The following is a 72089-nucleotide window of genomic DNA, read 5'->3' on the forward strand; positions in this document are numbered from 1 at the left end:
TGGTTAATTTGGGTATAACAGTTAAAGTCTTCAGCATATCACCCACAGACAGAAGGAGCTTTAGAAAGGTACCATCAGACCCTCTAAACGATGATCAGGGCATACTGTCATGAATATCCCCATGATTGAGATGAAGGGCTAGAATTCCTTTTGTTTGCCATGAGGGATTCACCTAATGAATCTACTGGTTTTAGTCCTTTTGAATTAGTTTATGGACGTGAGATAAAAGTTCCTCTAAAACTAATTAAAGAAACTTTTTTTTTAAGAACAGAGGGATGAATCTATGCGAGATTATGTATTCACGTTCTTGGAATGGCTCATGAAAGTCTACAAAGTGGCTAAGGAACACATTAAAGCTTCCCAAACAACTATGAAGAAATGGGCAGACAAGCATGCCAAGACCCAAACATTTCAACCAGGAGGTGAGGTATTAGTATTACTGCCTTTACAGGGTGAACCGCTGAAAGCATGGTTCAGTGGTCCATATAAAGTGGTCACAAGAATTGGTGAAGTAAATTATTTGATTGACACCCAGATTGCCAGAAAAAGAATCGACTGTGTCACATCAATATGTTAAAACAATTATCACTGGGAGGAGGATAAGCAAGTACAGGTATGTCAGGTAGTGGAGACAGTGAAGGATGAAAGGGATAGTGAAGATGAGGCAGAAGGAGGTCTAGATAATTTTGCTAATATTGAATTGTTAGGGAGATTGGACACTATGCTTTCATATTTAGATGCAGAACAATAAGAAGACTTTACAAGGTTACTCATGGCATTTTAAGAGGTCTGTAGGTGATAAGCCAGGATGTACAATCTTAGCTACACATGTAGGGGAATCCTTTCCTATAAAACAGCATCCTCATCACTCAAGTTCGGAGAAGCAGGCCCAGGTAAAAGCAGAAATCCAATACATGCTGGAAAACTGCCTAATAGAACTCAAAGCAGCTGGAATTCTCCAGTAGTATTAATGCCTAAACCAGACTAGACTCTGTATAGACTACAGAAAAATTAATGCAGTATCAAAGACAGACTCTTACCCAGTTCCTCTCTTGGAAGACAATGTTGACAGAGCAGGCAGTGCCACATTTCTTATAAAGATAGATTTGTTAAAGGGATACTGGCAGGTTCTTTTAACACCCTGAGCTAAAGAAATATCGGCCTTTGACACAATATGCTGTCTTTTCCAATGTTGGGTAATGGCATTCAGGCTAAAAAGAAATGCCCCAACCTTTCAAACATTAATGAACCGAGTGGTAGCCAGTGTTCCTAACTGTGTAGTTTACCTTAATGATGTGCTGGTATACAGTGACACTTGGAAGGACCACTTGGAACAACTAGAAGCTCTGATTAGGAAATTACAATCATCTGATTTAGTAATAAACCTTGCCAAAAGTGAATTTGTGGAAGTGAGGGTAACCTACTTTGGGCATATAATGTCGACAAATGTAGGTCCTTACAGTCAAAAACAGGGGAATTTATTATGGGGAATAAAGGAATGGCTGACCAACTAAATGCATACTTTGGTTCTATCCTCACAAAGGAGGACACAAATATCATACCAGAAATGTTGGGCAACACAGGGCTTAGTGAGAGACGAACTGAAAGAAATCAGTATTAGTAGAGAAATGGTGTTGGGGAAATTGATGGGATTGAAGGCCGATAAATCCCTAGGGCCTGATGGTATCCCAGAGTACTTAAGGAAGTGGCCCTAGAAATAGTGGATGCATTGGTGGTCATCTTCCAAGATGCTATTGACTTTGGAATAGTTCCTACAGATTGGAGGGTAGCTAATGTAACCCCACTATTTAAAAAGGGAGGTAGAGAGAAAGCAGGGAATTATAGACCAGTCAGCCTGATGTCAGTAGTGGGGAAAATTCTAGAGTCCATTATCAAAGATTTTATAGCAGAGCACTTAGAGAGCAGTGGTAGAATCGGGTAGATTCAGCATGGATTTACGAAAGGGAAATCATGCTTGACAAATCTACTAGAATTCTTTGAGGATGTAACGAGTAGATTTGATGAGGGGGAGCCAGTGGATATGGTTTATTTGGACTTTCAGAAGGCTTTCGACAAAGTCCCACATAAGAGATTAGTATGTAAAATTAAAATGCATGAGATTGGGGGTAGTTTATTGCGATGGATAGAAAATTGGTTGGCGGACCGGAAACAAAGAGTACAGATAAATGGGTCTTTTTCCGATTGGCAGGCTGTGCCTAGTGAGGTACCGCAGGGATCGGTGCTAGGAACCCAGCTATTCACAATATACATTAATGATTTAGATGAGGGAACTAAATGTATTATCTCCAGATTTGCAGATGACACAAAACTGGGTGGGAGGGTAAGTTGTGAGGAGGATGCAGAGAGGCTTCAGGGTGATTTGGACAAGTTGAATGAGTGGGCTAATGCATGGCAGATACAGTATAATGTGGATAAATGTGAGGTTATCCACTTTGGTAGCAAAAACAGGAAGGCAGATTATTATCTGAATGGCTATAAACTGAGAGAGGGGAATATGCAGCGAGACTTGGGTGTTCTCGTACACCAGTCGCTGAAGGTAAGCATGCAGGTGCAACAGATGGTATAGAACATAGAACAGTACAGCACAGTACAGGCCCTTCGGCCCACGATGTTGTGCCGAACCTTTAACCTACTCTAAGGTCAAACTAACTACCTACCCTTCATTCTACTATCATCCATGTACCTATCCAAGAGTCGCTTAAATACCCCTAATGTATCTGCTTCTACTACCACCGCTGGCAGCGCATTCCATGCACCCACCACTCTCTGTGTAAAGAACCTACCTCTGACATCTCCTCGAAACCTTCCTCCAATCACCTTAAAATTATGCCCCCTGGTGATAGCCCTTTCCACCCTGGGAAAAAGTCTCTGGCTATCCACTCTATCTATGCCTCTCATCATCTTGTACCCCTCTATCAAGTCACTTCTCATCCTTCTTCGCTCCAATGAGAACTAGCTCCCTCAATCTTTCTTCATAAGACATGCCCTCCAGTCTAGGCAGCATCCTGGTAAATCTCCTCTGCACCCTCTCTAAAGCTTCCACATCCTTCCTATAATGAGGAGACCAGAACTGAACACAATATTCCAAGTGTGGTCTAACCAGGGCCTTATAGAGCTGCAGCATAACCTCGCGGCTCTTAAACTCAATCCCCCTGTTAATGAAAGCCAACACACCATACGCCGCCTTAACAACCCTATCAACTTGGGTGGCAACTTTGAGCGATCTATGGACATGGACCCCAAGATCCCTCTGTTCCTCCACACTGCCAAGAATCCTGTCTTTAAGCCTGTATTCTGCATTCAAATTCGACCGTCCAAAATGAATCACTTCACACTTTTCCAGGTTGAACTCCATCTGCCACTTCTCAGCCCAGCTCTGCATCCTGTCAATGTCCCGTTGCAACCTACAACAGCCTTCCACACTATCCACAACTCCAGCAACCTTCGTGTCATCGGCAAACTTGCTAACCCAGCCTTCCACTTCCTCATCCAAGTCATTTATAAAAATCACAAAGAGCAGATGTCCCAGAACCGATTCTTGTGGAACACCACTGGTCACCGAGCTCCATGCTGAATACTTTCCATCTACCCTCTGACTTCTTTGGGCCAGCCAATTTTGTATCCAGACAGCCAACTTTCCCTGAATCCCATGCCTCCTTACTTTCTGAATGAGCCTACCATGGGGAACCTTATCAAACGCCTTGCTAAAATCCATATACACCACATCTACTACTCTTCCTTCATCAATGTGTTTTGTCACATCTTCAAAGAATTCAATAAGGCTTGTGAGGCATGACCTGCCCCTTACAAAGCCATGCTGACTGTCTCTAATCAAACCATGCTTTTCCAAATAATCATAAATCCAGTCTCTCAGAATCCTCTCCAATAATTTGCCCACTACCGACGTAAGACTGACTGGTCTATAATTCCCAGGGTTATCCCTATTCCCTTTCTTGAACAAGGGAACAACATTTGCCACTCTCCAATCATCCGGTACTACTCCAGTGGACAGTGATGACGCAAAGATCATCGCCAAAAGCGCAGCAATCTCTTCCCTCGCTTCCCGTAATATCCTTGGGTATATCCCGTCTGGCCCCGGGGACTTATCTGTCCTCATATCATTCAAAATTTCCAGCACATCCTCCCTCTTAACCTCAACCTGTTCGAGCAGATCAGCCTGTTCCACGCTGTCCTCACAAACGACCAGGTCCCTCTCACTAGTGAATACTGAAGCAAAGTATTCATTTAGGACCTCCCCTACCTCCTCCGACTCCAGGCACAAGTTCCCTCCACTATCCCTGATCGGCCCTACCTTCACTCTGGCCATCCTCTTGTTCCTCACATAAGTGTAGAACGCCTTGGGAATTTCCTTAATCCTACCTGCCAAGACTTTTTCATGTCCCCTTCTAGCTCTCCTAAGTCCATTCTTCAGTTCCTTCCTGGCTACCTTGTAACCCTCTAGAGCCCTGTCTGATCCTTGCTTCCTCAACCTTAAGTAAGCTTCCTTCTTCCTCTTGACTAGCTGTTCCACATCTCTTGTCATCCAAAGTTCCTTCACCCTACCATCCCTTCCCTGCCTCATCGGGACAGCATTCGCAGCAAGTGCTCCCTAAACAACCTCCACATTTCTGTCGTGCATTTCCCTGAGAACATCAGTTCCCAATTTATGCTCCCCAGTTCCTGCCTAATAGCATTGTAATTCCCCCTCCCCCAATTAAATATTTTCCCATCCCGTCTGCTCCTGTCCCTCTCCATGACTATAGTAAAGGTCAGGGAGTTGTGATCACTATCACCGACATGCTCTCCCACTGAGAAATCTGCCACCTGGCCTAAAAAAGGCAAATGGTATGTTGGCCTTCATAGCGAGAGGATTCGAGTACGAGAGAAGGGATGTCTTGCCGCTATTAGACAGGGCCTTGGTGAGGCCACACCTGGAATATTGTGTGCAGTTTTGGTCTCCTTATCTGAGGAAGGATGTTCTTGCTATAGAGGGAGTGCAGCGAAGGTTTACCAGACTGATTCCTAGGGACAGATTGAGTTGGGAGAGATATTCGCTGGAGTTCAGAAGAGTGAGGGTGGATCTCATAGAAAGCTATAAAATTCTAACAGGATTTGACAGGGTAGATGCAGGAAGGATGTTCCCGCTGATGGGGGAGTTCAGAATCAGGGGTACAGAATCAAGGATGCGGGGTAAACCTTTCAGGACTGAGATGAAGAGAAATTACTTCACCCAGAGAGTGGTGAGCCTGTGGAATTCGCTACCACAGAAAACAGTTGAGGCCAAAACATTGTATGTTTTCAAGAAGGAGTTAGATATAGCTCTTGGGTCTAAAGGGTTCAAAGGGTATGGGGCGAAAGCGGGAATAGGCTACTGAGTTGGATGATCAGCCATGATCATAATGAATGGTGGAGCAGGCTCGAAGGGACGAATGGCCTACTCCTACTCCTATTTTCTATGTTTCTATATAATAGGGTAAGGCCAAGTGTTGCCAAGAACAGCAAAAGTACAAGCATTGGTGGAGTTCCCAGCCCTAAGATTAAGTGAAAAATCATGAGGTTTTTGGGAATGCCTGGTTTCTGAGTTTGTACCAAATTTTAGTACTATAGCTGCTCCACTAACAGATTTGCTACAAATAAAGAAAACCAAGGTAGTGTGGTCAGGGGAGTGCCAAGCATCTTTTGAGAGGCTGAAAGACGTTTTGATTAACGAACAGGTGTTTGATGCCCAAAATTTCACTAAGCCCTTCATGGTAACAATTGATGTTATTGACTTGGGGGTTGGTGCAGTCCTTTTACAAGATGATGAATCAGGCATAGAAAGGCCAGTGGGATACTTTTCCAAAAAATCTTTAAAAAAACTCAACAGCATAAAAGATGTTCAACAGTGGAAAAGAAACCCTGGGTCGGTTATTGGCTCTTAAGCATTTTGAAGTCTATGTATACCAAAACTACAGAGACACTTTGTGGAAAAATTTAAAAATCAAAAAGCCAGCAATGGAGTTCATTATTACAACCTTATCACTTAAAGATTATCCACCTTGTGGGTAAAAATAATATTATTGCAGATGCTTTATCGAGAATCTAACTTTATTTTGAGTTACCTGAATGATGTGTGTAGAGTGGAATTATATTAACTACAGGTAAAAAGAGTGAAAGGGGATGAGTGTGAAAATGTTTTTTTTCTTACACTTTGCAATGAAACTCATTTAAAAATGGCGTTTCATTTCTCCAAGGATGGAGGTGTTATGAAAGTGCCTCTGTTTTGTTAGATATATTTAAGGAATAATTTTTGAAAGATTGAAATGAAGTTAAACGTTGGAGTTTTAAAAGGAGTCATGTAGAGAGGAGAGAGACAGATACACACACACAGACGCACACAGATGGAGAGCACAAACACAGACACCGAGAGAGAGAGACACACACATACACACAAACAGACAGAGAGATAGACACACACACACACAGACACTCACACACACGCGCGCACACACAGAGACAGAGTGAGAGACACACACACACACAGACAGTGAGACAGAGAGAGAGACAGTAAGAGAGAGAGACACAGACACAGACACACACACAGAGTCATAGAGAGAGATGCACACACACACGCACAGAGAGGCAGAGGGAGAGAGACACACACACAAACACAGCCAGAGACACACACATAGCCAGAGACACACACTCACAGACACAGAGAGAGAGAGATGCGCACGCACACACATATATAAAGGGACACACACACATAGAGACTCACCCACCACACACATACACACACACAGAGACACACATATGAAAACACAGAGAGAGTGTGTGTGTGTGTGTGTCTCTCTCTCTGTATGTCTCGCTCTGTCTGTGTGTGTTTTTCTCTCTTTCTCTTTCTCTCTGTCTCTCTGCCTGTGTGTGTGTCTGTGTGTGTCTGTGTGTGTGTCTGTCTCTATCTCTTTCACTCTTTGTGAGTGTGTGTATATGTGTGCCTGTGTATGTTTTTCTCTCTCTCTCTTGTGTCTGTGTGTGTGTTTCTCTCTGTCTGTGTGTGTGTGTGTGTGTCTCTCTCTCTGTATGTGTGTGTGTGGGTGTCTCTCTCTCTGTATGTGTGTGTGTGGGTGTCTCTCTCTCTCTCTTTCTCTGTGTGTGTGTCGCTTTCTCTCGCGCTCTCTCTCTCTCTTTGTGTCTCAGACAAAGTTATAGGGTCCCACAGAAGCAGCTTAAGTCTCAAGACAGAGGACCTCTTCAACCATCTGGTACCAGAGAAGCAAGTTTGAAAGTGTGCATTGGGCCCAGTGAGAACTACAAGACTGCAATTCCAACCAAAGACTTTACAGCAAAACTAAAGACAGTAACTGAATTCCATCTACTCCAAACCCTTCCCCTTTAATTCTATTGCCTCCTCTGGATCTATTTGTGTTTGTGTTTATCTCGTTTGCATGCTAGTGTGGTTGTGTCATGTACTTTTAGTCATTTTCAATGAGTTAGAATGATAAGGTTAATAAACTTACATCTTTCTTGATTAAACCTAAGAAAGCCTGTCTGATTGGTTCATTTACTATTAGAGAGCAGTGAGTCAGGACTCAGAGGTGAAGCTAAAAACACTGTTTTTAAAGAGTAAGCCCTGTTACAGCCAAACTAGGAAAGGGCCACGAGGGGAGCCAGGAGACCCCTTCCTCACCCGGTTATAACACTCTGCTCACTTGCATGTGGGACTGGGAGTAATCCTGAGATTACTACTTTTGAGGTCCTGCTTTTTAATCTCCTTCTTAGCTCCATAAAATCTGCTTTCAGGACTTCATCCCCCTTCTTACCTATGACATGCAACGCCTCCTGAGGCTTTTAGTTTGAAGAGGTAGATGACTGGTTCGGTGAGTCTCTTGGAGATAACAATGCGAATGATTTCTTCCAACGGGGTTTCTGACTGTAGCCGGAGTATGCAAAGGTGGTCAGTCAACAAGTAGGATTTGAAAACTTTCAAGCTGGAATGGGGAGAGAGAGAGTGACCCCCACTTAGGGTCTGCTCATGTCAGAGTCCAGTTGCTTCTCCTCTGCTGCAAAGAGAAACACCCCTAGCTTAAAACCACAAATGGGGAGGGGCTTGTCACATGACAATCAGTCAGTCAAAACATAGCCATTAGCAGTATTTCTCTGGTAGTTCCTTTAAACTTCCTGGGTCTTGGTTCTTGCTGGGAAATGCACAGATATTTTGTCTTCCTCCTCACAGTCCTTTGAATGTAGGATACAGTGTTGAAAACTAGGTGATCATCTTAAACTGCCAGCAGTCATCTTGTTTTAAATGTTCTTTTAAAATTTCTTCAAAAAAGTATAAATTCAAATCTCCAGTCAGTGGACCAAAGAAAATTATCATTCAAAAAACACATTGGCATAATGCTACACTTCAAAAAGTACTTCATTAGTTGTAAAGCACTTTGAGATGTCCTGTGGCCGTGAAAGACATTATATAAATGCAAGTCTTTCTTTTCATTTACATGGATTTCAATGCCGTGTGCATCAGCGAAGTATTGATAGCCTCTGGAGGAACTGGCTAACCCAGACTGCCACTTCCATATTTCAATGTTTAATCGCACATGTGCATACTCATGGTTTTCCTGTCCGATTGACTCAATAATAATGGTTAGTCTCACCGTTGTTCTCAATGCAATATCCGGACAATGGTATTCTTGTGAATTTTCATAGTCATCTATGTCACAAGTAAATTTGCTAAAATATAATGCTAAATATATGTATTATGCTTCTAAGATACCAAAACTTTCCACTTGAGTGCTCTATGGTTTACTCAGCTTCGTTTTACATGTGACTTCTTTTCCTTCAGTTATCTTTGAACAAAATTGTGGTGTTGCAATACACAAAGAGGAGAATCAAACACAAGGAAATTCATTTCATAAACATGGTACAGAGGAACAACAGTATTGAAGATTATACCTTCATACCTTTTCCCCAATTAAAGGCTGCATTAACTTCTACAAGACGATAACTAACGAAAGAGTCGGGCCCATAAAAGACCAAAAAAGTAACCTATGTGTATGGGTAGAAGATGTTGGTATGGTTCTGAATAAATACTTTGCATCTGTCTTCACAAAAGAGGGGGACGATGCAGATATTGTAGTTAAGGAGGAGGAATGTGAAGTATTGGATGTGATAAACATAGGGAGAGAAAACGTATTAATGGGATTAGCATCCTTGAAAGTTGATAAGTCACCAGGGCCAGATGAAATGTATCCCAGGCTGTTAAAAGAAGCAAGAGAGGAAATAGCAGAAGGTCTGACATTATTTTCCAGGCCTCACTGGATACAGGTGTAGTGCCAGAGGATTGGAGAACTGCAAATGTTGTACCTCTGTTTAAAAAGGGAGCGAGGGATAGACCGAATAATTACAGGCCAGTCAGTCTAACCTCAGTAGTGGGCAATTTATTGGAATCTATTCTGAGAGACAGGATAGACTGTCACTTAGAAAGGCACAGGTTAATCGAGGATAGTCAGCATGGATTTGTTAAGGGAAGATCTTGTCTGACCAACTTGATTTAATTTTTTGAAGAAGTAACAAGGAGGATAGATGAGGGTAGTGCAGTTGATGTGGTCTACTTGGATTTTAGCAAGGCTTTTGACAAGATCCCACATGGAAGACTGGTCAAAAAAATAAAATCCCACGGATCTGGGGAAATGCAGCAAGGTGGATACAAAATTGCCTCAGTGGGAGAAAACAAAGGGTAATTGTTGACAGGTGTTTTTGCCATTGGAGGGCTGTTTCCAGTGGCGTTCCGCAGGGCTCAGTACTAGGTCCCCTGCTTTTTGTGGTGTTTATAAATGATTCAGATGTAAATGTGGGGGGCATGATCAAGAAGTTTGCAGACAACACAAAGGTTGGCCGTGTGGTAGATAGCAAGGAGGATAACTGTAGGCTGAAGGAAGATATTGATGGTCTGGTCAAATGGGCAGAAAAGTGGCAAATGGAATTCAGCCTGGAGAAATGTGAGGTGATGCAGTTGGGGAGGTCAAACAAGGCAAAGGAATACATGAATAATGGGAAAATACTGAGAGGTGTAGAGGAAGTGAGGGATCTTGGAGTAAATGTCCACAGTTCCCTGAAGGTAGCAGGACAGGTCGATAAGATAGTTAAGAGGCACAGGTCGATAAGGTGGTTAGGAAGGCAAATGCATCACCTCACAGGCCCCATTTGTCGTGTGGATGGAAAAGATCCCACGATACACTTTCGAAGAAGACTAGGGGAGTTCTCCCCGGTGTCCTGGCTGATATTTATCCCTCAATCAATGTGACAAAACCAGATTATCTGATCATTATCACATTGCTGTTTGTGGGAGTTTGCTGTGTGCGTACTGATTGCTGTATTTCCTGCACTACAACAGTGACTACACTTTAAAAAAATTACTTCATGGGCTGTAAAGCACTTTGAGATATCTGGTGGTCACAAAAAGTGCTATATAAATGCAAGTCTTTCTTCTTTTCTTTTTAAGAACACAAACATGCTGTGACTTATAAACTGAGTTAAACCTGAGAATTCTTTAACAAAGTAAGTTGTAGATATATATTTTAAGTATGCTGTTTATATCCTATGTATGAAAAAGGGCCAAATTTAAACTTGGATAAAATCAACATCTTAGCCAACATTTTCAAAAAGATGCCCTTAATATCTTCCAAGGTTTATCTCTTGCAGTGTATTTTTTCTGCAAGGGCTCCTCTGAAAGATCATATCCAAATGATATTCTCAGGCTCCCATGAGCCCAGTTTTATCTATTCCTGAGATTGGGAGCTTGTTCACTTATTTGCTTGGAAATGGAAATGGTGCTCCAGAAGCACCCCATTGCTGCACAGATGCTCTCAGCGCATTCCTGCAACTTTTTATCCAGGTCCCACTAGCTTTCTCCCCAGTTTGGTTCAATAATAGGAACTCGACAAGTAGACCACTCACTGGAACCAGTTCCCAATAGTACTGGAGAAATTAGTGGAACTAAAAACTAGCAAATCCCCTGGACCTGCGACCTACAGCCTAGAATTTTAAAAGAGGTGCCAACAGAGATAGTGGGTGCATTGGATTTGATCTTCCAGAATTACTGAGTTTCTAGAAAACTCCCCATGGATTGGAAGGTAGCAAAAAATGAAGGAGACAAAAGAGGGACCTATAGGCCAGTTAGTTTCATATCAACAGTTGGGAAAATGCTAGGGTTAATTTTTAGGGATGTGGTAACATGGTACTTAGAAATCATAATATGAAAGGGCAGAGTTAACATGGATTTATGAGAGGGAAATTATTCAGATCGTAACTAAAGTAGTAAGATAGGTATGGGGGAACCAGTGGATGTAGTGTATTTGGAGTTTCAAAAAGCATTTGATAAGGTGCCACACAAGATGTTATTACACAAAATTGGGGCTCAAGGAATTTGGGGCTATATATTAGTATTAGGATTGAGGACTGGTTAATGGACAGAAAACAGAGTAGGAATCTTCAAAATAGGTTATCTTCAGATTGGCAGGTTGTAGTTGGTGGGGTACCGCAAGGATCATTGCTTGGGCCTTAGCTTTTTACAATCTATATCAATGACTTAGATGAGGGGACCAAGTGTAATGTATCCATGTTTGCAGATAATATAAAGTTAGATGGGAATGTAAGCTATGCAGAGGACGCAAAGAGGTTGCAAAGGGATATAGATAAATGAATGGGTAAGAAAGTTTCAGATGGAATATAGGGCTGGATTTTATGGGCCCCACTGAGTCGGGGTCAGAGGCAGGGGGCCCCATAGAATCGCAACAGGGGGACGGAGGGCACATCGCCATTCTGTCGCCAAGCGATATTGCCTGGGGTGGGATAGGTTGACGGCAGCCTTCCTGTCCAGAGGCCAATTGAGGCCCTTAAGTGGCCTATTAACAGTCACTTAAGAGCCTCTTTCCCCCACCAGCGGCGTGGGGATTTCCTCCACCATGCGGGGAGAGTGCTTTGTGGTTTGTGGGTTGGGTCCCTTCTCCTTGGGCAATCTGTGGCCCACTGAGGACCCCGACGGCAAACCTCCACCTCCATGACCTCCCCTCCCCCTGGATTCATGTCCACCCACCACCACCACAACCCCCCTCCAAACCCCCTTTGCCGAGGCCTTCCGGATTGGCCCCAGCAACCCAGTCTCACTTACCTGAGGTCTAGGGTTGCAGTACTCGGCCTGGGGCTAATCCCTCTGCAATATTGGCAGTTGTCACCACTCCCAGTGGTGCGGCCGATACTGCTGAGTTGCCGGCCATTTGATTGGCCTGCAGCTCTTGAAGGCGGGATCCCCGTCTTTAAAGGGACGGAGAGCCTGGTGCAAGAAACTTTGCTTCAGGGACAACAGATGATCGTGCCATGGGGGCTCAGAAAGGCTGAGGCGGGGTTCCCCCTGTCTTTTCGACCCAGTGCCAGGAGCCCCACCAGATGCCCAAAATCCAGCCAATAATGTGGAGAAATGACAGGTGAATTTTTCAAGCGAGAAAGAGGCCAAATGCAATAAGTTGAGAGAGAAAGTGAAGAGGAAAATAAAACTGGCTGAGAGAATAGGAGAATAGAACAGCAGTTAACATAAAAAGGAAACCAAAATTCCTCTACCAGCATGTAAATAATTGAGTAGTAAAAGGCAGGGGCAGGGCATATTAGGGACAAAGCAGGTGATTTATTTTTAGCGGTGCAGGGCAAGGCTGAAATATTTACTAAGTAAGAGGATGCTGACAAAATATAAATAGAAGTGACAATGGTGGAGGTCACAGATTGGGGGAAAATTGATAGGCAGCATGTCCTCAAAAGGCTGGCTATGGTATGCTTTGAGTAGATAAGTCACCTGATCCCACGGCTACCTTGACTACACTTCCTCACACCCTGCTTCCTGTAAGGACTCCATCGCACTCTCCCATGCATCTGTTCTGATGCAATCTTCCACAACAGCACTTCTGATATGTCTTCCTTTTACCTCAACTGAGGATTCCCCCCACTGTGGTTGACAGGGCCTTCAACTGTGTCTGACCCATTTCCCGCACTGCTGCCCTCACCCCTTCCCCTCCCTCCCAGAACCGCGACCGGGTTCCCCTTGTCTTCACTTTCCACCCCACCAGCCTCCAGATCCACTCTCTCTGCACTTATGCTTTGTCTTTCACCACAAGTATTAACACACTCTTTGCCTTTGTCCCAGGACAGCTTTGTTATTTAATCTCTCCTGCCCTATCATACACCTTCCATTTTGTTCTCTTCCCACCTCCCTTCCCTTCACTTGCTTGAAACCTAATTCTTTTCTAATCTTTGCCAGTTCTGATGAAAGGTCATGGACCTGAAATATTAACTCTGCTTCTCTCTCCACTGATGCTGCCAGACCTGTTGAGTATTTCCAGCACTTTCTGTTTTTATTTCAGATTTCCAGCATCTGTAGTATTTTGCTTTTATTTTATTCATCTGATCCAGATGGCTTGCTCCCAGGCTGCTAAAGGAAGTGGGAATTGAGATGGCGGAAGGGCTTATCATAATCTTCCAATCTTCCCTAGATACAAGGGAGGTGCCTGATGATTAGAGAGTGACAAATGTGACAATCTTATTTTAAAAAAGGGTGGAAGGAAATTTCGAATAATTACAAGCCAGTCAGTTTAACATCAGTATAATAAAAGCAAAATACTGCGGATGCTGGAAATCTGAAACAAAAACAAGAAATGCTGGAATCACTCAGCAGGTCTGGCAGCATCTGTGGAAAGAGAAGCAGAGTTAACGTTTCGGGTCAGCGACCCTTCTTCGGAACTGACAAATATTAGAAAAGTCACAGATTATAAATAAGTGAGGTGGGGGTTGGGCAAGAGATAACAAAGGAGAAGGTGCAGATTGGACCAGGCCACATAGCTGACCAAAAGGTCACGGAGCAAAGGCAAACAATATGTTAAAAGTGATGGGTAAGGTTTTAGAAACAATAATCGGGGGGGAGCGAGGGGGGGCAGAAATCAACAGGCACTTGGAGATGTTTGAGTTAATTAAGGAGAGCCAGCACAGATTTGTAGAAGCTCGTGGTTAAGTAAACTAATTGAACTTTCTGATGGCGTAACAGAGAAGATTGATGAAGGGAATACAATGGATATTATCTATATGGAGTTTAAGAAAGTGTTTGACACAGTACCACAGAAAAAGCCAGCTGACAAAATTGAGGCTCATGGAATAGGTGGGCAGTGTCAGCTTGGATAAAAGAAATTGGCTTAAGAACAGAAAACAGCGAGTTGTGGTCGATGTGTGTTTTTCAGACTGGAGGATAGTAGACAGCGGTGTTCCTCAAGGTTCAGTGCTTGGATATTGGAATAGAGTAAAATTCCAAAATTTGCCAATGATACCAAAATTGGAGATGTGACAGACAGTGAAGATGATACAGATCAACTGCAACAGGACATAGATAGACGAGCAGAATGGGCAGACAAGTGGCAGATGGACTTTAATACAGAGAAATGTGAGGTGATGCATTTTGACTAAAACTACAAACTGTCAGCCATTAACTGGAATCTATCAGCCTTTTATCTGACTGCAAGAGGGAACAACACTATCACTAAGGTACAGAAATATACCTTCTACTTTCAAGCAACCCTACCTCCTATAAGTATTCATACAAACCAAACATGGTGGCAAAAGTTAGACCTATAATCAATTTTGAATTTGTCACCTTAGGTAGCCAAGGCTACTGCTCCATGTAATTTTTGCTGTATCTGTTTTAGGGATATCAAAAAGTAGTATTGAAGTTCTAGATTATAGTCCAATTCTCTGATATTTCCAGAGAAACACTGATTCCTTTGTTTAAATAAATATGCAAAGGAAGTACTGTATCAGAGAGTCAGATAACTTTGTATGAGATGAATAGTATCATGTCCAGCTGGTCTAATTTAAGCCAGTCCTCAGTTAAATCCAGGTACAGTAAATCCTGTAGTGTGGAATCTGAATAACTAACCCAGGTATTTCATCTGCATAAAAAAAAAATGTGACAAGGAGAACTTCAAAGAAATATGTGTTAAAATCTCTGGGATAAAAGCTGGTTGTGAATTCAAAAAACATACAGGCATTATATAACTGACAATCAGGAAGAATTGTAAACTTGACCCAGTTGACCACATTTGCACATCCACAGACCATTTATACAATGTAAATTTAAATTCATCCGTGTTGGGAATGACTGACAGCACTGGATGTAAAGCAATCAATGGAGATCTATCATAGTATTAATCTCAGGCACCTTGAAAATTCAAAATGTTTTGAAATAGATATCAGACACTTAATCACTGTCAGTATGCCATTGCTCCTTGCCTCTGTGGTTTAAGCACCCATAAATGTTTCATCACTGTCACCAGCTACTAATCTACAGCACTATCGAGAATTATGTCTTGATATTTTGAGCACATTTCCTTCACTCCTGAAATGGATTACTTAAGCTGAGTACTCAAGAGCTCACTCCTAGATGGTAGCAAACCTGAGATTTTAAAGGTATACTGTAGGCTTTGCACACACAATAATGTAAAGTAACTGCCAAAAGCTTGTTTAATTAAAAGTTAATCTCCATTTAATAATCAAAGGAAGGTTTGAAAGTTGATAAAGGCAAATGTCTCCATGTTATTACATAATACTGGCAAAACTAATCCTTGTCAAAAGGCTGTTACAACGGAAACCTAAAGGGAGTTTGTGTCCAGCCTATGAGGAGGGAGCACATTAAATTATTACTTTCTCACTTTGTTGATGATATTTATTGTAGCTGAACAGCTAATTATCCCTAAATTATTTGCTTATATAGATTTCAGAAAATAAACAAACACCTCAAGCCTTCTAATAGTTTTTTTTTAAAACCTTGAAATAATGCACTACCTGCTTAGTTCATTTGCACTGACACAATCACCTTTCTTTAAAATTAAAAAAAAACAGGGAAAGAGCCAAGAGACATTGAGCAAGATAATGGAATTCTTGGTCAAAGATGTCATAGAAAAACACCTAGGGCAGGACTTTTAGGTCCCACCGGGGGCAGAAATAGAGGCGGGTGGGCACTGAAAATAGCACGACTGACGTGCTGGTTTCCCATCACCATTCCTGGTGAGTTTCATCAGGGTGCGGGAAAGCCGGCCCCAAGAACCTGCCTAATTTGCAAATAAGGCATATAAAGCTAGTTAAAGAGCTCATAGAAGGCCAGCTTGAGGTTTTGGTTGGGGAGCATTAGCTGCACGGTGGGTCAGGGTAGACCAGGTGGCAACTAAGTGGGGAACCAGCCATGGCCATGCCAAGAAATCAGGCAGGCCCCATGAAAGGGAAAATGGCTGAGAAGGGCACTCAGCCATTGGTACACAGATGCCATTATGTGTGCACAGACTGCAGGGAGAGTGTTCACTATATGCCCAGGCAGTGCAGGGGGTCATCACCGTCTTGGCATCGCGCGGCATAGGAGGAGGCAGCAAGGCTTCCAGATACAGTTGGGAGGTCACCTGAATGCATGGGAGGACACAGCTGGTAGTGGGAGCGTGACTCTCAGATTTCGGGTCCAGTGGCGATGAGCAGCAACATCCACTACAGGAAGGGCAAAGCCCTGAACGTGTGGAAGGCAGCAGAGAGGGACGAGGGACAGGAAGGACACAGAGGCCATGCACTAAGCATAAGATCAACCAGTGTGCCGCAGGAGACTGCGCTTATCCAGGCAGATGGTCGCAGAGATTTGTGCCCTCATCGCAGAAGGCCTCACATTCGCAGCACTGCTTGCCATATCCTACCAGTAGTCATCAAAGATACTGTGACCTTGAACTTCTTGGCCTCTGGGTCCTTCCAAGGATCAGGTGCAGACCTAGGTGGCATGTTGCAAATGGCTGCACACCACTGAATCTTGCAGGCCACTGATGCTCTTTCTGTGAGAGCTGGACAGTACATTTCATTTCCAGATAAATGGGGCCTTGCAGGCACAGAGGGAAGTGAGTTTCGCCTCCACTGCTGGATTTCCGCAGGTGCAGATCTATCAACAGGAAGGGCTTCCACTCCCTCAAAGTCCAGCTGGTCTGTGACCATAAAAAGAGCTTCCTCTATGTATGCAGTCACTTTCCTGACAGCTTTTCCTTTTTCCTTCGCCAGTCCAGGGTGCTGCAGCTCTTCATTCCACCCCATCAATCTATGTGGATGCCTTCTAGGAGACAAGGGTTAACTTTGAAGAGATGGCTACTAACCCCTTTAAGTGACTCCGAGACAGAGTACAGATGTACTATAACGGAAGCCATCACCTCACAAGGACCACCATCAAGCAGGCCACCAAGCTTCTGAAGATGCGATTGTGTGCCTGGACAGGTCAGGTGGCATCCAGAAATACCCTCCTGCAAGGGTCTCACGCATTGTGATGGTCTGCTATGCTCTCCATATCATGGCCCTCTAGAGAGGTGTGGACCTTGAAGAGAGTGAAGCGCTGGATCGACACACTTCATCAGAGAATTAGGAGAAGTAGGACATGGAAGAGGAGGAGAAAAAGGAAGAGGAGAAGGAAGATGCAGAGCACAGAGGGCCAGGGCCAGCACAGGACTCAGGGTCTCATCAGGGAGACAGCAACATCAGGAATCATCTGATCCAGGCATGTTTCAGTTGAGCCCTTCTAACCCATGAGGATAGCATGGTCTAGAACTTACTTTGAGCTACCTGTGAGAGCACTTCCACTGAAGACGCAACCTGGAATAGATCCATTCTTACTGCCATTGAAGGATGCACATCTGTCCAGAGGTTTCACTATCCCTGTTCAAGGACCCTTGCTCCCCTTTACCACTTCATCCTTGATTTTCTTGTCTCGCCATTAAAAAATGGAAGCTCACCATCAGGCATCATCTGTCAATATTTACATGATGCTCATAAAGACAAACAGTGCATAATTACACATAGAAGACACCCCAGTGATTCTCGGCCACTTCTACACAGTCCCTCCTTTTGGCCCTAGATGAAGTGGAGGCATCCTGTCTGCTTACGGGTGAGATACATGTGGTTGTTGTCCTCCATTGTGGAGGTGTCATTGGTGGTGTCCCCAGAGGCTGCTTCACCGGTGTCATTGCAGGGGCAGGCCTCTGTCACTGGGCCCTGCTGCTCAGATGGTCCCTCAATCAGAGGGGCCAAGGAGACCAGTGATGATGATGATGGCACCCTGTGAGGGGGATGGCACCCTCATCCTCCTTGAGACTGCCTCAGCTGGCACTCCAGATGGCTGGAGGGGACCACCTTTTGGGGTGCAACTAGCAACATCAGGAATCATCTGATCCAGGCATGTTTCAGTTGAGCCCTTCCATCCAAGTATCTCTGCATCACCAGTGCCACAGACTGGTCCATGCTACAGAATATGGCATCTATTCTGTGAATATCAGTGCCCCACATAACTTTATACACCTCAATTCAATCTCCCCTGAGCGTCCTCTCTCTGTTCCAAAGAAAACAACATCAGCCTATTCAATCTTTCCTTACAGCTACATTTTCCAGTCCTAGCAACATCCACGTAAATCTCCCATGTACCCTGTCTAATGCAATCACATCCTTCCAGTCACCAGAAGTGTAGGCAGTACTCCAGATGAGGCCTAATTGGTGTTTTATACAGTTCCAGCATAACTTTCTTGCTCTTATATTCAATGCCTTGGTTAATAGAGGAACGTACCCCATATGTCTTCATAACTACCTATCTACCTGTCCTGCTACCTTCAGAGATCTATGGACATGCACTCCAAGGTCCCTCTGTTCCTCTACAATTCTCAGTAGCTACAATTTATCATGTATTCCCTTGCCTTGTTTTCTCTCCCCAAATACATTACCCAGGGCAGCACAGTGGCTCAGTGGTTAGCACCACAGCCTCACAGCTCTGGCGACCTGGGTTCAGTTCTGGGTACTGTGTGGAGTTTGCAAATTCTCCCTATGACTGTGTGGGTTTCTGCCAGGTGCTCCGGTTTCCTCCCACAGCCAAAGACTTGCAGGTTGATAGGTAAATTGGCCAGTGTAAATTGCCCCTAGTGTAGGTAGGTGGTAGGAGAATGGTGGGGATGTGGTAGGGAATATGGGATTCATGTAGAATTAGTATAAATGGGTGGTTTTTGGTCAGCACAGACTCAGTGGTGGGCTGAAGGGCCTGCTTCAGTGCTGTATGACCTACAATCTTCCGCATTGGATTCCATTTTTCTGCCCACCTATTCTATCTCAAATCATTTGTCTTGGATAGAGAACCTTCAAATGGGTGCTATATTCAATTTATAAAAAATATAATGGAAGCATAACAAAACTTCGCAGATAAACTATATAAATGTGACTGTACTTACACAGGAGTTGAAGAACTATGTGAACTAAATGTACCGTAAAGTTATTATAGATTGTAAGAGAAATCAAAACCAAACTGGTTTCTATCAGTTCTTCTGTAATATTTGCAAATAAGTTACTACCTTAATCAGAAATGCAAATTAATGCATTTGTCTGAAATTCCTCTCTCTGCTACTTTAGAAGAAGGAGTTGACCTGTTTAAAATAAATATGGTTAACACCTCTGAAATAGCGAAGAGAAGAATTTCAAACATCTTAAGCATCTGGTACCCAAAAGTGTAATTATGAGGCCTTTAATACTTGAAGCAACTGTGCAAAGTAATGTAGACATTGTTAAAGTTACATCATCAGACACTGCAGCTGCCTAAACACCTGTGGAGATTCAGTGTGAGATCGAGGCAGAGACAAATACCACACTTTATTGAACTGTGAATGTGACGTGTGACAGGTGTTCTGATGTTATCATATGCTATCACTGGGTCTGACACCACAGGAATTTGCTGTCAACTAAGATTTTATCCATTTAAAATACATGTAACATGGAAAGCCTATTTGCATGTTTCAGTCTGATTTTTAGCCTTTTTTGTAGAACTACATGCAACTTTAAACTGTAGACAAATAATTGTTTGCAAACAAATCAGCAATTCTTCACAAAATGCTGCAAATTAAACACTTTAGTCCAAATGTCTAGTTTCATATCTGAATTATACAATTGTGTTTTACACTGTCACCTATACAGCATCCTACACTCTGGACATCTTGCCAACATACAGTGAATTAATACCATAGCAGAGTAACATCAGTTTACATGTCTTGCCAAATGTTTTACAGCTAGACTTGTAGTTTCCGTTCTGATTTATGCAGGATCTCAGCCAGGGAGGCAGTTGTTAGTTGTATATCAATTGGGTATTAATTGTATTCTGGTGGGTATTAATTGGGGACTTACCTGTGCTTTAATGTGGAGGAACAGGCTGAAAGAGGGATTGTTAGTTGTTCATGATATGTAATGTGTCTCTATAAATACAACCTTGTAGGTGTGTAAGAACTGGGCTCCAGTCTTATATCCTTCAGTACCTGGCTATGCAACTTTTGTGATGTTAGCAGAGGATGGTTACCTGAAGGTGGAGGTTGGAAAGTAAAATATTTTCCCTTTGTTTCTTTCAGACATAAAACTGAAATCCTAGTGGCCATTGTGAAAAATGACAGAAAGCAAGTTTAAATGGTCGGGGTACGATTACCCTGTGACGTTCTCGGAGTTTGAGCCATATGACTTACCTGACGGCCTGGGGCAGCGGCGGACCTGAAAGGAGCAGGGCTGAAAACCTATAAGTAAAGAGCGAGGTCCAAGGCCCTTCACCTCCTTGGTGGCGGCAGGTTCTCTGACTGTTCCTGCGCGCGCTCTGTTTGGATTTAGTAAAAAAATAAGAATAGTGACATCACTGAAATTCTGGGCGCTGATTGGTTGGTGGGCGGCACCTGGTATTGCCTGGGGATAACTGTGATTGATTGGAGTTAAAAAAAAAAGTTCCTTTTAAATAAAAGCCCTAGGATAGCTACCTGTAAACTTTTAGTATTTACTGGCTATTCTAGTGCTGTTTGCATGGAGTGAGATTGTAAGTTCAATGTGGGTATTTTCATTGGCTGGCGGGGGTGGTAGGTGCTCTTTGCTCTTTTTCTTTCTCAGCCTCAAAGGTACAGGGGATAAAAGTTGATTGTAAATAGCTGGTAAGTTATTACACTAGCAAGTTTTTTTTTCTCATTGTAAAAGTAAGTAATGGCGGGGCTACTTGGCCAAGCGGAATATACCTCCTGTGCAATGTGGGAAGTCGTGGAAGTGCCATGGGACCTTGGTGGACATGTCTGCAGAAAATGTCTCCAGTTGAAGAAGCTTGAGCTTCGGGTTTCGGAGCTCAAGTGGCTGCTGGAGCCATTGTGGCGCATCCCTGAGGTGGAGGATTACATGGATGGCATTTTTAAGGAGGTAGTCAAGCCGGTGCCTAGGTAAGCACAGTCCGGGGCGTGACTTTGTGGAAGCCGGATGGACAAAGAAGTCAGGGCAGGTAGTGAAGGAGTCCCTAGAGGACGTCCCACTTTCTAACCGGTATTCAGTTCTGAGTACCGATGGGGGAGAGGGTTCCTCTGGAGAATGCACCGAGAGTCATGACCGGAATGTCATGGCTGACTCAGTTGCGCTGAGATGGAGAAAAAAGGACAAGAAGGCAATATTGGTAGGGGATTCTCTGGATAAAGGAACAGATAGGCATTTCTGTGGTCGCAGACGTGATTCCAGGATGGTATGTTGCCTCCCTGGTGCAAGGCTCTTGGATATCACTGAACGGCTACAAAGTATTCTGGAGGGTGAGGGTGCACAGCCGGAGGTCATGGTCCATGTTGGTACCAATGACATAGATAGAAAGAGGGATGAGGTCCTGCAAAAAGAATTTAGGGAGCTAGGCAGTAGATTAAAAAGTAGGACCTGAAAGGTTGTAATCTTTGGGTTTCTTCCAGTGCCACGGGCTAGTGAGGATATGAATAGGAGGTCAGAGCAGATGAATGCATGGTTGGGGAGATGGTGCAGGAGGGAGGGCTTTAGATTTGTGGATCACTGGGCCTGTTTCTGGCGAATGCGGGATCAGTATAAGATGAACAGGTTGCACCTGAACCAGAACGGGACCAGCATCCTTGCTGGAAGGTTTTCTAGTGCTGTTGGGGGGGGGCTTTAGACTAATTTGGCAGGGGGATGGGATACAGAGTGGAAGCACAGTAGGGGGTGATGTACAATCAAATATTAATGTGAAGCTAAGTCAGTCCGGAGGACAGAGTAAATGTAGATCTGTTAAGGCTCAGGCAAACAATGCAAGGCTGGATTGTATCTATTTTAATGCAAGGAGTCTGACTAGTAAAGCAGATGAATTCAGGGTGTTGATTAACATATGGGAAATGATATTATTGCTATCACAGAGACATGGTTGAGGGAAGGGCAGGAGTGGCAGCTTAATATCCCAGGGTATAGAATCTTCAGATGTGATAGGGGAGGGGGTAAAAGAGGAGGTGGTATTGCACTGTTGATTAAAGAGACAATTACTGCAGTAAGGAGGGATGATATCTTAGAAGGTTCCTCGAATGAGGCCATATGAATAGAACTTAAAAACAAAAAGGGGGCTATTTCTTGGCTGGGAGTGTACTACAGGCCTCCAAACAGTCAGGCAGTGGTAGAGGAGCAGATATGTAGGCAAATCTCAGACAGGTGCAATAATAATAGGGTAATAATAGTAGGGGATTTCAACTTCCCCTATATTAGAGGGGATAGTATTAGTGCAAAAAGCTTAAAGGGGGCGGAATTCTTCAAGTGCATTCAGGAGAGCTTTCTGAGCCAGCATGTAGAGAGTCCTACAAGAGGAGGAGTGGCACTGGACTTAATCCTAGGGAATGAAGCCGGACAAGTGGTAGAAGTGGCAGTGGGGGACCATTTTGGGGATAGTGACCATAACTCTGTAAGATTTAAGATTGTTATGGAAAAGGACATAGCAGGTCCGGAAATAAGAGTACTGAATTGGGGGAAGGCAGATTTCAATATGATAAAACAGGATCTGGCCAAAGTGAACTGAGAGCATCTTCTTATAGGAAAGTCTACATCAGACCAGTGGGAGTCATTTAGAAGGGAAATTGTGAGGGTTCAGGTGCAGCATGTTCCTGTAAAGGTGAAGAGTAGGACCAACAGGTCAAGGGAACCCTGGATGTCAAGGGATGTAGAGGATTGGATAAGGAAAAAAAAGGAGGCATATGGAAGATTCAGAGCGCTGAAAACAGCGGAGGCTCTAGAGGAGCATAGGAAGTGTAGGGGAGTACTTAAAAAGTAATTTGGAGGGCGAAGAGGGGGCATGAACAATCACTGGCAGACAAGACAAAGGAAAATCCTAAGGCAACAAAGACAAGAAATGCTGGAATCACTCAGCAGGTCTGGCAGCATCTGTGGAAAGAGAAGCAGAGTTAACGTTTCGGGTCTGGCAGCATCTGTGGAAAGAGAAGCAGAGTTAACGTTTCGGGTCACTGACATGGATTTTGCTTTTATTTTAGTGAAAATCCTAAGGCGTTTTACAAGTCTGTTAGGAGCAAGAGGATAACCAGGGACAAAGTGGGGCCCATTAGGGATCAAAGAGGTAATCTGTGTATGGAGCCGGAGGACATAGGTGAGGTTTTGAACGATTATTTTTCATCTGTGTTCACTATGGAGAGGGACAATGTAGGTGTAGTGATCAGGGAAGGGGATTGTGATATACTTGAACATAGTAGCATTGAAAAGGAGGAAGTATTAGCTGTATTAGTGGGCTTGAAGGTGGATAAATCCCCAGGCCCAGATGAGATGTATCCCAGGCTGCTACATGAGGCAAGGGAGGAGATAGCGGGGGCTCTGACACAAATTTTCAGATTCTCTCTGGCCACAGGAGAGGTACCAGAGGATTGGAGGACAGCGAATGTGGTACTATTATTTAAGAAGGGTAGCATGGATAAACCAGGTAATTACAGGCTAACATCAGTGGTAGGGACAGGATTAATCTCCACTTGGAGAGGCGGGGATTAATCAGGGATAGTCAGCATGGCTTTGTCAGGGGGAGATCGGGTCTAACAAATTTGATTGAATTTTTTGAGGAGGTGAATAGAGGTGTAGATGAGGGTAAAGCAGTTGATGTAGTCTACATGGACTTCAATAAGGCTTTTGATAAGGTCCCACATGGGAGATTGGTTAAGAAAGTAAAAGCCCATGGGATCCAGAGCAATTTGGCAAATTAGATCCAAAATTGGCTTGAGGCAGGAGGCAGAGGGTGATGGTAGAGGGTTGTTTTTGTGAGTGGAAGCCTGTGACCTGTGGTGTACCGCAGGGATCGGTGCTGGGACCCTTACTGTTTGTAGTGTACATTAACGATTAAGACATGAATATAGGAGGTATAGGAACACAAAAGTCCGAGTGTATCAGGCCTGTGTCCTCAGTACCTTGCTCTACGGCAGCGAGGCCTGGACAACGTATGCCAGCCAAGAGCGACGTCTCAATTCATTCCATCTTCGCTGCCTTCGGAGAATACTTGGCATCAGGTGGCAGGACTATATCTCCAACACAGAAGTCCTTGAAGCGGCCAACACCCCCAGCTTATACACACTACTGAGTCAGCGGCGCTTGAGATGGCTTGGCCATGTGAGCCGCATGGAAGATGGCAGGATCCCCAAAGACACATTGTACAGCGAGCTCGCCACTGGTATCAGACCCACCGGCCGTCCATGTCTCCGTTATAAAGACGTCTGCAAACGCGACATGAAATCGTGTGACATTGATCACAAGTCGTGGGAGTCAGTTGCCAGCATTCGCCAGAGCTGGCGGGCAGCCATAAAGACAGGGCTAAATTGTGGCGAGTCGAAGAGACTTAGTAGTTGGCAGGAAAAAAGACAGAGGCGCAAGGGGAGAGCCAACTGTGCAACAGCCCCAACAAACAAATTTCTCTGCAGCACCTGTGGAAGAGCCTGTCACTCCAGAATTGGCCTTTATAGCCACTCCAGGCGCTGCTTCACAAACCGCTGACCACCTCCAGGCGCGTATCCATTGTCTCTCGAGATAAGGAGGCCCAAAAGAATAGGAGGTATGATCAGTAAGTTCGTAGATGACATGAAAATTGGTGGTGTCGTAAATAGTGAGGAGGAAAGCCTTAGATTACAGGACGATATAGATGGGCTGGTAAGATGGGCAGAGCAGTGGCAAATGGAATTTAATCCTGAGAAGTGTGAGATGTTGCACTTTGGGCGGTCTAACAAGGCAATGGAATATACAATGGATGGTAGGACCCTAGGGAGTACAGAGGGTCAGAGGGACCATGGGGTGCTTGTCCATAGATCACTGAAGGCAGCAGCACAGGTAGATAAGGGGTTAGGAAGGCATACGGGATACTTGCCTTTATTAGCTGAGGCATAGAATATTAGAGCAGGGAGGTTATGATGGAGCTGTATAAAATGCTGGTTAGGCCACAGTTGGAGTACTGTGTACAGTTCTGGGCACCACACTATAGGAAGGAATGTGATTGCAATGGAGAGGTTGCAGAGGAGATTCACCAGGATGTTGCCTGGGCTGGAGCATTTCAGTTATGAAGACAGTCTGGATAGGCTGGGGTTGTTTTCCTTGGAGCGGAGAAGGCTGAGGGGTGACCTGATTGAGGTGTACAAAATTATAACGGGCATTGATAAGTTAGATAGTAAGGAACTTTTTCCCTTGGTGGCGAGGTCAATAACTAAGGGGCACAGATTTAAGGTAAGGAGCAGGAGGTTTAGTGGGGAGTTGAGGAGGTATTTTTTCACCCAGAGGGTGGTTGGAATCTGGAACACACTGCCTGAAGGGGTGGTAGAGGCAGGAACACTCACGACATTCAAGTGCGGGGAAATGGGATTAGTTAGGATTGGTGCTTGATGGTCGGCGCAGGCGCATTGGGCCGACGGGCCTGTTTCTGTGCTGTAAAACTCTATGGCTCTATGACCAGTGGAAAAATGAGATTGATATGGGGACACAGGTTACTACTCTACCAAGAGAAAATAAGTCATGGTCTTGGTGTTGTCACTTCCTGCCTGAAGTAAAATCAGAGGTAAGGTATTTTGTGAGATGGATCCCTCTCAATTGGATGGTGATGAAGGTTTGGACTCTTTAATAGAATTCCTGGATAAAATCTACAAAAAGATGACCAGTTAAATGCCTATGAGGCCTGGTTAGAATTTGATAGATTTTGGAAAATGGATGGTCATTCCATGGAAGAGTATATCGTGGACTTTAACAAATTGTACAGAAGGTTGACGAAGTTCAATGTGGGGGTCCCTGGATCGGTACTAGTGTTTAAATTACTGAAAGAGGTGTCTCATACAGACAGGAAACTGGTCCTAACTGGCATTCAGTTCTCAAAGATGGAGACTCTGTAGGATCAGATGTCTGCTGCCTTCAAAAAAATCCTGGAGAAAGTCATTCCCTTCAGGCTTCATGGAACAAGTGAGGCATTCCGCTGTGACACAAAGAAGAAAAGACTTAACGGTCACCAGATTTCTAAATATTCTGGATAGCGGGTGTAGTTGACAATGTAATGGAAGGATTAAAGACAGACAGAATGCTGATGACAACATGTAAAGAAAATCGGGTTAGATCAGCAGAAGACAAAATTGGAAAAGTAACAATAAGCGAATGAATTCCAGAAATGCCCAAGGAAAAGTTAATATATACTTTAGATATGACTCGAGGTATTATTATGTGGTGAATTGCCCAGAATAACACATGAAGAAAATAGTTCTGAAGAAGAGGATGAAGATAATTATAAATTTGAATAGATTATACTCATCACGATGAGTTTTAATCTTGTGATGAATGTATTGGTCACAGACTCTTTTTAATCATGTAGTATTGGATCTTTCCCTGCCCTTGGAAACAGGCACAAAGGCAGGGCAGGCAAACAAAATGGCAGCAGGCACCTTTCCCTATGTTGCCCAGGCCCCCTGCCATTTAATCTGGGGCAGGAAAGGCCGAGGATTGCCCTAGCCCCAGGGAAATTGAGGCCCCTAAGAGGCCAACTGATGGCCATTTAAGGGCCTGTTCCCATCTCCACCTCAATTTTATTGAAGGTGGAGGGGACTGCTGCCATGGGGAGACACCATCAGGTAAAGCCTAGCGGACATCTAGCAGGGTCAGTGGGGTCCCTCTTTTGGGGGAAATCCAGCACCCCTGGAAGTCCCCCCGATGGCGATGGTCCTTCCCCCCTCGCCCAGGAAGACCCCACTCCACAATATCACCAACCCATCCCCACCCTGTTGCCAGAGCGTGCCTTAATGGCCCCGGCGACCCCCGACCCCACTCACCTCTCCCAGGGTCTCCTCCGTCTTCAGTCCTACCGCAGTGGCCATCGCTCCCAGTGGCACTGCCGGTACTGCAGAGCTGCCAGCCTTCCGATGGTCCAGCAGCTCTGGAGGAGGGAGTGCATCACGAAAGGGACGGCATCCCCGACAGTGCCTATCATGAGATTGCAATGGTGGTCTGACGGAGGACCGAGGCGAAGTCTCCCCCTGCTTTCCAGCCCAACACCAAAACCCTGTTGCCAGGATAAAATGCGGCCCCACTTGTCTCAAAGTCACTGCGTAATTTCTCTGCTGTAGTGATTGTTCAGTTCTTGTTCAGCAGGGTTCTTCTGCTTGGCCGGATCACTCTCTCTCACAGCCTCTGGCTGGTAACTGTCTTTCCGAGGCCTTAGCTTGATCCCGCTCTCTCTCCAGAGGGTTACCTTTTAAGGTCAAAATCCGTCACCTTTGATTTTCTGTTAGGTGACACATGATCCTCTCTCCTGGTGTAACCACACAATGGACCAGATAAACCATGATTATCCATTGATGTCTGAATGGGGGCCATTCTATTACAATGGTGGTACTTCACCCCTATTCATTTTGGTTTGGGTTGTGAGTCAGTCTACCTTTTGTTAGTTCATTTATGTATATAGAAGTCATCAATATGCAATGGTGTCCCTTTCAATTTCAATGGATTCTCCCCAGAGCTATTTAGAAGCAGTTAATGAGTTTCATCTTTGCAGACAGGTTTGTTGATTTCCAGTACAGGAGGGCCACGTGGCCACTACTCCATTTTGACTGATACAAGTGTCCATGTTCTTGTGGCTGAGTTTAACAGTTGACTATTTATTTTCATAATTCCTTCAATTCATTATTTATTTCATCACGGTTCCTTCTGTGCATGACACTAGCCATTGCTGGAGCTGAAAGACTTGTATTTGTCAGTCACGAATGGTAGAAATCTGCAGAGCAATGTGAGGCCCCTGGCATCATTTGGGCAGCTGGAGTTGGCAGAGGAAGGTCTGGTGACCAAATGAACCCCAGCTGAGGGAGTTGAGATGGGAACAGGATACTCTGATATTGGACAGAGTAGCCAGAATGAGCTTCAACAGAAGCAACCTCCTAGACAGGAAGAGGCCAGAGGAGCACAGCAGGGGGCTGTAAGGGGAAGAAGGTACTACCCAAGACATCAGGTCTACCACCCAAGAGTCAGCTACCTGCAAATGACAGAGCGCCAGTGTCATAGGAGGCTGCGCCTATCCAGGCAGATGGTTTCGAACATTTGTGCTCTGATCCACAATGACCTGAGGTCTGGCGGCCCCCATGGCAGTCCCCTGCCTGCAGCTGTCAAAGTCACCATCGCCCTGAATTTTTTATGCAACCAGGTCATTCCAAGGATCAGCTGTGGACCTAGGTGGCATCTTGCAGTCAACAGCTCATCACGCCATCAGGCATGTTCCGGATGCCATATTCCGTAGGGCAAGGGAAAACATCCACTTTGACACAGATGTGCCTGTGCAGGAACAGAGGACTTTGGGCTTTTCCGCCTCGGGTACAGGGTGTCATCGATTGCTCCCCTGTAGGCTAGGCACTGTCAGACCAGCCAATCAGAATCATGAACAGAAAAAGCCACCATTCATTGAATGTCCAGCTGGCAAATGACCACATGAAGTGAATCTTGCAGGTCTGTCCCAGTTCCCAGGCAGCTGTCATGACTCTTTCATCTTGCAAGAGTCCCATCTGCCGCACTTCAGGCCCACATCCTGACTCCGTGGGTGGCTGCTGGGAGATAAGGTTATCCTCTATAGAGATGGTTCCGCCTGAATGCTAGCCAGACGCTGATGGAGAGAGATGCTACAACACAGACAGAGCCATCTCCTAACACAGACCTGCATTGATCAGACCATTAGCATCTTGGAGATGCACTTCTGTTGCCTTGACTGGTCAGGTGATGGCCTCTAGAAAGATCCAGCCAGAGTCTCTTGTAACATGGTACTCTGCTGCCCCCTGCATAACATGACAATACAAAGAAGCCTGGAGATGGATGAGGAGAAGTGTCTGGAACGCCACTCCACCCCGGAGGAGGGAGAAGAAAGCAGAGGAGGAGGAAGGGATTGCTCCAGGGGTGGTGGGCACCCACCGATGCCGTCCTAGATCTTGGTGAACTGCAGGCTGGCATGGCAGCAAGGGCCATGCTGATTCAGCAGCACTTCACCTGATCGCCTCCCAGCTCTTATAACCGATGATTCCAGAACTCGCCGTCCAGCATAGACAGCTATCATTCCACGATGACTCATATCCGTGAAGTCCCATTGCCAGGCATTACCATGGAGAATGGGTTTTGCACCGTCAACATTCTCCAACATCACAGAGCATGGAAATTCAAAAGAACAGGCAAATGTGGACAACAGCACCCAGGTGACCCATTAAGTGAAATGAGCAGCAGGTCGCCTTTCTTTCTGTATCATTTTTATGACTGTGGCAGTGGATGAGGTGGAGGCAGCCTGCTCCCTAGTCTCTGCCTCTGGCTGAGATGCCTGTGGCTTCCATCCCTGCCCATAGGGGATCCTCCACAGGCTGCGGTGCCTGTGTAATGGCAGGGGATGTCTTTGTCACAGGGCCTTGGCACACAGATGGTTCCTGCATCTGAGGGGGTGAGGGGTCGATGGGTGATGCTGGAGGTCCAGGGGTGGCCCATTCATCTGTTGCTTCGACTGTCTCAGCCCTTTCCTGGCGTTCTTGGATGCTGGTTGAGGCCACCGACTGGGACGCAGCTGGCATCCACTCCGAGCGCTTCAGCACCATCAGCGACACTGTGCAATCAATGTTATAGAAAGTCTCACTCTTTATGTGCATTTCAGCACACTGATCCTGCACCCACACAGAGTGATACTACATATGGCTCTCCATGATGTTACCCAATCTCTGAATGGAGGAGCTCATGCGATTGAATCCCTAAGTCATAACAGAGCACATGCCCTTATGCTCGATTGTGCACTCTCCTCATCTTCTGCAACTGGCCCAGTGGGAAACACAAGGAAGTGGAAATGAGAACTTGTCCTGCTCAACAAGTGCCCCAGCACAGTCAACCCCTTAGATGACAGTGCTCCAAGATCCACAGTACACATTGGGCAGGAGTCTTCTACTTCACCTCAAGATAGAGCTATCAAATGACTGTGCTGTTCACGGCCTCCCGCCTCACCACCTCCCAGGACTGATGTGTTGGCACCTGCGATCTCCAGTGCCAGCTCCTCCATCAGGGGCAGAGTATGGAGATGGGCCACACCATCACCTGTTTGAGCCATTTCCCCTGCATTTTGGGCTCTCTCCTCATTATGCAGGTAAAAAGAATGATCCATGAGTAAGCTGCCCTCCCTCGCCCCTTCCAGCATGACATAAAAGTGAACAGCTGCGTCTCTGTGACGTCCCCTTCTGAATAGCGCCCCAAATATGAGGGTGGCTGCTGTCTCAGTTTGCGACTGGACACTTGATCTGACAATGTTAGGGAGAACTATGGACATTCTATGAGGTCAGCTCGTATGCATACTGAAACTTACAGATTTTGTGACCTGTCATCCGGATGCTATTGGCCACACACCTTTCCAGACCTTATCAAGTCATTGAATCTCTTCCAACACTGGCCCCCACGTCCTTCTGGTGACTCCACGGCTGCTGACCTATATCGCCATTACCATCCATGCTCTTTTTGTTTCTCTAGGTGGATTTTTTTTTCATCTGGACACTGCAAAGTAAACCTCTCTCCTGTCAGCACTGCATCTGTTAAAGTCTCAAGGGAGGCATCCAAAAATCATGGTGCCCCTCAGGGATGACTGCCCATGCCACCGCTGGCCCTCTGATGTCCCATGACTGCTGTGCCCCTTTTCAAAGAGCCGTTGTTTGTAAGATTATTAAACATTCCACCCTCCTAAAAAGCTTTTTTTATAGTATAGTACAGTACCAACATAGAGGGATTATGGGAAATTGTGTCAAGCTGTAACAGCTCACTGCAGCTGAAGCTAAAGGTCCTTCAAAACTGTCTGTGTTCTGTCCAGCAGGAATGTAGAGGTCTCTATCAAGTCAATAACAGACCACAGGATGTAGGAACCTTGAGATAAGGAGAAAATAAGACAGCGATGAATACGAAGGGCATTATGTAATTATGTAAGGCTGGTAGAAGCCACATGAACAAATATCTGATTGGCCAAGACAGGTATGCACAGGGTATGATAGCCATGGGGATGCACATGATTGGGGACAGGGAGGGATTAATTGAATAAGAGCCTGGATAAAATAAACCCTCCTGGTTGGGTCTGTACAGTGGAGAGAACTAGAAACAAGAAAACAAAGAGAAAAGAAGAGAAGTTCAAAGACTAGAAGCTGCAAGAGAAGATGTCTGTTCCCTGTCCAGGACTAATATGGGAAGTACCTAGCCCAGATTTGACTGTAAATCGCTGCCTGAGTTTATTGCCATAGTTTGCATGAAACTTAACAAACTTGTTCTGACTTTGTCTCGAAAAGTACCTTCACAACTGAACTTTTGTCACATCTGGTCCCATTGTCTTTACTGTCTTTTATTACTTGTCTTTTTTGGTGTGTGATCTGTTGTAAGACTCACAGGATGACAAGTACTATCCCAATAAAATGTGGGTTTTATTATGATTGAACTGGAACGTGTATATATATATAAAAAAACATATATATATATATATATATATATAGTTACTGCACGAGCTAGATTTGAACACCTCTCACTCTGCCAGGCTCTATCCACAACTGCCTGCTGATGTGTGACACAGCATCACTTCCTCTGGCCATCTTCACTTACAGCTTCTGAAGGTGGTCTGTTCTTAAGGTCGTTGCACACCATCCCCCATTTTTCCAAAGATAAAAACATATGTACAATCTACAATGATGTGGTGATTCGACTAACTATATATTATTAAACAAAACATTATTTACAGGTAAGTACTTTCGAAAGTGTAGAGGAGGTTTGCTGATTTGTTCCAATCAGGTTGTCGTGAATCTCTTCCCTCGATTAGAAAGCTCAGAAAAATTATGACTGGCAATGTTACCAATCAGCAGCAATCCTCTAGCCTCCGGGTACTTGCTGCAATGAACTGAAGTTGGAGGAGAGACTCCTGGTCATATCAGCTCTTTGTGCCAAGACTCCCAGCCTTTGTGTCATCCTTTAAATGGACTGACCTGATATACTCGACCTGGATATTTTCTGTCATCTTCGGTGTGTCACTGACTTCATGTTTGATGACAATTCATAGAGCTTGGCATGCTGGAAGTCCTGCCACAGTTCCAGTTGTGTCCACAATGTAAAAAATTGGTGGTAGCCATTCTGAGCTCCCATAGCTGCACTGTAAGGTTATCATTCCAATGAACCTGATTGGAGAACCATTGTAGGCAGATAGACTAACTGTGGTGGGTTGAACCATAGATTCCCATTTCTTTAAGTGCATGTCCTTCAGTATACAGATGGGCAGAATATTTGTACTTGCTCCGGTGTCAATTTTTACTCTGAGCTTATGCTTGCCACTCTTCTGTGGTGGCACAGTGGTTAGCACTGCAGCCTCACAGTTCCAGGGACCCGGGTTCGATTCTGGGTACTGCCTGTGCGGAGTTTGCAAGTTATCCCTGTGACCGTGTGGGTTTTCGCCAGGTGGTCTGGTTTCCTCCCACAGCCAAAGACTTGCAGGTGATAGGTAAATTGGCTGTTGTAAATTGCCCCGAGTGTAGGTAGGGAATATGGGATTACTGTAGGGTTAGTATAAATGGGTGATTGTTGGTTGGCACAGACTCGGTGGGGCAAAGGGCCTATTTCAGTGCTGTATCTCTAAATAAGTATAATCCTGATTATGGTGAATGCCTCAGATTATGTAATAGCATTGGCACATTGATCCAAATTAGCTATGTGAATTGCTTGTGTACTGTTTGCACGAGTACACTCTCCATTCATTTCCTCCTGGCAGTCTGTTTCTCTGATGTACCTGCTTGGGCTTTTGTTTTTTGTTGGCATACCTCTTGTTGCATTTGCCATCTTGCCTTGCACACATTCTCTCTGCATGTGATCTGCCACCATTCTTGTGTGCAATATCTGAGCTTGGCCTTCTTCACTGGCTTGCCCAATGTCCTCGCATGCTACAAACTTTGCACAGGTCCTGGTACGCCTGACAACTGCGAATTGGAAGAGTGAGGCCAAATTTTCACAAGGCTTAGCAGAGTTTTGAGCCTTGGTTACCATACCAATTGTTGTAGCCGTCACCAATGCTTGTAACTGCTGGCACTCAGCCATGATGGCTTCAAATTTCCTTCCATCATTGAGTAGTGCATCTATGGCGTGCCCTTTCTTCTTTTCGAGTAGGTCTTTTTGAAAGGAATCTAGTGGGGTAGACACAATTACTAGCTCTATAACCCTTCTGACAATTCAATATCTGTGAAGCGGCATTCTTGAGCTTTGTCTCGGCATCTTGCATCAAACTGGTCAATGGACTCATCTTGTCTTTGCCGGTAGGTCAAAAACTCAAGCCTATGTACTCGAAAATTTAGCTTTACCTTCAGCTGCTGCTCCAGGAATTCCAGATCTTGTTGGGGTCCTTCAGGTCCTCAGCTGACAACCCTCAGGTATTAAGCCATTGCAAACCCTAGTTGCCCTGTGCAATCTTAATTTTGGTAGCTTGTTTCTCTGGTTCTGTCACTTCTTGGTCCAGGAAACATGGCTCCATTTGCTGTCGGAACAGTTTAAATGCAAACATTAGGTCCGACACCTTCCAGTCCATAATCTGAAAGCCATTGTCTTAATGATCCTGATTTTTTATGAATATAGGACTTTTACAGGCTGTATTTTTCACAGGCACACTTCTGTTCATTTCCCTTTTAAGACAGATTAGATTTTTTAGACCTGCCCCTTTTAAGAGTGAGAGAGACTGCAGCCTTCATTGTTTGCACAGCTTGCTTTTTTAAAAAAATAGACAAGCTCTTTGTTTGCACAGCTGTTCGATGTAAAAAAAAACTGTGAGCTGCATTGCCTGCTGTACTCAGAGTTTTAACGCCTCTCAGGGCCCTGTCTGAATCTTGGCTCACTGCAGTGTTGTGGGGTCTCTTGCTGGATCTTCAGTCACTCCACGTAAAGAGCCTGCTTTTCTTTGTTCCCTCACTTGATGTGCCCTTTCGGAAAAATCAAACATTGTCACAATGTGATATATGGTGGTCTTCAGAAAAAATAAATCTGAGATGCTGCCACCACATAATATTACTTGGCCGTTCGGTGTGTGATCTGTGATAAGACTCGCAGGACGACAAGTAATATCCCAATAAAATATAGGTTTTATTATAACTGAACTGGAACGTGTATATGTACAAATAGTTACTGCATGAGCTCGAGTTGAACACCTCTCACTCTGCCAGGCTCCACCCACAACTACCTGGTCATGTGTGACACAACATCACTTCCTCTGGTAATCTTCACTTACAGCTTCTTAAAGTAGTCTGTTCCTTAGGTTGTCCCGCAACAGTGAGTAAGAGGTTAAATCCTGACAAATTGATTCCTGACTTCACATTACTGGGTTCCACCAGCTGCCCTGGCTGCCTCTAATTGGGCGCCAAACTCGTCCCCGGGCCAATTAGGCCCTTTGCATTTCAAAATAGCATCAGTCAATGTTGCTGACGTGGCACAGGGGTGGGACCGTAAATGATCTGGGTGTCAGATTCCCAACCCCAGTACGTAAATTCAGCTCAATGAGTCCAGAATGACTCTTACATCAGAAAACAATCACAAACCAGAGAAAGAGCCTTCAATAGTACAAGAGGGAAATCTTGCAGTTCTCATCCCTACAGACATGAAAGTGAAAATAGAGACAACAGCTTTAATAAATTAGGCAATGATCTAAAGACCACAGACCAATCCCATATCAGAACTAGAAGTAGAAATCCTCATGGTCATGAAGTTTTGTAGCTGCCAATACACTTGAGGATGAACTAATAAGAGAGGTTAAACAAAGGGAGCTCGATAGTTGGAAGGAATTTGAAGTTTATTCTGAGATAAGGGTCAACTTACGTTGTCACATTCATGGATTTGTACTGAAAAAGTTCTTGCAGTTGGGACTTCTAAGGCTAAAGTGAGGTTAGTAGCTAGGGTTTTGAAGGGAAACTGGATGATATGGATGTTAGTGTGCACTCTCTCACTGCTGGAAAAGTAATCTTAAAAATCTTATTAGCTCTTTTGACCACATATTCATAGGAGTGTAGGTCAATTGACATAAAAGCCACATTTCTGAAGGGCAATACTTTTCAGAGAAAAGTGTTTCTGAAATTTCCTGAAGGGACAGTAGATGTGGAAGGAAAACAACGGAAATGAAACAAATGCATTGAGATGTTTTATTGGGTTAATGGCACTATGTAAAAACAAGTTCTTGCTTCTTTTATCTGTGACTGTACAGTTAAAACTATTAGTGAGCTTATTTGCATGCAGCTATGGCTATTCTATGTGCAAACGTTTCTGTTTGCAGGTTCTAAAGGAGGAGGAGGAGGATCAGAGGAGGAATGCCAGCCAGGAGGAATAGCAGCTCAAAAGTCCCATTCGAACACATCCGTATGCCACTGCTCATGTGTATACGTATTAAATTAATCAGCATTTTGATATAACAACTATATATAGCGCGAAATAACAATATGAGCATGTGTATTTAGACAGCAGGACATTTAGCACTGTTCCTGGCATTCTCCCAAGTTTACAATGATGAGTAATAAAGAATTTATGCAAGACAACCTATGAAGCATGCAAATATCTAATAACATCTTAACTTGACAACCTTGCATAGGCCAAATAAGTTCTGACCTTGTGCTATACAGCGAGTTCAACTTGTCACCTCCAATTCTTCCACAACACCAAATGTGTAGTGGAGTGTAGGACAACATTATTACTACTGATAACTTAATGTAACTCAGTTCGTACTAATAACAACATTGCCTTTCTGATCTTGCCTGTCAGGATTCTGTAATTACATCAATCTTCAGTGTAGTCATAACTTCAATCAATTTCTATTTTCTACTAAACAGTTCTTTTGCAACATTCTACAAATTGCAAGTCTGGAATATTGCTCCCATCTTTGGGCAGCTTCTCTAGCACCTCTGAACTGGATACAAGAAAACGTTATGTGATAGACAATCCTTCCAGTCTATAATCTCTCTCTTGCAACTTTTTTGTCACTTTCTATTTTTTAGTAGCTCTGTGGTCAGTGCTGTGTCCTTCATATTCTCCCTCCTTCTAGCATAGCTGTATCGACAAGACTCATCACTCAATCTCCTACTGTAACTCATACTTAATCAGGACCTCGAGGTCACAGAGCTCCTTACTTCATACATTACTTTCCTTCCTCTTAAAATTCTTATTTACCCGAGCTACTCAATGGTCTTCACCATGGTTTCCCTGTTTTTTAAAAGTGCATTGAAATGCCGGGGAATGTCTTAAAGGGAAGCCTACCAAATTGTTCCGACTGAGGGATTACAGATGATTTTGCCCAACAAAAGAGTTTGCTTTTGTTGGCTTGTTCTATTCATATTATTCCCTGATTCATGAATTCGGACACCAAAATAATGCCTTGCCATTCACAAAAGTCTGGACTTTATAGTTTGAAATGGCATGTGCTTCCTACCGCCATTAAACAGTAGCTGGTAATAGGTCTATGTTTACATATATGTGTACATATGTATGTATATATATATAAATGTGTGTGTGTATATATGTATATATATATACACGCGAATATATGTCAGCCACAAACAGCTGAGTACTGAAGCACAGAATACCAGCAGTACAGTGCCAAAGGAGGGACGCCTAGGAACAATGTGAGATCCAGAGAAGGAAATGTTATAAATATACTGAATGCACGCACACAATTATAGTTCTCCTTTGCGTAAAATAAGGCACTGCCATCACTGGACATGTGGATAGCAAAACTATATTGACGGTAACTGGATTTCTTCTATAATTCTTTGTCAGTACTGCTTCAAAAACCAAAGAAGATTAGATACAGGATGGTAGCCAGACAAAATAATTTGTCACATGACTATTCACTGGGAAGTCTAACCCCGGCGGATGAATTTGCCCTACAAAGGCGGAAAACAGGAGTCGGGACTGTTTTCGGGTCCCAAACCTGCCTCCGGTGGGCAACTGATTAACGTTGAGATTTTCACATGGGTAAGCCCTTATTTGGCATGCAGACAGGTTCTCTGTCCAATTAAGGGTGACAGGCAGGCTCTTGAAGCTGGAGGGCAAATCAATGGCCTTCCAGTTTCAGAGAAGCACCCAGCTGCAGTACAAGGTAATAACTGGGACAGTGTTTCAACAAGAAAATACCCTCTCAGCCAATTTTTCAAAACTTTAATTACAAAACATAAAAAGCAACCAGGCCACCACTGTTGGGGGGTGGGGGGGGGAAGGGGGGTTGCGGGTGGAGAACTCCTCAACAGGGCGGTTTCTGGCTGTACCCCCACCCAGGCAGGTGGTGGGGGGGGGGGGGTGGGGGTGGGGGTCGGGGGTTGCCTGTAGGCCTGCCTGGAGTGCTGGTCCCCAGACTGCTGCTGGGTGCCTGCCTCCTGGCAGTTGATCTCCCTGTTGCATCAGGAAACTGGAGGTCAACTGAAAATTCTAGTCGGCCTCCTCAATCCCTGCTCAACAGGCTCTTAATGAGCCTAATTGCTTGCCCACCTCATGGTGCCAGGTGGCCTTCCCAGTCCCTGAAACGGCATCGGACAAAATGGCTGACGTCGGGAATGGAGTTGGGAAGCCAGCACGCCAGACGGCCTCTTAATTTTCAGGCCCTGTCCACCTCCGTTCCCGATATCGACGGGGCCCCGTGAATTCGACCCCAGATCTCTACATAAGGCAAAATGCATCTGACCATTGATAAAATGATTAAAACACCTCATATAATGGAAGCAATAAAACCAGAAAAATAAGACAGGTTCTTGAATGGATTGCTGGAATATGATGAATCATCTTCCCTCTTTGGCCTCCTTATCTCGAGAGACAATGGGTAAGCGCCTGGAGGTGGTCAGTGGTGTGTGGAGCAGCGCCTGGAGTGGCTATAAAGGCCAATTCTAGAGTGATAGACTCTTCCACAGGTGCTGCAGAAAAATTTGTTTGTCGGGGCTGTTACACAGTTGGCTCTCCCCTTGTGCTTCTGTCTTTTTTCCTGCCAACTGCTAAGTCTCTTCGACTCGCCACACTTTAGCCCCGCCTTTATGGCTGCCCGCCAGCTCTGGCGAACACTGGCAACTGACTCCCACGACTTGTGATCAATGTTACAGGACTTCATGTCACGTTTGCAGACGTCTTTAAAGCGGAGACATGGACGGCCGGTGGGTCTGATACCAGTGGCGAGCTCGCTGTACAATGTGTCCTTGGGGATCCTGCCATCTTCCATGCGGCTCACATGGCCAAGCCATCTCAAGCGCAGCTGACTCAGTAGTGTGTATAAGCTGGGGATGTTGGCCGTCTCGAGGACTTCTGTGTTGGAGATATGGTCCTGCCACCTGATGCCAAGTATTCTCCGGAGGCAGCGAAGATGGAATGAATTGAGACGTCGCTCTTGGCTGACATACGTTGTCCAGGCCTCACTGCCATAGAGAAAGGTACTGAGGACACAGGCTTGATACACTCGGACTTTTGTGTTCCGTGTCAGTGCGCCATTTTCCCACACTCTCTTGGCCAGTATGGACATAGCAATGGAATCCTTTCCAATGCGCTTGTTGATTTCTGCATCTAGGGACAGGTTACTGGTAATAGTTGAGCCTAGGTAGATGAACTCTTGAACCACTTCCAGAGCGTGGTCACCAATATTGATGGATGGAGCATTTCTGACGTCCTGTCCCATGATGTTCGTTTTCTTGAGGCTGATGGTTAGGCCAAATTTGTTGCAGGCAGCCGCAAACCTGTCGATGAGACTCTGCAGACACTCTTCAGTGTGAGATGTTAAAGCAGCATCGTCAGCAAAGAGGAGTTCCCTGATGAGGACTTTCTGTACTTTGGACTTCGCTCTTAGACGGGCAAGGTTGAACAACTTGCCACCTGATCTTGTGTGGAGGAAAATTACTTCTTCTGCTCCATCTACTCCATTACAAAGCCTACACTGACTGCAATAAGTTGGATAATTATAATTCTTTATGCTGAGAACAGAAAAGTAAAATGTATTTGAAAGCACAGTAAAAGTAAAGTCCACCTGCGCAGTTAAAGTAAGAGGTTTGCAGATGAGTTCCCTAAAAGGGATTCTAAAGCTATGCTGGAGTTATAAGGTAAATTCGGAAACAGTATGTTGCTGCTGTGAACAGTGCATCAGTATTCATACTGTCTGCAGAGTCTGCATACTGAAGCTTTGCTCGCAGCAATGGTATTATGATCCAGCAGTACTTTTTCACTTTAAAACTCGACCTCCAGGTAATCACAAATACAACATTGATTTGGTTTTTTCGACAGAGCACTCATTAAAAAGTTAATTTTGTGCACAAATGATGATACAATACAGTTATTAAAACTCCGCATTGCAGACAAATAAACATGAACATTGTACCAGTAGATAAGTACAGACCTCACTTTCAAAACAAATAAGAGCAATGGTAACTCTGGGAACAATATATCACAGAGTCCATAAGTTATTTAGGACTTACTCAATGTGACGGACACAATTCTATATCACAAAGTCCATGCACTTCAACTACTCCTAACCATTTACAAAAATATACAGTACTGTATTTTGTTCCATTAATTTTAAAAGTTTAGATATTTATCATATAAATTTGTTACCAATGGTTTCACATCATTTCAGTTTTATCCATACTGACAGTTCACAGTTCCAATCCCCTTGACTGGGACTCTCCTCAATAGGTCAGAGTTCCAACAGGGTAGCAGAGAGGCAGTATACAAAAGATATTACAATACATTAAGCCAGTTTAATGCAGTATGCTACATCCCCTCCCCATTACATTAAAATATAAAATGGTACTTGTACATAATTACCCAGAATACAATAACAATACTCTGAAGTTTATCAGGTAGAGTTGCATGCTAGTGACTGTAATCACAACTAAAATACATATGACCAATACTTGCAGAATAATTTACATTTAAAAAATGTTTTTCCTCAACACCAGTATGTCTTTAACAAAAATATCATCATTGACAAAAAGTAATGAAAGAAACAAATTATTTCTTCTTCCTTCCTACATACTTTCAATTAGCCTATCTGGCTTCTTTCTCTTTCTGTCTGGGTATATTCTGCCATTTTTATAAGCTTGACTCTGCTCTCCCAACATCTCAAACTGTGTTGACCCTGAACTTTGACTTTGTCTACCAACTTCACTTAATGGTTGGACTGTGATATTGATTGATTAGTCTTAATCAAAGATCCCGATTCACTTTGCTCTACCAGTGGATTCTGTGCTACCGACAAACTTTCAGTTCCTTTGTGACTTTTGCTTACTTCCTGACTTTCTCTTGGAAATGTAGGAACTTGAGCTATAGGAGATTTCTCATGCTCTCCATCTGTCATATTTCCTCTTTCAAGCAAATGCTCTACAGGACACTGATGGAGTCTTTCACCAATCTTCACTAGATATGTGAATGCACCTTGTCTTTCTACAACAACTCCAAACACATACTTCTCTTTATCACCTTGGTGGTTTTTCACCATTACCTTCTGACCTGCACTGAACTCTCTAAGTTTCATGCCTCAAGTATCATGACTCGTCTTCACTTTGTCTTGCTTTTCTCTTACCTTGCTATTGATGTCAGGCTTAAACCTTGTCCTAGGAGTGTGTTTAAATACCAACTCACAAGGTGAGCAACCTGTTGTAGAGTCTGGAGTTATTCTGTAAAAGAACAGAAAATTGTTCAGCCTGTGTCGAAGGGAAATATGGAAATTACTGCCTAGTCTGTCACCTCACAAATACTTCTGCAAAGACCTCTTCACAATTTGTACACTTGTTTCTGCAGCACCATTCGATGCTGGGTGATATGGTGGTATTAGAGTATGTTTGACTCCATTCTTACTCAGAAATATTTCAAACTCTTCTGATGTAAACTGTGGACCATTATCTGACACCAACACTTCTGGCAACCCATAAATTGCAATCCAACTTCTTAAAAGTGGTTAGCACCGCAGCCTCACAGCTCCAGGGACCCGGGTTCGATTCTGGGTACTGCCTGTGCGGAGTTTGCAAGTTCTCCCTGTGTCTGCATGGGTTTCCTCCGGGTGCTCCGGTTTCCTCCCACATGCCAAAGACTTGCAGGTTGATAGGTTAATTGGCCATTATAAATTGCCCCTAGTATAGGTAGGTGGTAGGGAAATATATAGGGACAGGTGGGGATGTGATAGGAATATGAGATTAGTGTAGGATTAGTATAAATGGGTGGTTGATGGTCGGCACAGACTCGGTGGGCCGAAGGGCCTGTTTCAGTGCTGTATCTCTAAAACTAAAAAACTAAAACTAAAACCTCAATAATTTTGGCACTTGTGCTATTAGGCACAGACTCAACATTTATCCACTTGCTATAGCTATTCACCAAAACAAAATAATCTTTATCTTCCACTTCAAAAAAATCGACAAGTACTTGTTCCCACAGTTTTCTTGTGTTTGACCAAGGAATGAAAGGAACGGAACTTTGCTTGGATCATTTCTCATTCTGAGACACACTTCACGACTTTTCACCAACTTTTTAATATCTCTATCGACCTTTGTCTACCAAAAATAGCTTTTTGCTACTGCTTTCATATGGACTATCCCTGTGCATTCTTGATGAAGTTCCCCTAAGAATCTCTCTCTAAATCTTGGCAGAATATGACTTTTGAACCCCAGAGGAGACAGCCTTGATCTACACTTTGTTCATTTCTGCGTGTAAAATCATCCTGCAATTTTTCATTATCACACTCTTTAGACCACTGATTCATGACACAATTGAATACTTTACTGAGCACCACATCCTTGCTAGTTTCTTCAGCAATTTCTCTGGCAGACACTTTCATGTCATTTGAATGTGTAAAGTAATTTATAGGTAACTTGTGGGCTAAAAATGAAGTCTTCACTTCCTCAATGTCAGATGTATTCTTACTGATCCCTGCTGTAAATAACCCGGCCTGGTTTAAACATTTGTTCTGAAGCCAATTTCTTTCCATCAGGGAGACTTTGTTCCCTCGTACTACTACCAATGGCAAATAATAGGATGCATCATTGTTTTCCACCTTGACACTCACTTCACCTAATACTGGAATACTGTCATTGGAATGTCTAGTCAGCTTCACACCAATTTTCTGTAAGAGAATGTGACTTAGGGACTTCTTATACTCTCCTTCTGAGATAACATAGGGACATAGTAACTTAGGAGCACTGTTGTGGCAGTATCAACTACAAAAGTAAGTTGTAAATCTCCAATTTTCATTTTTACTGTGGGTGCTGGAATCATATCTTCAGCCCTTTTTCTCTCAACTTCCAATCAGTTCTCTGACTGAGTACAACGCTTGATCTTCCTGCTCGATAACATCAACTTCTGTTCCCATATCTACCATATGCGCACTTGAAGACTTCCAGGAGCCTGATCTAGCTTTAGGTCCACCTCGACCTTAACCTGGTGTATTGCTGTGACCTGTAGCTTTTCCGCGACCTGCAGCATTACTGTTTCCTCTACTCCTGCTTGCCGTCTGCATATGACCAACTTTCCCACTGGCATAGCACTTTTACTGGAAACGGGAGCATTTAGATGGTAGCTAGCATGGCAGTGATAGCATCTAAATTTCTGACTGAGTCTGTGAACTTTGCTGCCTGGTTCCTGCTGAAATTCATTGGACCTCTCCTGCTGGCTCAGGAAAAGAAATTCCCTGCAATCTGTAGCTATCTCTTCCTGTCATTTCCATGGCTATGCCCTCATTGCAAGCTTCCTTCTATATCAGCTTATTGCCTTTACACAAAAGCTTAGCCTGACATTACTGTTCTTTAGATCTCCAAAAATTGTGTCTCTAAGGTTGCCTTCTAAGTTGGCACCATAACCACAGTGATGAAACAGTTTCTTTAACTCAAGAATAGATTCTGGAACAGATTCATTTGGTAACTGCTTCCTTCCACGAAATGCAACTTGGAGCACAACTTTGTTGTTAGTCAAGCCATATTATAAGTCCACGATTTCATTTATTTCAGAATAGTCCAAAATACAGGGGTCTAATGGGCAACATTGGTTAAACACACCCGGCCCCACCATGGTGAGGAAAACATTCACCTTATCCTCATCTAAACTTTTATTAACTTACAGCCAAATGAGTAACCTTCATTCGTAATTACGCCAGTCCTCTTTGTTAGGGTTGAATTCCCCCATTATCCCAAAATATGTCTTCAGTGCCATATTTTTTAAATTAAGTACTCACTGAGTTGAACTAAACACAGATTGCAGACACACAAAGCAATCTTTCAAATTGCTCAAACTTCCTCAAAAAGTGTGTCAGAATATTTTTCAGACTGCAATTTCTCGAATGAAATGAAATGTAAAAAAAATCAATCCCATCCTCCCGTTGTTGTGTTTCTGTTGTGTATTTATCGAGTAAAACTAACATGAGGTCTTAACAAAAGATATTACACTATACCACAGTGTCAGATGTGGCTCAGTGGTCGCACTCTCACCTCTAAGTCAGGAGGTTGTGGGTTCTAATCCCATGTCAGTAACTTCAGCACAAAATCTAGGCTGATGTTCAGTGCAGTTCTGAGGTAGTGCTGTATTGTCAGAGAAGCTGTCTTTCAAATGGGACATTAAACTGAGGTCTTGCTTTCCCTTTGAGGTGAGCATAAAGGATCCATATTGTGAAGAAGAGCAGTGACATTGTCCTAGCCAATATATTTGTCCCTCAAATCAAAATCAATGAAACTGATTATCTGGACATCATCACATTATTGTTTGTGGGAGCTTGCTGTGCACAAATCTGCTGCTGTGTTTCCAACACTACAACAGTGACTACACTTCAAATAGAAAAGTACTGCAAAGATATTTGGGTTGTCCTGAGGTTGTGAAAGGTGTTATATAAATAGAAGTCATTCTGCCCTTTTATTGATTCCCTCAATTCAGTGATAGCACATAAGAAATCAAAAGATATCGTGACCCAGGGAATTCCTGTCCCAAACTACATCAATTCTGTAGGAATACATTTTAATGTGTTTTTGCACCTGCTAAATGGAGGAAAATGCAGCAGAGGTGTCTTATGTGGGTCACTATAAACAGTCTGTAAAGAGCTACAAAATGTTTTAAATCTTTGCCGCCCGCACCCACCCCCACCCCCCACAACCCACTAACCATAAACTGACATAGAAGTCTGGGACTCGGCGGATCCTTGTCTCATCCTAAGTTCCAGCCCTTCCCCTAGACATACCATGGGTGGGTGCCATAAGAGTCATGGATTTTCAGCCCTCGGTACTGTTACTTATTCACTTGTTAAATTACTGTTCAAAACAAGTCGGTTGGCAATTAAAGCTTAAAACACAGTCCAGTGTCATTCTGCTAATTCTCAAAGACACAAGGAGGATCCTGTGGAGGCACAGGATAGGGAGATAAAACAAATCTCAAGAAGAAGTTCATCATCCTGCGAGTGCTGAAAACTTGCCTTAGCATCAGGGCAAGTGTGCATACTGTCAAGGACATGAGAAGTGAGGGTTCACTAACAAGGATAGTCACAGACATGAGCAAAAAACTATATGTAGAATTAAAAGGTTGCAAAGATCCAAAGACACAAAGGTGACTCCTTACATACAACTGTTGTAATGATTAGAATTTTTAAAACTTTTTGGTAACATTGATAAAAGATTTTTCTGGGTTATATTTTTATACTTCAGACACATACAGACCTTCCACCATCTTTGAGTAATGACGGGATTTTTTATTTGTTCGGGGGATGTGGGCATCGCTGGCTAGGCCAGCATTTATTGCCCATCCCTAATTGCCCTTGAGGAGGTGGTGGTGAGCTGCCTTCTTGAACCACTGCAGTCCTTGGGGCATTGGTACATCAACAGTGCTGTTAGGGAGGGAGTTCCAGGATTTTGGCCCAGTGACAGTGAAGGAACAGTGATATAGTTCCAAGTCAGGATGGTGTGTGGCTTGGAGAGGAAATTGCAGGTGGTGGTGTTCCCATACAATTGCTGTCATTGTCCTTCTAGGTGATAGAGATTGCGGATTTGGAAGGTGCTGTCAGGGGAGCCTTGGTGAGCTGCTGCAGTGCATCTTGTAGATGGTACACTCTGCTGCCACTGTGCTTCGGTGGTGGAGGGAGTGAATGTTTGTAGATGGGGTGCTAATCAAGTGGGCTGCTTTGACCTGGATGGTGTTGAGCTTCTTGAGTGTTGTTGGAGCAGCACCCATCCAGGCAAGTGGAGAGTATTCCATCACACTCCTGACTTGTGCCTTCTAGATGGTGGACAGGCATTAGGGAGACAGCAGGTGAGTTACTCACCGCAGGATTCCTAGCCTCTGACCTGCTCTTGTAGTCATTTATGTGGCTGGTCCAGTTCATTTCTGGTCAATGGTGACTCCCAGGATGTTTTTAGTGGAGGATTTAGTGATGGTAATGCCATTGAACATCAAGGGGAGATGACGAGATTCTGTCTTGTTTGAGATGGTCATTGCCTGGCACTTGTGTGGAGCGAATGTTACTTGCCACATATCAGCCCAAGCCTGGATGTTGTCCAGGTCTTGCTGCATATGGACATGTGTTGTTTCAGTATCTGAGGAGTCGTGAATGGTGCTGAACATTGTGCAATCATCAGAAAAAATCCCCACTTCTGACCTTATGATGGAGGGAAGGTCATTTATGAAGAAGCTGAAGATGGTTGGGCCTAGGACACTACCCTGAGTAACTCCTGCGGTGATGTCCTGGGACTGATATGATTGACCTGCAACAACCACAACCATCTTCCTTTATGCTAGGTATGACTCCAACCAATGGAGAGTTTTCCCCCTGATTCCCATTGACTCCAGTTTTGCTAGGGCTCCTTAATGCCATATTTGGACAAATGCTGCCTTGATGTCAAGGGCAGTCACTCTCACCTCATCTCTTGAGATCAGCTCTTTTGTCCATGTTTGGATCACGGCTGTAATGAGGTCAGGAGCTGAGTGGCCCTGGCAGAACCCAAACTGAGTGTCAATGAGCAGGTTATTGCTGAGCAAGTGCCGCTTGACAGCACTGTCAAAGACCTCTTCCATCACTTTGCTGATGATCAAGAGTAGACTGATGGGGTGGTAATTGGCCGGGTTGGATTTGTCCTGCTTTTTGTGTACAGGACATTTCTGGGCAATTTTCCACATTGCCGGGTAGATGCCAGTGTTGTCGCTGTACTGGTACATCTTGGCTCCGGGTACAGCTAGTTCTAGAGCACAAGTCTTCAGTACTATTGCCGGAATGTTGTCAAGGCCCATAGCCTTTGCAGTATCTAGTGCCTTCAGTTGTTTCTTGATATCACATGGAATGAATCGGATTGGCTGAAGACTGGCATCTGTGATGCTGGGGACCTCAGGAGGAGGCTGAGATGGATCATCAACTCGGCACTTCTGGTTGAAGATGGATGCAAATGCTTCAGGCTTGTCTTTTCACTGATGTGCCGGACTCCCCCATCATTGAGGATGGGGATACTTGTGGAGCCTCCTCCTCCTAACAGTTGTTTAATTGTCTACCACCACTCACGACTGGATATGGCAGGACTGCAGAGCTTAGACATGATCCATTGGTTGTGGGATTGCTTAGCCCTGTCTATTGCATGCTGCTTCTGCTGTTTGGCATGCAAGTAGTCCTGTGTTGTAGCTTCACCAGGCTGACGCCTCACTTTTAGGCATGCCTGGTGCTGCTCTTCATTGAACCAGGGTTGGCCCTCGGCTTGATGGTAATGATAGTGTTTTTATTTTATTCGTTCATGGGATGTGGACATTGCTGGCTCTGACAGCATTTATTGCCCATCCTTACTTGTCCTTGAGAAGGTGGTGGTGAGCTGCCTTCTTGAACCGCTGCAGTCCATGTGAGGTAGGTACACCCACAGTGCTGTTAGGAAGGGATTTCCAGGATTTTGATCCAGCGACAGTGAAGGAATGGCAAAACAGTTCCAAGTCAGGATAGCATGTCACTTGGAGTGGAACTTGCAGGTGGTGGTGTTCCCATGCATCTGTTGCATGTCTGTGGAGGATATGCCAGGCCATGAGGTTACAGATTGTGGTTGAATATAATTCTGCTGCTGCTAATGGCCCACAGCGCCTCATGGATGCCCAGTTTTGAGTTTCTAGATCTGTTCAAAATCAATACCATTTAGCACGGTGGTAGTGCCACACATCATGATGGTGGATACCCTCAGTGTGAAGATGGGACTTTGTCTCCACAAGGACTGTGCAGTCATACCAATACTGTCATTTTCAGATGCATCAGCGACAGGTAGATTAGTGAGGACAAGGTCAAGTAGGTTTTTCCCTCTTGGTTCCCTCACCACCTGCTGCAGACCCAGTTTAGCAGCTATGTCCTTCAGGACTCAGCCTGCATGGTCAATAGTGGTACTAGTGAGCCATTCTTGGTGATGGACATTGAAGTCCCACGCCCAGAGTCCTTGCCACCCTCAGTGCTTCTTCCAATTGATGTTCAACATGGAGGAGTACTGATTCATCAGCTGAGGGAGGGCGGTAGGTGATAATCAGCAGGAGGTTTCCTTGCCCGTGTTTGACCTGATGCCATAAGACTTCATGGGGTCCGGAGTCAATGTTGAGGACTCCCAGGGCAACTCCCTCCCGACTGTATACTACTGTGCTGCCACCTCTGGTGGAGCTGTCCTGCCAGTGGGACAGGATATACCCAGGGATGGTGATGGTGGTATCTGGGACATTGTCTGTCAGGTATAATTCTGTGAGTATGACTATGTAAGGCTGTTGTTTGCCTAGTCTGTGGAACAGCTCTCCCAATTTTGGCACAAGCCCCCCGATGTTCGCAAAGAGGACATTACAAAGTTGACAGGGCTGGGTTTGCCGTTGTTGTTTCTGGTGCCTAGGTCGATGTCGGTGGTCCATCCACTTTCAATCCTTTTCTTAGACTTCGTAGAGGTTTGATACAACTGAGTGGCTTGCTAGGCCATTTCAGAGGGCTTTTAAGAGTCAACCACATTGCTGTGGGTCTGGAGTCATATGTAGGCCAGACCAGTAAGGGCAAGAGATTTCCTTCCCTAAAAGACATAAGTGAAACAGATGGGTTTTTATAACAATCGACAATGGTTTCATGGTTACCACTAGACAGCTTTTTAATTTCAGGTACGGTGTTCCATTATGGTTAAACAGACAATATACATTTGCTTCAGTTTGTTTGATAATGTTCGATGTATTCAAACAACCACCAGAAAATAATGAAACCTGCTTACAGTCATATCAGTATTAACTGGTAAAAGCCACTAGGTGGAGGAGTTCATAATAAAATTTTGCACCAAAGCACTGGCATACTGCCAGGTTTGCTCCTAATGACGATCTAAGGCTTTTGCACATCATTGGTAACATTGCAAAGTTATTCTCACCGCAGTGGAAAACAAAGTAACAGTCACCTAATTTTACAGTTTGTAGAATGAAGCAAGACAGCTGACTGGTACTGCCAGGGATTCCTGCCAATCGCACAAAACATTGCTGACAAACACGAGATAATGAGAAAATCTACCGCAAGTGGGGCTGCACCATTTCGGCAGGAAAACACAGAAAGTGCTTAGAGTCATAGAGAGATACAGCACTGAAACAGGCCCTTCAGCCCACTGAGTCTGTGCTGACCATCAACCACCCATTTATACTAATCCTACATTCCCTCAATTCTCCTACCACCTACCTACACTAGGGGCAATTTACAATGGCCAATATACCTATTAACTTGCAAGTCTTTGGCTGTGGGAGGAAACCAGAGCACCCAGCAGAAATCCACGTGGTCACAGGGAGAATTTGCAAACTCTGCACAGACAGTACCCAGAACCAAACCCAGGTTGCTGGAGCTGTGAGGCTGCAGTGCTAACCACTGCGCCACTGTGCCACCCCTTGCTTATCTGTTTCTGTATTAACCCCATCTCACTCGGAGTGACAAAAACGACCCCAGTGGCAACACTGCTTCTCATTAATTATTATACAAAAATATTAGCGCATATGTGGTTAGAAGAAGATAGAACTTAGTGTTTGCACTTCTTTTTTGAAATGTAGAGAGTGAGCTTACTATTTTGAGCCATTCTTATTTATTCTTCCAAAGTTAAAATTAAAAGATACATTAAAGCAATTAGTTAAACACTACCACCACTTGCCAAAAAAAATTCAGCAGCCCACTTTAATTTAAATAAGTTACATCACTAAAATAATCTACATCACTCATACATTATCACACTGCTGTTTGTGGGACATTGCTGTGTGCAAAATTGGTTGCTTTGCTTCCTACATTACAAGAGTGACTACTAGCTATGATAAAATCCACCACCTTTGATTTGTCACACTGCTTTTCTGACATTCATTATTGGATGAGCAGAAATGTCTTTCAATTAAACATTGGGAAGATGGAAGCCATTGTCTTCAGTCCCCACCACAAACTCTGCTCCTTAGCCATTGATGCAATCCCTCTCTCTGGCCACTGTCTGAGGCTCAACTTGACCATTTGTAAACTTGGCTTCCTATTTGACCCTCAACTGAGCTTCTGAATCCATATCCTCTCCATTGCCAAGATTGTCGAATTCCACCTCTGTAACAACACCCATCTACACCCCTTCTCAGTTCATCTGCCTTTAATACCACTAAACGCAGCTATTTTAATGCTCTCCTGAACAATCTCCTATCTTACCCCCTCTGTAAACTCGATCTTATCCAAAACTGCTGCCCGTATCCTAACTCACACCAAGTCCCATTCACCCATCACCCTCTGCTTGTTTACTTACATTGGCTCCTGTCCAATAACACATCGATTTAAAAACTCTTATTTGTGTTTACAAGTCCCTTCATGGCCTTACCTCTCCATATCTCTGTATCCTCTTTCAACCCTCCAAACCTCCGAGATCTCTGTACTCTTCAAATCTGCCTTTCGTACATCCCCAATTGTCTTCACTCCATCATTTGTGGCTGATCCTTCAGCTGCCCAAGCCCTAAGCTCCGGAATTCCCACCCTAAACCTCTCTGCCTCACCATCTCTTTCTCCTTCTTTCAGATGCTGCTTAAACCTTACCTCAACCCGTCCAAATATCTCTTTATGTGGATCGGTGTCAAATTGTGTTTGAGAATCACTACCATGAGGCTTTTAGGGACATTCTACAATGTTAAAGGTGCTATATAAATACAAGTTGTTGTTTTCAAGTGATTCAGAATGTCCTGAGGTTGTGAAAAGCACAATATAAATGCAAGTCTTCGTTTCTCTTTAATTTTGGCAGATTGTGAGATATTTATCTGTATTTATCTTTAACTCATCCCTAAGCCACTAATGCAGTCTGACAAAAATGTTGATGTCTCTCCTGCCTCACTCCCTTGGCTGTTTTTTCTCAGTCTGTCCCCTCTTCGTCAGTGCGATGCTACCCATAACTGTTACAGTCAAGTGAGGAGGGATTGAAGGACTTCCCACTTTTCCCTCTCCTTGTTTGATCACAACAGGTTTAAGTCTTTCTTAAACTAGATGTACTGGCCAATTCAGTCGGTGTTTGATCACTTACTTGCTACGAACATAACAGGACCCAATCAGAGAGGTTAACAAAGGAAGTTAATTTTATTGTACCTAAACCAAACTAATAAAAATAATGTGTGTGAAAGTTGAAGCATAGTTTATTATGATACTTAGATTGGGTTTTGATTTTAAGTACAATAAACTAACCTCTTTCTTGTTTAAACTCAAGAATACCTGTCCAATTGGTAATTTTATGATCATAGCACCCAAAAGGGTTAAATACTCACTAAGTTGGGAAGCACATCTACTGTTCCGAAGAAGGGTCACTGACCCAAAACGTTAACTCTGCTTCTCTTTCCACAGATGCTGCCAGACCTGCTGAGTGATTCCAGCATTTCTTGTTTTTGTTTCAGATTTCCAGCATCCGCAGTATTTTGCTTTTATAATAAAAATAATAAACTGCATGCTAATTTTCACACACACACACACTCAAATAGATTACAGAGTGGGGAAAGGTAGATTAGTTGAGTTAGAGTCCATAGTAAAAAGGGGTATACAGTCTGTGGAGTTTGGTGATTCAGCTGGCTTCTAGCTGAATTCAGTGGTCCTGAGTCTTTTAATTTGAAGAAGTAGATGACTGGTTCAGTGGATCTCCTGGAGACAGTGATGCAGATGATTTCCTCCAATGGGGTTTCTGATTGTAGCCAGAGTATGCAAAGGTGGTCAGTCAACAGGCAGAGTTTGAAGCTTGTAAGCTGAAATTGAGATCGAGAGGGAGCCCCCGCTTAGGGTCTGCACATGTCAGAGTCCAGAAGCTTCTCCTTTCGGCTGCAGAGAAACAGAGGCTTAAAACCACAGATGGGGAGGGGCTTGTCACATGACAGTCACTCAGTGATTCAAACATGATAGTGTTTCTCTTCTTGCTAAGAAGAAAAGGTGGTTCCCTTAAATTTCCTAGGTCTTGGTTCTTGTTGGGATAGGAGCAGACATTTTGTCTCCCTCGTCACAAGCCTTGCATGAGGATACAGTGTTGCAAATTAGATGACCATCCTAAGCTTCCAGCAAAGTCATCCTTTCAGCTGTTATTTTTAAATGTCTTTTAAAACCTATAAATTCAGATCTCCAGTCAGTGGATTAAGGAAAATTATTATTCAACAAAGCAAGTTGTCATGATACAATTCTCACATATGTCTGGTCTCGGACACATTCTTGGACCCTATTGTCTTTGAGAACTGACCTCCCTGCTCGCTCATGCATCATTTGACCTCTTTTTCTCATCTTCAGCTCTTTTGAGATTTTTCTTTCCTTTCTGCTACCATAAGTCAAAATGAACTGTAAATTTGAAATGCAAGAAATATGATCTGAAATTTTGCCTGAAATGAATTAGTTTCTCTGAGTATAAGTTGTAGATTTTCCTCTATTGTTTGGACCTTGCAACATTAGAATTACATAGAATTTACAGCATAGAAACAGGTTTTACGATCAAGTGAGGAAGGGTCAAAAGGCTCCCCTCTTGACCCTCTCCTTGTTTGACCACCACAGAGTTTATTTCTTTTAAACAGTAGATGTGCTTCCCAACTTAATGAGTATTTAACCCTTTTGGGTGCTATGATCATAAAATTACCAATTGGACAGGTATTCTTGAGTTTAAGCAAGAAAGAGGTTAGTTTATTGTACTTAAAATCAAAACCCAATCTAAGTATCATAATAAACTATGCTTCAACTTTCACACACACACACACACACACACACGAGCATTACACACACACAAGTAGGTTACAAAGTGAAGAATAGATTGGTTGGATTAGAGTCCAGAACAAATAAAAGAATATACAGTCTGTGGAGTCTGGTAATTCAGTTGTCTTCTGGATGAACTCGTTGTCCTGAAGTTTCAGGTTGGTGGAGGTGGCCGTCTGATTCAAGGTTTTCTTGGAGACAGTGATGTAGATGGCTTTCTCCATGGAGTCGCTGCTGCAGCAATGATAGACTTGGATGTTTTGCAGCCAGCAGGCAGGGTTAAAATGTACAGTGTTGCTTGGAGAAAGAGAGGGAGAGAGAGAGACCCATAGTTGGTTCCTTCACTGGTGAAAAAATCAGATGCTTGTCTGATGTAGCCAAAAGAAACTCCAGGTTTTCACACAGATGGAGAGACTCACGTGATTATCCAATGTATTCTTTCTTGTGCATCTCAATTAGTTCAAGTCTTAAGAATTCCAATCTCTCTCTCGGGTCCCATTGTTTCAGTGTTTACTCTTTGAGGTTCGTCTCCACCAGTGTTAATGTTTCAAGCTGGCTTTGGATGTCTTGTTAATGGAGATAAAGCAAGTAGCTCATTCAAAATTAGCAAGCCATTGTTCTGATGGGAGATTAACCAGACATTCATCTCCACCTTGATACCTTGGGATGTGAAGTATTTCAATGCAAAGTGCAGTGGCCATTTTAGCTGCTTTCATTTTAAAAGTTTAATTTAGGTTTCCAACCAATGGATTAAAAAAAATTAGTCGGCATAGCACATTTTAATTACACAGGCATTCGCCTAACTGGTCTATGCTGGTGTTTATCCTACACACGAGCCTCCTCCCACCTCACTTCATCTAACCCTACCTGCATATACTTCTATTCCTTTTTATCTTATGTGCATATCTAGTTTCCCCTAAAGGCATCTGTGCTATTTGTCTCAACTACTCTATGTTTATAGTTCCATATTCTAACCCCCTTGGATAAAGAAGTTGTTCCTGTATTCTTTATTGGATTTATTAGTCATTGCCTTATAATTATGGCCCCTAGTTTTGGACCTCCCCCACCTTACATCCGCCCTATCAAACTCCTTCAAATTTTAAAGGCCTATATTAGGTCATGCCACAGCTTCTCTTTTCTAGAGAAAAGAGTTCCAATCTATTCAGTCTTTTCTGACATCTCAGTTCTGACACCATCCCTGTAAATATTTTTTTGCAAATTCTCCAGTGCCTTTATATCCTTTTTATAATATGGTGAATAAAATGGTACACAGTACTGATTGTGATCTAACCAAAGTTCTATGCAAGTTTAGCATAACTTCCCTGATTTCATTCTATTCCTTTCGAAATGAACCCCAGTGCTTTTGAATATTTTTTATAGGAGAGTAACCAATATGATTTACACAAGGAACTGTTCAAGGTTTTTTTAGCTAATCATAACTAAAGCTGGAAAATGCTTACTTGTCCTTTCTTGGTGAACAGTGGCACTACACTCCATCAACAGTTACACTAATGGCATTTATTCAGCTATTCTTTCTTTCTTCTTTTGGGCCTCCTTATCTCGAGAGACAATGGATACGCGCCTGGAGGTGGTCAGTGGTTTGTGAAGCAGCGCCTGGAGTGGCTATAAAGGCCAATTCTGGAGTGACAGGCTCTTCCACAGGTGCTGCAGAGAAATTTGTTTGTTGGGGCTGTTGCACAGTTGGCTCTCCCCTTGCGCCTCTGTCTTTTTTCCTGCCAACTACTAAGTCTCTTCGACTCGCCACAATTTAGCCCTGTCTTTATGGCTGCCCGCCAGCTCTGGCGAATGCTGGCAACTGACTCCCACGACTTGTGATCAATGTCACACGATTTCATGTCGCGTTTGCAGACGTCTTTATAACGGAGACATGGACGGCCGGTGGGTCTGATACCAGTGGCGAGCTCGCTGTACAATGTGTCTTTGGGGATCCTGCCATCTTCCATGCGGCTCACATGGCCAAGCCATCTCAAGCGCCGCTGACTCAGTAGTGTGTATAAGCTGGGGGTGTTGGCCGCTTCAAGGACTTCTGTGTTGGAGATATAGTCCTGCCACCTGATGCCAAGTATTCTCCGAAGGCAGCGAAGATGGAATGAATTGAGACGTCGCTCTTGGCTGGCATACGTTGTCCAGGCCTCGCTGCCGTAGAGCAAGGTACTGAGGACACAGGCCTGATACACTCGGACTTTTGTGTTCCGTGTCAGTGCGCCATTTTCCCACACTCTCTTGGCCAGTCTGGACATAGCAGTGGAAGCCTTACCCATGCGCTTGTTGATTTCTGCATCTAGAGACAGGTTACTGGTGATAGTTGAGCCTAGGTAGGTGAACTCTTGAACCACTTCCAGAGCGTGGTCGCCAATATTGATGGATGGAGCATTTCTGACATCCTGCCCCATGATGTTCGTTTTCTTGAGGCTGATGGTTAGGCCAAATTCATTGCAGGCAGACGCAAACCTGTCGATGAGACTCTGCAGGCATTCTTCAGTGTGAGATGTTAAAGCAGCATCGTCAGCAAAGAGGAGTTCTCTGATGAGGACTTTCCGTACTTTGGACTTCGCTCTTAGACGGGCAAGGTTGAACAACCTGCCCCCTGATCTTGTGTGGAGGAAAATTCCTTCTTCAGAGGAATTGAACGCATGTGAAAGCAGCAGGGAGAAGAAAATCCCAAAAAGTGTGGGTGCGAGAACACAGCCCTGTTTCACACCACTCAGGATAGGAAAGGGCTCTGATGAGGAGCCACCATGTTGAATTGTGCCTTTCATATTGTCATGGAATGAGGTGATGATACTTAGTAGCTTTGGTGGACATCCGATCTTTTCTAGTAGTCTGAAGAGACCACGTCTGCTGACGAGGTCAAAGGCTTTGGTGAGATCAATGAAAGCAATGTAGAGGGGCATCTGTTGTTCACGGCATTTCTCCTGTATCTGACGAAGGGAGAACAGCATGTCAATAGTCGATCTCTCTGCACGAAAGCCACACTGTGCCTCAGGGTAGACGCGCTCGGCCAGCTTCTGGAGCCTGTTCAGAGCGACTCGAGCAAAGACTTTCCCCACTATGCTGAGCAGGGAGATTCCACGGTAGTTGTTATTCAGCTATAACACTGTATTATCTGGCTGCAGTTTTATACCATTCGCATAATTGGTAGGTGCAGAGGAGGAAGGAATACCATTTTGCCTATAAAATATTACATGTAAATTCTGAATTTTGAACTATTGAAAACAAGAGTTTCAGTGAGGAATTAGTTGAGAATTTAAAACATTAGGACTTGGAAGGCAGCTGACTATGAGACTGATTTTAAATGAATTAAGTTGTAGTTTTCTATGGAAGTATAGAACAACTTTTCAGCTGACTTAGCTCGAGAACATTAGCGAAATGGGCAAACCTTGTCATACATTCTAATAAAGTACCAGAAAAGCTACTGGTAGCAAATGAAGGACAAGAAGAACAACAAATCGCCTGAAAATTGGCTGAACAAAGAGACTGGAAGACGCCACAAAGCAAAAAGTATTTTAAAATGGGACAAGTGCACAGGGACATTTGGGCGGAAAACTGTACTTGATTTGTGACTTTAAGGCTATTTCTTTTCTTCAGATCAATTTAAAGGAGATTGCATACGAAGGTGTAAAAGACAGAAGGCAATGCAATTCGATCCGACTGACTGGTGTTACCAATCTACAACAGTCTAGAGTTCATTTATTAATGGTAAAAAAAAACATTTATATAATAATTTAAAAATAACAATAAATATCCTGCCTCTCACCCTCAGGTACAGAAACTTTTCATTTTTTTAAAAAAAGCAAATTGATGGAAAGTTGATAAAAACACAAGATTTTTGTATGCAACTTCTCTCTATGAAAACTGAGAAAAGGACAAGCAAAGCTTGACAGATCGTAAAGCCAAAAATGTGGAGCGAGAAACAGACAGGAGTATCTCCAAGATTATTTATGATAGAATGTTAGAATGGATTAACTTTGATTACAGAAAAGAGCAAGGTCAAAAAAGGGACAAACACTTGCAAGAAATTTTGAACAAACCTGAACCACAAGACTGCCCATTCCAGAAAGAATTGTAGACATGGGAGGAGAATCATAGAATGGTTACAGCACAGAAGGAGGCCATTGGCTCATTGTAACCGTGCCTGCTCTCTGCAAGAACAATTTAACTAGCCCCACCCATCCGCCCTTTCCCCATAGGCATGCAATTTTTTCCCCTTCAGGTGCTTATCCAATTCCCTTTTTAAAGCCACCATTGAAACTGCCTTCACCACCCTCTCTGGCAGTGCATTCCACATCATAAACACCTGGTGCATAAAAAAGATTTGGTTCTTTCGGCAATCACCTTAAATCTGTGTCCTCTTCCGCCAGTTGGGACAGTTTCTGTTTATCTACTCTGTCCAGACCCCTCATGATTTTGAACACCTCTAATAAATCCCCTCTAAACCTTCTCTAAGGAGAACGATCTCTGCTTTTCAAACCTATCCACATAACTGAAGTCCTTCATCCCTGGAACCATTCTCATGAATATTTTCTGCACCGTCTCTAATGCCCTCACATCATTCCAAAAGTGAGGTGCCCAGAATTGAACTCAATGCTTCAGTTGAGGTCGAACCCGTGTTTTATAAAGGTTCAACATAATTTCCTTGCTTTTGTACTTTATGCCTTAATTTATAAAGCTCAGGATCCCGTATGCTTTATTAACTGCTTTCTCAACTTGTCCTGCCACTTTCAATGATTTGTGCACATATACCCCCAAGTTCCTCTGCTCCTACACCCCCGTTTAGAATTTTATCCTTTATTTTATATTGTCTCTCCTTGTTCTTCCTACCAAAATGCATCACTTCATACTTCTCTATATTAAATTTCATCTTCCATTCAATTTCCACTATTCAGCCATTTCCACAAGCCTCTCTATGTCTTCTTGAAGTCTACCATTATCCTCCTTAGTGCAGTATACTTCCAAGTTTTGTGCCATCTGCAAATTTTGAAATTGTGTCCTGTGCACCCAAATCATAGTCATTTATATACATCAGGTAAAACAGTGGTCCTAGTACCAACCCCTGGGGGACACCACCTTCCTAAAAGTAAGAGCAGAGACATTTGAACTTGACATCAAGGGGGTCACAAACAATTTGCAACTGGAAAGGGTCCTAGTATTAGCAGAATGACAACAGAAATAATCAGTAGTGGAAATATAATGGCAAAAGAGTCAATACATCAATAAAATATGGATTAGGCACAAGAATCCATGGACTAGAGAAATCATAACAAAGCTACCAAAAAAATGAGATCTATCAGATGGTAACAACTGCTATTGAGTGACTTTGCTATCAGTCTCAGGCAAAGTATTTATCTGACTGTGAATAGGTTTAGTAGCACAATAGATAAGGAGATGTGAAAAGAGCAGATTAGGTTTAGAAATGAAAAACCATGCAATGATGAAATCTGTGTTGAGAATAAACCAGATGTCAACTTCAGCATTCATTCCATTAAAGGCCTTTGACACCCTAGATGACCTTGGCAAGAAACACTACATTATAATGATAATCCTCAGATGTACTTAAACAGCATTAAGGAGCTCCAGAACAAAGTAAGAAAGTTGCATTGAAATGGAGAATAGAACAGTGTAGTCGGAAGGAAAGCCTGGTGTCCAAGAGAGATGTGTCCTGTTACTCTTGTCATTTGAATTCGCAGTAGACCTGATCATGCACACAAGCAAAAAGGAAAACAACAAACACATTCAACAAAACAGCAAACAATTGGAGATTTAGATTTTGCAGATGATATTGTATTTTGGCAGAAACTGAAGTGCAGAGAAAAGCAGATATCGTGAGTAAATAAGCAACAAATTAGGCTACAGAACCCACAGAAGAAAACAAAGATCATGACAGTTGAAATAGACAATAACGGTATTAAAATCAAGCTCAGAGGGAGTCACTACATCACATAAACAGTTCAGGCAGATTTTTAAAGCCCGCTGAGTTCAGGTATGGAGGCAAATGAACTTCGGGTTCACAGAGGTTGGCACTGGACCCACTGCCTCTGGTAATGCAACACCATTTTTAAAGAGATGCCGGCAGCAAGGGAATGGGTTGGGAACACGCCTCTTATTAATTGCCCATTGAGCTCATTAACAGGCTTGTCAGCAGCAGGTGTTAATTTTCAAAGGCTGGGAACATGGCAAGGTGTTCAAGTTGTGAACACTGCGGGGTGGGGGGGTGGGGGGGAGGTGGTGCATGAGGACTATGGGAAGGGATGATTAAAAAACTATGGAGGCACAAAGGAGAGCTCAGCTGATTCAAAGTGCCACAGAGTAGCCATTGCTGCAGTTGTAAGACTTGCTTTTCTCAGTGGTGAGAAATGATCCACAATGAGCTGAGGCTTCACAGCCCCATGCCAGTCCCCTACCTGCAACCATCAAGGTCTCCATCACCCTAAACCTCTAAGCAACTGGATCATTCCTGGGATCAGCTGTCGTCCTAGGTGGCATCTCACCGTCGGCAGCTCATCAGGTCATCAGGCAGGTCCCGATGCTGTATTCAGTCGGACAGGTGTCTACATCCACATTGACACAGATAGGCCAGCGCAGGGACAGAGGGCATTGGGGTCAGCCTCGTTTGCTGGATTCTCCCAGATGCAAGGCATCATCAGTTGCACCTATGTGGTCATGAAGGCATCCAGTGACCGGTCAGTGAGATCCATCAACAGGAAGAGCTTCCACTCCCTCAATGTCCAACTGGTCTGTGACCACAACTAGAGCTTCCTCCATGTGGTGCTCGCTTTCCTAGCAGCTGCCATGACTCCTTCATCCTCCACCAGTCCAGGCTGTCTCAGTACTTCACGCCATCCCCCAAAGTGCATGGATGGATCCTAGGGGACAAGGGGAATCCCTTGAAGAGATGGTTACTGAACCCTCGACAGGAATCCCCGACAGAGACAAAGAGGTGAAATAACCAATGTCACCTGCTCAGCAGGTCAATCATTGAGCAGGCCATCGGGTTGTTGAAGATGTGATTCCAGTGTCTGGATTGGTCAGGTGATGCCCTCCAATACCGTCCTGCAAGTGTCTCTGTCATTATGGTGGTCTTGTGCTCTCCATAACACGGCCCTCTAAAGAGGTGTGTACCTTGAGGACAGTGAGGCCCTGGAAGGAGAAAGTTTATCAGGGGAGGATCAGGAGGTAAGAGAGGAGGAGGAAGAGGGGGAGGAGGGGGATAACACTGAACACAGAGGTGTCCATGCTACATGAATAGTTGGCCTCCTCCTGCCAGACTCTGGGATGAGGACCTCCCTCCTCTCCCTCACAGGCTCCAGCATTAGATCCAGGTTGGCATCGATGAAGCGAGGGTCTGCCCTGCCCCTATGGCCAGGCCTCCATCTCTCTTCCCTCTGGTGCAGTGGAAGGCATATATCTCCCTCAGGACAACCAGCAGCCTCAGTGATGACCATGGAAGTCTGCATGAGCCTCACACTTGATCTGACCCAACTCTGTTTTCAATCCCACTGGCTCTAAGTGGACAGGAAACTAATTAAGGGCTTACCCATTTGAAAATTGCAATCTGAATCAGTTTCCCACAGGAGACGGGTTTCTGACCTAAAACCAGACCCTGTTCCTGTTTCCCACCTCTGTAACGAAAATTCAGTCCTTCATCGATCTTGGAAGTGAAATATTCAGCAATACTAATGAGAGAAGACAGTTATCAGATATTATAATGCTATTAACAAACTAAATTTACAGAAATATCATATTATGCAGAAAACAACAATCATATTATACAGTGGCAATATCATATTCGTATACTGTGCCATTGAAATCTGGTCATGTTGAAGACGAGAAAATAAACTAATGTTTTCAACTACGGGCTAGAAAAATGTAAGCTCCTGGTATAAGCCAATTACGAAGGTATGAGGGGAGAACTGGCTAAGGTTAATTGGATAAATAGATTGGAAGGTATGGCGGAAAATGAACATTGGGAAATATTTAAAGAAACAATTCAAAGTGTTCAACAAAGGTACATTCCGTTCAAAACCAAAAACTCGGCAAGAAAGACCCAATCATGGCTCACTCAGGAAGTTAAGGAGAGTATTAGACTAAAAGAAGAGGCTTACAATGTTGCAAAAAAAATAGTAGCAAGTCTTTGGATTGGAAGTATTTTGGAAACCCGCAAAGCGCCACTAAAAAGTTGATAAAAAGGGAAAAAATAAAATGACAGCAAACTAGCCAGCAATCTCAAAACAGATTGTAAGAGCTTTTCTAAGGACATAAAAAGGAAGGGAATCTCTGGGTTTCTTGATCATCATCTGGTTCATCCAGATAAATGATTGATTGTTGCTTCTGTGGAATAGGGATGATGTTTCTCCTATTTTGTCATACAGTACTCTCTGCCATGCGTACTAGATATGACCTCTGGTAATTTTCATCTTTTTAGATGACAAACACCTTCCCGTTCTAAGTCTTGTGTCCATACCTTCTCGCTTTCCTTTAACTGAGGTATGTTTCTGGTATGAAATTTTCGTTGTATTTGTGAGCTTGTTGGTTCCTGTAATAGTTCTGTCTATCTTGGACTTTTCAGTAGTCTTTGACATCTGGCCCCAGAAGTAGTTTTCTAGGCTAAGTGGGAAGTTGGGTTTTTATCTTCCTCCCCATCAACAGCTCAGAAGCTGATAGTCCTCACAACAATAGAGTAGATCGATAGTTAATCAATGCAGTTGGAAGATCTTCATTCTTCTTCAACAACGCCTTTATAGTTCTTACTCATCTTCCAGCTTCGACTGAGGATATCATGATGAACTCATGAGATGTTCAAATCCCCATTTTCCTACAAATTGTGTGAAATATTCATTTGCGAACTGTTGTTCCATTGTCTGACACGTCTTTGTCAGGGATACCATGCATCGCAAAGATCTCCTGCAAAGCTCAGATAATGATTCTGTTGTTGTTGAGTACAACCTTTTCACTTCAATCCATTGTGAGAAATAATCAATCACGATCAGGGCGGCACAGTGGCGCAGTGGTTAGCACCGCAGCCTCACAGCTCTAGGGACCCGGGTTCGATTCCGGGTACTGCCTGTGTGGAGTTTGCAAGTTCTCCCTGTGTCTGCGTGGGTTTTCTCCGGGTACTCCGGTTTCCTCCCACAAGCCAAAAGACTTGCAGGTTGATAGGTAAATTGGCCAATATAAATTGTCACTAGTATAGGTAGGTGGTAGGGAAATATAGGGACAGGTGGGGATGTTTGGTAGGAATATGGGATTAGTGTAGGATTAGTATAAATGGGTGGTTGATGTTCGGCACAGATTCGGTGGGCCGAAGGGCCTGTTTCAGTGCTGTATCTCTAATCTAAAATAATCTAATCTAATCTAAATAGGATTTTCCGTTGTACATTAATAAATCCATTCCCAGCCGTTCCCAGGATCTGGTTGAAAATTTGTTGTAATTTCTGCTCCTGTCTATGTATTGCACATACTTGGCAGTTCAGGACCATGTTTTCTATGTCTTTGGATATTCCTGACCGAACTTCATTATAACCATGTGTCCCTGATGTAAATGTTCCAAGATATCTGATCTGAGTGAACTCGAAATGACTAGTCTGTCATTATACACCAGCAAATCATCGATGATTGTGAAGTGTTTTCAGAATTCGTAGAAAGTTTTCATGATCTTACCACTAAGATGTTCTTGAGGCTATTGGAGGCTATCCAAGAGGATATTGATATCAGCTGAGAAAAAGGACTGGAGAAATTTGAGGGACTAAAATCTGACAAGTCCTTGGGACCAGATGGCCTACATCCTAGGGTTCCAAAAGAGATAGCTGCAGAGATAGTGAATGCACTGACTATGATTTTCCATAATTCCTTAGATTCAGGAATGGTCCCATCAGATTGGAAGTTGGCAAATGTTACGCCACTTTTCAAGAAAGGAGGTAGAGAGAAAACAGGGAACTACAGGCCAGTTAGCCTAACATCAGTCATTGGGAAGATGCTGAAAACTATTATTAAGGAAGTCTTAACATTGCACTGGGAAAAGCATGGTATGATTAGAACAAGTCAGCATAGTTTTACTAAAGGGAGATCCTGTTTGACAAATTTATTAGAGTTTTTTGAGGATGTAATTAGTAGGGTAGATAAAGGGGAACCAGTAGATGTAATATACCTGGATTTTCGAAAGGCATTCGATAAGGTGCCAGGTAAAGGATTCATAAGCAAGATAAGTGCTCATGGTGTTGGGGGTAATATATTAGCATGGATAGAGAATTGGTTAACAGACAGGAAGCAAAGAGTGAGCATAAATGGGACATTTTAAAGTTGGCAGGCAGTGAATAGTGGGTTGCTGCAAGGATCAGTGCTGGGGCCTCAGCTATTTACACTCTATATTAATGACTTGGATGAAGAGACAGAGAGCGCTGTATCTAAGTTTGCTGATGATACAAAGCTCAGTGGAAAGGTAAGCTGTGGGGAGGAGGTAGAGTCATAGAGTTATACAGCACAGAAACAGGCCCTTTGGCCCATCGTGTCCATGCCAGCCATCAAGCACATAACTATTCTAATCCCATTTTCCAACACTTGGCCCGTATCCTTGTATGCTATGGTGTTTCAAGTGCTCATCTAAATACTTCTTAAATGTTGTGAAGCTTCCTGCCTCTACCACCTCTTCAGGCAGTGCATTTCAGATTCCAACCACCCTCTTGGTGAAAAAGTTTTTCCTCAAATCCCCTCTAAACCTCCTGCCCCTTACCTTAAATCTATACCCCCTGGTTATTGACCCTCCGCTAAGGGAAAAAGTTTCTTCCTATCTATCCTATCAATGCCCCTCATAATTTTGTATACCTCAATCAGGTCCCTCCTCAGCCTTCTCTGCTCTAAGGAAAACAACTCTAGCCTATCCGGTCTCTCTTCATAGCTGAAATGCTCCAGCCCAGGCAACATCCTGGTGAACCTCCTCTGCACCCGCTCCGGTGCAATCACATCCTTCCTATAGTGTGGTGACCAGAACTGTACACAGTACTCCAGCTGTGGCCTAACTGGCGTTTTATACAGCTCCATCATAACCTCCCTGCTCTTATATTCTCTGCCTCGGTTGATAAAAGACCAAATGCCTTCCTAACCACTGTACTGCTGCCTTCAGTGATCTATGGACAAGTACACCAAGGTCCCTCTGACCTTTTGTACTTCCTAGGGTCCTACCATCCATTGTATATTCCCTTGCCTTGTTAGTCCTCCCAAAATGCATCACCTCACAAAAGTGAGTGGGCAAAAGATGGCAAATGGAGAATAATGTAGGGAAGTGTGAAGTTGTTCACTTTGGTCACAAAAATAGAAAAGCAGAATATTTTTTTAAAGGTGTGAAACTGGTAAGTGTTGATGGGGGTGCTCATACAAGGAATGCACAAACTTAATATGCAGGTGCAGCAGGCTATTAGGAAGGCAATGGCATGTTGGCCTTTATTGCAAGGGGATTGGAGTACAGGAACAAAGAAGTATTACCAAAATTGTACAGGACTTTGGTGAGACCGCACCTGGAATACTGTGTGCAGTTTTGATCTCCACATTTAAGAAAGGATATACTTGCACTGGAAGTAGTGCAGTGAAGATTTACTAAATTGGTCCCTGGGATGAGGGGGTTGTCCTCTGCTGAGAGTCTGAGTAAATTGGGCCTATACCTTTGGAGTTTAGAAGAATGTGAGGGGATCTAATTGAGACGTACAAGATTCTGAAAGGGCTTGGTAGGGTAGAAGCTGAGAGATTGTTCCCATAGTCGGGGAATATAGAACATGGGGACACAGTCTCAGGATAAGGGGTCAATCGTTCAGGACTGAGATGTGGAGAAATGACTTCACTCAAAGGTTTGTGAATCTTTGAAATTCTCTACCCCAGAGGATTGTGGATGCTCCATCATTGAATACATTTAAGGCTGGGGTAGATAGAGTTTTGGTCTTGCAGGGAATAAAGGGATATGGGGAGTGGGCAAGAAAGTGGAATTGAAGCCCAAGATCAGCCATGATCATATTGAATGGTGGAGCAGGTTCGATGGGCCATATGGTCTATGTCTGCTCCTATTTCTTGTGTTCGTGTGTTCTTGAGGCCAACCGCCAACCCTGTATTGACGTATACGAGTACATTCTTCATCCTACTTTTGGGCATGATGAATTTCTTGCAGTTTCTGTATACTTGCTGGCCACTCTTGTGCAGTGTATTGTGAATATGACTTTATCTCATCCACCAAGTTCATGTCCTGTTGAGTGGGATGGTCTACCGTTGCTCTTGATAGCGCATCAGCAGAAATTTTCATCATTCCCTGAATATATATGGTCTCACACGTATATCTCATCAATTGTAACCAGAACCTCTGAATTCTTGGAGGCATTTTTGCAATCTCTTTCTCATCCGGTAAGGGAACTAACAGTTTGTGGTCTCTGTCAATGACTTTCAATCCCATAATGTAATCAGAGAACTTCTCGCAAGGCCCCATGACTGCAAGTGCTTCTTTTTCAATTACCACATATCTAGTTTCTGTCTCGGACAAGGCTCTTGATGCATAGTTAATTGGTCTTGGACAACCATCAGGCTGTTCTGGGAAAATGACTGCCCTTCACCCTGTGGATGAGGTATCTTCAGCGATCGTTGTTGGTAGCATAGGGTCTTAGTGTGTTAAGATGTCAGGCGAAATGAGCATTTCTTGAATCTTTTGGAATGCCTGCTCTTAATGTCAACTCCAACACTACACTTGATCTTTTTTCAAGAGTTATCTTAATGGCTCGGTTACCTGCACTAAATGAGGTAAAAAATTGGCTCACCGATTCAACATTCCAAGAGATCTTTGGAGCTGTTGGACAGAGGTTGGAGTTGGAAACTCATTAATGGCTCTTGTCTTTTGCGGGTGTGCCATTATGCCATTGTTACATATTATGTGTCCCAAGAAATGGATGGACGTCTTAGAGAATTAACACTTGTCGTTAAACATGAGTCCTTCTTCCTGAAGATGGCTTAAAACCACTTTTACTCTTTGGTCATGTTCTTCAATGAAAGCTCCATGCACCAGGATGTCATCCATGTGACATATCACTACTTTGAGGCCTTGCAGAATGTTGGACATGGGCCTTTGGAAGATCTCAGGTGCAGATGTTATACCAAACGGCAAACAATTGAAGCCAAATCTTCCAAATGATGTGATAAACGTTGTGAGTAATCTTGACTTCTTGTCCAAGCGAACCTGCCTAAAGCCACCATTCGTGTCGAATTTAGTGAACATTATGCTTTTGAAGAGCTTTGCTAGGCTTTTATCTACCAATGACAGAGGATGAATTTCCCTTTTCACTGCTCTGTTAAGCTGTGTTAAATCTACACAGATGCGAAGAGTATCATTTGGTTTTGGAATTGGAACCCATAGGTGAACACGACTCTGTTGGTTTCATGACAGGAGAAATGACTCCCATTCTGGTCATCTCTTTCAGCTGATTTTGTACCTGGTTCATCAAAGGGTGTGGTATCTTTCTCGGTGTAAAGATACATACCAGTCTGACATCTTCTTTTAGCGGAATTCTATATTTTGCTTTCAGCCTTCCTAAAACTGAGAAAAGTTTTGGATAATCTGCTCGAAAGCAACCGTTTGATTCTAGCTGTTTGACTTCATCAACATTTTTGAGCAGATGTAGGTCTAAGCATGCTTTTCTGCTTAACAGGGAAAATTCTTGGCTTTTCTAAACATACAGGTTTTCCTTAATCCATCTTCCTTTATATTGAAGAGTTGCTTGAAGCTTACCCTTTACCTTCAGTTGGGTCCCTCCTGGACCATACAACTGTGTGTCCGCAAGTTATAAGCAATGTCTCGTCAACCATGGCTCTTGGTATGACAGAACTGTGACACTTTCACCTGTGTCCAATTTGGTATTTGTAATATGTCCATTGACACAGATTGATGTCTGCCATCCAATATCTTTGATTGAGGTCATTAATTTCCCTTAGGAAGTCTCCTGGTTTGTCTTCCACTGGAGGTTGTTCCACCTCATTCACTGCTCTGTGTGTGAAGGCTTTTTGTTTCGTAAATTTGAGAGAAGAGGTTTTCCGGTCTTGCTCTGGCACATCTTTCCAAAGTAATCTGTCTTTTTGCAATTAAAACATTCCACTTTATTAGCAGGACACTGATCACGTCTGTGGGTCTTCCTTGCTCCACAGCGTTGGCACAGTTTCACAGTGTCTTGCACCCTCTCACCTGTGTGTACCTTCTTTTCCGGAGATAACTTTTCCATCCTGGGCTTCAGGAACTGAACTATCATTGGATTTTTTCTGATCCAAGGCCTCTCTTCAGGCTGCAGAATAGCTCTGTTTTGTCTTCAGAGATCCGCCTGTCGCACCATCTGAATTGCTTTCTCGAGTATGAGGTTATCTTTGGACTGCAAGAGGTCTGACAAGGACTCGTCAGCTATTCCCACTACTATTCAGTTCCTGATTAACTCAGACTTCAGTTCTTCATTCTCACAGCCTCGGCCAATCTGTACAAATCATTAATTGGATTCGCCAATCTTCTGGATTCTCATTAGATTTTGCTCTTTCCAGGATCTTATTACTTCTCAAGTTAAAATATTTGTTGAATGCTTGTAACACGTCTTCAAATTTGTCTGTAGCTTCATTTATGCCTTGTCTTTCACGACCTTTCAATGGCTGGGTGTCTGAAGGCACATGAGGGCCATCGGTCATCCAATAATTCCAAGCCCCCCATTAAAACTAACTGTTGTAGAATTTAAATGGCAGTTCCATCACATTGGGCCGGCAACGCAGCCTTTGTGCTTTCCTGTTGCTGATTAAATCCTGAACCGACGTCCTAATGTCGGATTTCCAGGCAGATGCGTCCTGGCCTCCATTCGCTCTCCAAAAGGCTTCACTAAATTCAGCTCATTGTCACTGCTGCCTCCCGCCCTCCCACCACAATACCTGTTGCAGCCTTTGTATGGACAAGTCACCTAATCCACTTCTATCCGTATGAGGATGCAGCATCATACTTTGGCAAATCCAGGAAGTCATCACATCATCTCCAAAAACACACCAGAGTGCTTCCAGGCAGCCTGCAATAGCAGAAGTTCATAAAAATAATCTTATCTGCAATTTGGGTGTCTGGCACTTTACAGAAGACTAGTGCAGGGCCCAGATTGCAGTTTCATGCTGTTTGACATGCTTAGTGATTGACAATTTGTTTTCTGGAACTGTATGGGCCACATTTGTCATCCTGGCATTGCGAGCCCACATTTTACAAGGCATCCTTCCCATGCATCAGGAAGAGGCCCTTAATATGCCACTTAAAGGCCTCAATTTGCCTCTGTGCAGGAAGGCCATTGTCGGCCTATCCAGCCCCCGGGAAGATCGCTGGGTGATGGGGAGGTGACGGGTCCTCCATCCCAACCACCTCCCCCGCCATCCATTGTGATTCTGCATGCCGCCCCCACGCCTCCGATCCCACCTCGGGGGGAGCCAGTAAACCCCCAGCCACTATGTGTACAAAATCACCTCCTATTTTATTTTCACTCAGTAGTTAACTTATGCATTTTGGCAAACAGCTTTGTTAGACAAGGTTGATAGACAATCCTAACACAACTCCATAATATGGTAGTTTATTTAGACATCTACCCAGTTACTTTTCCACAATTGCAGAGGCATCATTTGGCCATGCCCTGTCTCCTGGGTTATTGGCTCCTCTCCACCTTGGGCACTTGTTAAATATCAAAATACTCATTCAATTTGTTTCTAGTAAAATGGACCTTACAGCATCAATCTAATCCTCTGCCTTATTCCAAGCTAAATATCATCTATGATTCTACACATATTCCTAATTTCTAACAGAGCACCCTGCATGTGCCTTTTCCTGATATAACACTGCGCAGACTCACAGGAAGTAGTCAGCGGCCGACCATGCCTCAGCAAAGCAATACCAGGCCTCCGTAGCACCATCTCCAGTGGACTAGATATCTTTAGACGATACTCAGCGTCAGTTAGTGATGGTAATTTGAGAAACCTGCCAGTAAGCTAACTTATAAAGTAAAAGGACATTAGATGGGTAGGTCACATGCTGTGAATGCAAGAATTTAGAAAAACAGAAATGCTGAAATGACAGCCAAATGAAGAAGAGAAGCATGAAAGTCCAAGAGCAACATAGAAAACTATGGCATAGAAGGACCTCTTAGAAATTATACCATCTGAGAAGAGGTGTGGCAATACGGGTGGAATGGAAAAACCAATAACGTGATAATTTATGGACTTTGAGCTGCCTGCAGGAGTTTCACCTGGCAGTAGCACATATCCAAAATTTGGAGGAGGGCTGTTCATGATTTTCTGACCAATTAAATTAATTGACAAAAAATATCAAGCGCTTAAATTTCGAATGTGCAATCCTGGCAAGTATGATTCCAAATCGACAATGCAAGGGTGGAGAATTACCCTTAATGTACCTAGAGTCACTTTATAGACTTGATTAAAAAACCTATATCACAAAAATAGCAATCATAATGTTGAGGTAACAAAGCCCAAAGTGTTTGATGTATTTCATCATAGATTATATATATTTTCTTAATGAATTAACAGGAGTTTTGCAGTCATGACATTACTAAAAATGTATGTGAAGTTACTTAGATTGATGATAACTGTGAATGAGAATTATTAGCTTGAAATTTTTCTGGATCGGGACATTTCCCTGTGAGCTGCACTATTTCCTGCACCCTTCAACTCAATTTCTTTTGCTGAAAAATTTGGTGAAAGTGCATATTGATAACAGCACAGTTAGGGTAACAGGGCATCTGGATCTAGGTGCACAACGGAACAAGGTAGCTCCTTAACCAATGTGATTTAAGGATAGAAAAATATACAGAAGAAGGGCCAAGGAAGGTGAACTAGAGCAGGCGAATTTAATGTCAAATCAGGTACAGAAAGGGAAATGAGAGGGAAAGAGAGATTGGATTAGGAGATTGGAAACTGGACGGACCACCCGGCATCGACCTAGGCACTGGAAACGACAACGGCAAACCCAGCCCTGTCGACCCTGCAAAGTCCTCCTTACTAACATCTGGGGGCTTGTGCCAAAGTTGGGAGAGCTGTCCCACAGACTAGTCAAGCAGCCTGACATAGTCATACTCACGGAATCATACCTTAGAGACAATGTCCCAGACTTTGCCATCACCATCCCCAGGTATGTCCTGTCCCACTTGCAGGACAGACCCACCAGAGGTGGCGGGACAGTGGTATACAATAGGGAGGGAGTTGCCCTGGGAGTCCTCAACATCGACTCCGGACCCCATGAAGTCTCATGGCATCAGGTCAAACATGGGCAAGGTAACCTCCTACCGATTACCACCTACTGCCCTCTCTCAGCCGATGACTCAGTACTCCACCATGTTGAACACAACTTGGAGGAAGCACTGAGGGTGGCAAGGGCACAAAATATACTCTGGGTGGGGGACTTCAATGTCCATCACCAAGAATGGCTCGGCAGCACCACTACTGACCGAGCTGGCCGAGTCCTAAAGGACATAGCTGCTAGACTGGGGATGCGGCAGGTGGTGGGGGAACCAACACGAGGGAAAAACATACTTGACCTCGTCCTCACCAATCGGCCTGCTGCAGATGCTTCTGTCCATGACTGTATTGGTAGGAGTGACCACTGCACAGTCCTTGTGGAGACGAGGTCCCGCCTTCACATTGAGGATACCGTCTGTCATGTTGTGTGGCACTATCACCGTGCTAAATGGGATAGATTTCGAACAGATCTAGCAATGCAAAACTGGGCATCCATGAGGCACTGTGGGCCATCAGCAGCAGCAGAATTGTACCCAACCACAATCTGTAACCTCATGGCCCAGCATATCCCCCACTCTACCATTACCATCAAGCCAGGAGACCAACCCTGGTTCAATGAAGAGTGCAGGAGGGCATACCAGGAGCAGCACCAGGCATACCTCAAAATGAGGTGTCAACCTGGTGAAGCTACAACACAGGACTATCTGCGTGCCAAACTGCGTAAGCAGCATGCAATAGACAGAGCTAAGCGATCCCATAACCAACAGATCAGATCGAAGCTCTGCAGTCCTGCCACATTATTCCTTTTTGTTACAGTGTTGGTGACAGCCACTAAAAAAAGAAAGAAAATGATAGAAATCCACAGCAGGGCAGTCAGCCTCTGAAAGAGAAAGATGTTATCGTTTTGCATAAATTTAATAGTCACTGCATTCTTAGAAAGATAATACCTTTTGTGAAGCACTTTCAGATATTTCAACAAGATGAAAAGACCTACCTAAATACAAGCATTTCCTTTTTTTATATTACAGCTGGCACAGTCAGAGAGGCAGACAATTTCCTCCATAGCCCTCCCCCACAATGTTAACTTTCGATTTGGAGATGCTGACAGACATACACTGAAATTGTTTATTATCTTTTTATTTGATTTTCGGCTGTCCACCATTTAGGCTTTTTTGATTCATCTCTACTAACAAACATGTTGTCACATCTGAGTTGAGACAGTGCTGACTTATACTTACATTGAATGTATGAGCAAAACATACAATGGACGACACTTTACTATAAAGTACAGTGCATACACTAATCACACCCTATATAGCACATAGCGAAGGTACAGATCCTCCCTGAGTCTGGCAAAGGTGACCACATTTTCAATTAGTGTCTATAAGCCTGAAAATGAGCCAGTCTGGGCCCTGGGCAGGTCCTTATCCATAAGCTGCAATGGTAACTTCTTTCCAGCTAACACAAAATGCACCACAGATAATTCAGGATGAACAAAAGTCATTGAGAAAGGCAGCTAGCCCTTAGGGAAGCACAAATGTCAAGGCCAGAGCAAAAACAGAGAAAACAAGTTCCCTGTCAAAGAAAGCCATTGCATGCTGCGATGGTTAAATAGGAAGAGGAAGGATACAGGCATGACTATCAATTAGAATTTTTCTAAAAATCTATAGGAAAAGTAAATGGAGTCCCTGAAGGAGTCGGTGGCTATCATGATGGAGGAACAGAAGACCTTAATGATGCAGAGGCAGAGGACACAGCTGGTGCACATGGGGATGAATTGATCTCTCCTAATTTGCTGCAATAACAAGCTATGTTGCTGTTTCTGAGCAAGGTTTCAACGATGAAGGAAAAATGGGCAGTACGGAGACTTAGGATGGTCACTTGAAAGCTGCAAATGCACTGATTCAAACTTGGGAAACTTTTGGCAGGAGGACACATACGAAGAGAGTCAGTACTCCCTGTAACCTTGGTTTCAACAATCTTTGTGAGGACACAAAATTATAGTAGTGATCTAGTGGATAGATTCTTATCTATCAACCACACAATCATTCAAAAGAACTAAATTGTAACTCATTTTTATTAATATCGTGCAGGAACATTTTATTTAGCCCATGAACCGAATCAAAAGCAGAATATTGATACCAATTTGTTAGTCCAGTAAGGCAAAGTTGTAAAATGATTGAGTCAAGTCAAATACATCGCATTTTCACTTTCACTGTTTTTTCCAGCATTTTAAATGAGTTCA

Source organism: Heterodontus francisci, chromosome 5 (genome assembly GCF_036365525.1).
Source record: "Heterodontus francisci isolate sHetFra1 chromosome 5, sHetFra1.hap1, whole genome shotgun sequence".
Lineage (NCBI taxonomy): Eukaryota > Metazoa > Chordata > Chondrichthyes > Heterodontiformes > Heterodontidae > Heterodontus > Heterodontus francisci.